Source organism: Chionomys nivalis, chromosome 22 (assembly GCF_950005125.1).
Source record: "Chionomys nivalis chromosome 22, mChiNiv1.1, whole genome shotgun sequence".
Lineage (NCBI taxonomy): Eukaryota > Metazoa > Chordata > Mammalia > Rodentia > Cricetidae > Chionomys > Chionomys nivalis.
In genome coordinates this window covers 41979120-42049835 of record NC_080107.1, presented here as the reverse complement: position 1 = coordinate 42049835, position 70716 = coordinate 41979120, and the positions used below count along the sequence as shown (strand labels likewise).

The following is a 70716-nucleotide window of genomic DNA, read 5'->3' as shown; positions in this document are numbered from 1 at the left end:
TCCACCTTTCCCGAGGATTGTGGATGGTAGGGGGTATGGAATTTCCAGGAAATGTTGAGAGCTTCTGACATGAACTCCATGACCCTGGGCCACCACATCTGCTGTTTCCCTGGAGACCAGAAACGCTTCTATCCATCCTGTAAAAGTGCCCACAAGTGTTAAGAGATAAGGGAGTTTTTTATGAGGAGGCATATGAGTGAAATCAACCTGCCAATCTTCGCCCGGTTGGTGTCCGCCAAGCTGGTGTAGAGACTGACATATGTGGAGAGCCCCTTGTGGGTTGGCCTGGGTACACGTCTGGCAGGAGAAATGAACCTGTAAAATATGATCTTGGAGATGGGTGGGGTCAAAAAGGGGCTCTAAGAAGCAGAACAAAGCTTTGGGGGAAGTGGCTAAGGATATCTCCACCCAGTAAAGGTGCCGGGCAAGCAGGTATCACTAAGAAAGAATGAGAGAAAAATTGTCCTGCAAGAATGCAGGGCAGTAGCAAAGTTTTAAGTGGGGAGGATTGGGTCCCGTCTACCCCCATAACTGAAATTGGTGAGAGGAACTTAAAGCCCCAGTTAGTAAAAGTAATGAACTTACCTGCTACCTGCAGCTTTACCCTAGGCTCAGATAGAGTTACTGGATAAACCAAGTCTGGGCAGCATTAATCCTCTGCAAGGCTGAGAAGTTCGAAGGCTGGCACAGTTTCACATGCCGATGTTGGTGAGGCTGGACCTCCGTGGCATGGCCTAGAGGACAAGCCCACATGGGGGCATTGTGATTTCCAGTGTCCAGGTTGCTGGCAGTTAGGGCATAACCTCGGAGGAGGTGTAGTGCAATATCGTGACTCATGACCATTTAGGCCACACTTGAAACAGCTTGACTGTGAGGTTGACTTAGGCTGGGCTCCACCAGGATAGAACCTTGTGGTTGGCTTCCCTTGTCCCCCTCCTGTGACCATAGTGCAGCTGCTAAGGCCTGGGCCTGAAGATTGTTGTAGCGTTGTCTGTCGGGAAGACTTCAGCTTCTCGGGCATTAAAATTTTAAAGGCCATTTTCACCAACTCTCATATAGGAGTTTGGGGGACCCTCCTCAACCTTTCTTAACTTTCTCCTAATATCTGGTGCTGGCTGAGAAATAAAATGGGTAAGCAGAAGGATTAGCAGAAAAGGAACCTAGCCTCTTTTCTATCTGAGAGAGATCTGGAAGAGAAAAGGGAACATGAACTTTCATAGTGCCATTGACTCCCATCACCTCCTAGAGAGAACAGAGAGGGGTGGAGCTATCGTGGGATCTGGTATGGGAGGAGACTGGGGAGGATTGGGAGGAGCTAGCCCAGTGTGCAGAGGGGGTCCAAGGGTAGGGAGATGAGGTAGGAGAGGAGGAGGTGAGTAAGGTGGAAGTTGATCTTGAACCTCTGGATTGGGAAGGAAGCGGGGAGATGGGGAAGGAGAGGAATGTGGAGAATGTTGCTCCGCAGGAGGGGGTTGGGTAGTGTGGGCTTGAGGGAGTGGGGGGAGGGTCCAGTGTCTCGGGCTGCATGGTTCTGGGAGACACTGGTTACTAAGGGAAGGGCGGGAGTGCAGAGCCCAAAAATCATGGACATATGTAAGCTCTGTCCATTTGTCTTCATGGCCACAAAAATTTTCTAGGTCCCTTGTAGTGTGAGCTGAGGGCCTGCTTTTCGTCCTGCCCAGCTCCTGCACGGCTAGCTTTACACCAGAAATAATTACATGGAAACTGTATTTTTTTAAGCACTGCTTGGCCCAGTAGCTCTAGCCCTTACTAGCTAATTCTCATATCCCGATCAACCCATCTCTAATAATCTGTGTAGCATCAGTCTTACCAGGAAAGATTCAGCATGACTGACCTGGCGGCTTGCTTCATCGCTTCTGGTTCTGAGAGGAGCTGCCCTGCATCTGAGCTCACTTCCTCTTCCTCCCAGCATTCTATTCTGTTTACTCCACCCCCCTAAAGGCTGGCCAATCAAATGGGCCAAGGCAGTTTCTTTATTAGCCAATGACCTTCCTCCATCAGTCCCTGAGGACGGTAAGCTCAATGCTTCTTTCTCATGGCCATCGCATCCCATTGTCAAGATCGTATTGAGGTCAAATCTTAGCGCATAGGGAAATTGGCTTTCAGGACAGATTGTGTCAGACAAACCTAATTTATAAAGATTTTGTAAGAGGCATCCCAGGGGCGACAGCGGATCCGGCTTTGAACTACAAGTGCCCATTTTAAAGTCTATGCCCAACCAAGTGACCTAAGTCTATTACAGCTCTTAGGCCTAACGGAGTTGTGAAGATTGAATGCAAGGCGTCCTTGGAGCAAACAAAGTCCACTTAAGCTAGGCCCGGTCTTGCCGGTCTAGTTGCTGCTGAGATCAAACTCTTGGCATGAGCTCATGGCTTCAACAAGAGTCAGATAATCAACAAAAATAAGTATAAATGGGTCCCCCCAAAACCCTTTAGCATCGACAAGGAAAAGGGACTCACCAAGACGCAGCCACTATAGCCCAGGAGCCGGTTTTAGTGTGGTGTGGAGGGCTTTCAAGGCCACACGGAAAGACCACCCTATCTTGGTGGAACCTCCAGATATTAGGAATTTTCCCTAATGTGACGCAAAAATCCCAATCAAGCCAAATTACAACAAGCCAAATTAAGAACTATCCAAGTGGGGGCTGGAGAGATGGCTCAGAGGTTAAGAGCATTGCCTGCTCTTCCAAAGGTCCTGAGTTCAATTCCCAGCAACCACATGGTGGCTCACAACCATCTGTAATGAGGTCTGGTGCCCTCTTCTGGCCAGCAGGCATACATACATACAGAATATTGTATACATAATAAATAAATAAATTTTTTTTTTAAAAGAACTATCCAAGTTTAATGGGAGTTCTGCGCTCTTGGGTGGCCCCAAGGGGGAACCAGGAGGCCACGAGTGCGACCAGGATAGGGGGTCAGGACCTGGCATGCTGGGATTCTGAGTCTAGACCAAAGCAACTCCCAGATCAGGGAGCCTGGGACGGATTGTAGGGGCTGGGGACTATGCCCCCAACTTAACAGTACTATTATAGAATATCATATTTTTTTTGTATGACTCAGTTTATCCAAATAGATAAAGCTTAACAAAGTTACCAAGACAAAAAAGCTAGACAAATATTACTTGAACCTTAGTAGACTTAGGAATTTGTAAATCTAATTTATGAAATATGTCACTTATTTATCAAACATGTTGTTACTTATCTAAATTTTCTAGAAGCTTGGTGTTGAACAATTAACAAAGACATAAGTAGTTACACATACATCTTAAATCAGTTTTTGTTAGCGGGGCAGTGGTGGGGCATGCCCTTAATCCCAGCACTCAGGAGGCAGAGACAGGAGGATCTCTGTAAATTCAAGGCCATCCTGGTCTACAGAGTAAGTTCCTGGACTGCCAGGCTGCACAGAGAAACCCTGTCTTCTTGAAAAACCAAAAAACAAACAAACAACAACAACAACAACAACAAAAAAAACAGCTTTTGTTAATCTGAGTAGACTTTTGTAACCTTAAATTTTTATCATTATATACAGTATGTTCTAAACCAGAGTTGAATCATATATATAGCATGTTGTAGCAAATATAACCTTAAATTTTTAGCATCATACAAAAATTCATACTAATCCAAAATATTTTGGAGACTTGTTGCTTCCTTAGTTAAAAGGAGATACAAAGATAAGCAGAGAGCTCATTAGGACTAAAAAGTCTTACAACTGTTTGTCTATGCAGGCTCTAAGTTTGCAACTTGTGACAACAGAGGAAACCTGTCACACTGGGTGGCTTGTGATGACGTGGCTGCTGGTGCCAGATCCCTGGGGGCAGGCTGGGGAGCACCTAGTTCTGGAATGTGAGTTTACCAACACCTGATTTACCCTGCACCTTCTTTTCTGAGACAGGGTCTTATTGGCCTGGAACTCACCAGATAAGTGAGGCAGACTGGCTAGCAACCTCCAGTTGCCACCTGTGCATGCACCTGCACAAGCATGCATGACTGTGCCTAGTTTTTGATGTTTTATTTTGTTTTACATGGATATTAGGGATCAAACTTTGGGGCTTGTGCTGGAATTACAAGCATGTGCCACTGCACCTGGCCTCTTTTTTTTCCTTTTACATGAAATTTGGGGACCAGACTCAGAGGTGTATGCAGGGGTACTCTGCTGACTGAGTCCTCCCTCAGCCCTTTTGCTTTATGTTCTTGGGAAAACTAAATATCGGGGACACAAACAATGGGTCTAACAATGTCCTAGAAATGTCTTGGGGGCCTGTGGCCATCTGGCACCCAGAGCTGTGTTCTGCCTCGGACAGAGGCTATTGCTTGCTATCACCTCTGAGTGAAGAGTTCAAGAATAAGAAAATAAAAATGTAGATTCCAGAAATAGGAATGAATGTAGAAATAAAGAAATATAAAGTTGTAAGCCTAGGAGAGTGAGAACAGACTGTCAGCAGCTCTCTCAGTAGCTCGAGGATTAACTATTAACAGTGGGTTATTTTGCTTTACGACCCATAGCTCTATTCACAGGGCCAAAGCATCTCTCTGCAAACTGAGAGCTAGCCTACGGGTATGAGCTGAGTCAACATTTAGGAAATAGATATATGGCCTCTGGGTTGTGCATTATCCCTGCTATGTGAAACGGGCAGCATCAAAGGGGAGAGCACAGGGCTTCAGTAAACTCCACCTGGAAGTACCAAGGAAGACAATAGATTAAATGCAAACACTAGTTTAACTGAAAACTCTGTTAATGGAGATTAAGCAAGGCAATCTGTATCTGAGATTTACCTTGAGATTGCAAAAATTCCTTTGTTCAGAACTAATGCTTGGTGCTACTATAAAAAGATGGGTTCAGAAACTGGCCTCTGACACAGCCTAACCAAATCCATCTCTGGCTGTGGTCTCAGCTAGCTGACAAGCTCTTCGTGCTCCCATGGAGATCTTTTATTTTACTTTTTAATTTTTTTCCCCTGGATTCTGGTTTCTGGAATAACGTTTGCTTCTGGTTTATTAGACTTTGGTGGTCTGTCCTCATCTTTGCATGACCTTCCTGGACCCAACACTGAGATGTCAAGTATACAGCTGCATGCTGACTGGCCCCTGTCGATCCTCCACACCATCGCTGCCCAGAGTGACCGCAGCTGAGCACCTAGGCTCCTGTGCACCTGCTCCTTGTCAGGTCCAAAGGAGACTCCATTTCCCCAAATTCCAAAAGCCAGAAGGGTCAAATTTTGGTGTTCATTAGCATATCAAAGTACATGCTGGCCTCCAGGCTCCCTCAGTAGCACAAGAACCAGTCCTTGCTAGCATCCTAACCCTCCTTACCTCCTCCCCACCCTAAACTTCCTTCCAGCTCGTGGGCTTCTCTCCCTGAAGCTACTCATTCTCCATAGAACTCTGCTGTGTCCTCCACTCCCCCACCCCATGTTCCTGCTTCTCTCATGGCCAGGTCCAGTCTTTCTCTCTCTGCTCTGGATTCTCCCAGGGCCACACGTGGAGCTTGGCAGGAGACCCTCCCTCCAACACCTTCCTGCTAGGGGACTTCTACCCAGATGGGGTGTATCCACCCTTCTGCCCTGGAAAGCTGACCAGCAGTGGGAGCCCAGCCCGGTCTGAAGGAAAAGTCTCGGGGTCTTGAGGGTGAGGGAGGCCAGTCCGCCACAGTTCTTGTTTGAGCTTGTGCAGCTAGGAAGAGTCATGGCCTGGAGATAATCCCCCACCCCAGAGAAGGGGATCAACAGTGACCCCTGCTTGTACTGTGGTCTCCTTCATAGTGTACTAATGTAGGGTCCAATGGAAACTCCAATTCCCCAAGTTCAAATGTCCAGAAATGTGTTCAACTTGGAGTATAGGAGGATTTCTGGTGGGTAAAAGCCAGCATTCCTAGGGTAACTTGTGAAACCGTTTCCCACTTCCCATTTCCCTTTTCCCTGGCAAAGGGATGGGTGGTTCTCCCAGTAACATAAGTGGGCCTGTACTGCCTATCAGCTTATCAAAGTCCATTCTAGCCTCAGACTCCCTCTGCCCCTACTCACAAATACTCGTTACACACTTCAAAGCCCTTCTCCAGCTCCTAGACTCCCCTTCTTCCAGAAACCCATTCTTATTACCTTCCAGATTTTTCCCTCTTGCTTCTCTCTACTCTCTCCATGACAGCTTTGGCAGTTTGGAATAAACCTTGCCCTTTTCTACCCCATGGGGCTGCTATTTTGTTTTACCATGCCCTTTGCATACACCAGGAGAGTCAAAATACTCAGAGAAATTTCTAAGGCTGCTGTGAAGTTGGCAGCCTGGTGTGGAGTGGAGTGGAAAGGAGGAATGAGGTGTAGGGGTGCGGTGGGGTGGGGTGGAGGTTGGCTAGGGTAGGGGTAGACCACAATTCTGCTTGGTGGTGGGAGACGAGAGGAGAGCAGCCTGTGTGACGTGTGTCATCAGGACCCTTGCCCTTGAGTCCCTGCTGTGAGCTATGCTCTCCAGCACTCAGACACAGCCTTGACCTGAGCGGAGTGCCGTGCTGGGGTCAACAACAACTCCTACAATGCTGACCAGCCACCAGGCCCAGACTCCAGCCACCACCCCTATCCAAAGTCCAGGAGAATACGCTGTCCTCTTGCCTCAGGACAACTTTGAAACTGCCAGTGCCAGTCTAGAGTGTGAGCCTGGTCCAGCCACCACCCCCAGGGCTGTATTAACCAGGTGTCCCTCCTTCACACACCACTGGGGCTGGGACTCAAAGAGACTTGGGCCACGTTCCTGCTTCCGTCTCTCCACTCAGTCTGTCACTCTGACTAGTGAACACAGCCTGGCTTCAGTTTGTTGAGACAGGCTACATCTGGAAGGACCAGGTAGCTCTCTTCCCTGTCTCAGGATCCCACAGTGTCCCAGAGAAGCCTCAAGCTGGTGTGGTCAACCAGCCCTCAAGGCATAGACTGAGGCCTGTGGCCACCGAGGCTAGTCAGAGAGGTCCTGCCACCTCCTCTGGAATGGTCCACTTCAAAGAAACTTTCCAGTCATTCATGTGGGGGCCTCTCCCTTTCCTGTTTGCTTCCTGTATCCCAAGTCCCTCTAAGCCAAGCCTGGGTCTTAGGTATTTCTGAGTCCCCAGCAACTTCTTTGTATGCAATAGGGGCTCAGTAAATGTACCTGAGAGACAAGCTGGCTGCAAGTCAGAAAGCTGAACAGTTCCATGTGAGTAAGAATACAAGGGGCCAGTTGTGAATTCCAGCACCCAGCACCCTGTCCCTTCCTATGTGCTGAGTGTTAAGTTGGGAGCATAGACCGCAGTCCCTCGTATCTATCCTAGCCCCCAGGCCTAAGGGTTGTATTGGTCTGGACTCCAAATCCCAGCATGCCAGGGAGGGGTCAGGACCACTCCCACAGGGTATTTAAGTGAACTCACAAAAGAGGAACACGTGGTCTCTTTCCTCTCCCACCAGTGGTCACATTCACGGCCTCCCAGTTCCCTCTCGGGGCCACCCATTAAACCTGGATATTTCTTAATTTGGCTTGTTGTGATTTGGCTTGATTGGGATTTTGTGTCAGCAGAGAGCTCACATTAGGAACAATTCCTAACATCTGGAGGTCCCACCAGGTAGGGCGGCCTTTCAGCTTGGCACTAGGCCACATGTCGAAAGCCCCCTAATCTGAGCTCTCCACACTACGCTAAAACTGGCTCCTGGGCTATGGTTTCTTGTCGATGCTATAGGGTTTTGGGGGGACCCATTCATACTTATTTTTGTCCATTATCAAACTCTTGTTGAAGCCATAAGCTCGTGCCAAGAGTCTGATCTCAGCACCGGCTAGACCAGCAAGACCAGGCTTGGCCAAGGTGGGATTTGTTTGCTTTGGGATGCCAAGCATTCAATTTCCACAACCCCGTTAGGCCTAAAAGTTATTTTAGCAGACACGATGTAATAGACTTAGGCAACTTGGTTGGGCATAGACTTTAAAATGGGCACTTGCAGTTCAAAGCCAGATCCGCTGTCTCCCCATGGATGCATCTTACAAAATCTTTTAAAATTGAGACTCTCCGATACAATCTGTCCTAAATGGTTAATTTCCCTATGCAGTAAGATTTGGCCTCAACCGTTCTCTGGGAACTAGAAAATTTTGCCGCCATGAAGACAAATGGACAGAGCTTACATATGTCCATGGTTTTTGGGCTTTGCACTCCCTCCCTTCCCTTAGTAGCCAGAGTCTCTCTTGCTGCCAAAGGCACTGGCCCCTCTCCCACTCCCTCAAGCCCACACTACCCAACTCCCTCCTGTGGAGCAACATTCTCCACATTCCTCTCCTTCCCTGTCTATCCCCTCCCTTCCCAATCCAGAGGTTCAAGATCAACTTCCACCTTCCCCACCTTCCCCTACCCCTCCCCTCCTACCTCATCTCCCCACCCTTGGACCCCTTCTGTGCACTGGGCTAGCCCAGTCTCCTCCCATACCAGATCCCACCATAGCTCTGCCCTTCTCTGTCCTCTCTGGGAAGTGGCAGGAGCCGATGGCATTATAAAAAGTTCACGTTCCCTTTTCTCTTCCAGATCTCTCTCAGATAGAAAAGTGGCTAGGTTCCTTTTCTACTAATCCTTCTGCTTAAAGTTAAGAAAGGTTGAGGAGGGTCCCCAAACCCCTATACAAGAATTGGTGAAAATGGCCTTTACATGGCTACAACAGGCGGCTAGCTACCTTACAGGCCAAGGCCACCCTAAGGTCACAGGAAGGGGGACAAGGGAAGCCAACCACAAGGCTCTACCCTGGTGGAGCCCAGCCTAAGTCAACCTCACAGTCAAGCTGTTTCAAGTGTGGCCTAAATGGTCATGTGGCATGATATTGCACTATGCCTCCTTCGAGGTTATGCCCTATCTGCCACCAACCTGGACACTGGAAATCACAATGCCCCCATGCAGGCTTCTCCTCTATACCATGCTCGGAGGTCCAGCTTCACCAACATCGGCAAGTGAAACTGTGCCAGCCTTCGAACTTCTCAGCCTTGTAGAGATTGATGCTGCCAAGATTTGGTACGTCCCATACCCTCTCCGAGCCTAGGGTAGAGCTGCAGGTAGCAGGCAAGTCCATTACTTTTATTCTCACTCGGGTATTACATTCCCCTCACCAATTTCAGTTATGGGGGTAGACGGGACCCATTCCTCCCCACTTAAAACTTTGCCACTGCCCTGCATTCTTGCAGGACAATTTTTCTCTCATTCTTTCTTAGTGATACCTGCTTGCCCGGCACCTTTACTGGGTGGAGATATCCTTAGCTGCTTCCCCAAAGCTTTGTTCTGCTTCTTAGAGCCCCTTTTTGACCCCACCCATCTCCAAGATCATATTTTACAGGTCCATTTCTCCTGTCAGACGTGTGCCCAGGCCAACCCACAAGGGGCTCTCCACATATGTCAGTCTCTACACCAGCGTGGCGGACACCAACCGGGCAAAGATTGGCAGGTTGATTTCACTCATATGCCTCCTCATAAAAAACTCCCTTATCTCTTAACACTTGTGGACACTTTTACAGGATGGATAGAAGTGTTTCCAGTCTCCAGGGAAACAGCAGATGTGGTGGCTCAGGTACTCCTGGACCACATCATTCCTCGGTTTGGTGTCCCACGAACCATCCAGATGGACAATGGGCCAGTCTTCACTTCCAGGGTCATGGAGCTCATGTCAGAAGCTCTCAACATCTCCTGGAAATTCCATACCCCCTACCATCCACAATCCTCGGGAAAGGTGGAGAGGGCCAATGGACTCATCAAACAACAACTAATCAAGCTCTCCATTGAACTCAGGTTATCTTAGCCCTCCCTTCTCCCCATTGACTTTACTTGCCTCATGGCCACCCCATGCTCCCCTATGGGCCTGAGCCCTTTTGAACTGCTTTATGGCAGGTCCTTTCTCCTTAACCATCACCTCCCAGTTCAAACTTCTTCACTGGTGGGGTACCTTCCCTACCTCTCCCTTCTGAGGTTCCTTCTTCATTCACACGCTGACAGTTGTCTCCCTGCCCCAACACCAGTGGACCCTAATGCCCCTAAACCTGCCCCACTCTCCCCAGGGGATAGAGTACTCCTCAAACAGTTAACTTGTAGGTCTGTCAAACCTCGATGGACAGGACCTCACATGGTAATCCTCACCACCCCCTAGGCTGCCAAGCTCTTGGGACACCCATGTTTGTACTATCTCTCCAGGTTCAAGCGGGCACCTACTCAGGACACTTGGTCTGTCCAGCAGACAGGACCTTCCACCCTCCGGTTTTCCAGGATGCCACAATGAAGGGCCTACCTGCTCCTCATCCTGGCAGACTCTTCTCTGTTAATAGCAATATTTTCTTCCTAGACACCTTCCTTCTCACCTCCCTCAAGGAACAGATGCCTGACGTCTCCGGGATGACAGTTCATTTCCAGCCACACTTCTCACTGAGTGTGACCCCACTGACACCCAGCTCTCCCCTTCCCCTCATCTCCTTATACCTACAGGAAGTAGCCAGACTTGAGTCAATGCCCCTCTTTCCTAGAGAGCCCAAATTATCACTCCAATTTCGTATCATCCCTCTATCCAAGTCTCGAATGTTGAGAGTGTAGCCCCCAGGCCCAGGCCTGAGAGTTGTATTGGTCTGGACTCCAAATCCCAGCATGCCAGGTCCTGATCCCCACCCCCAGGGTATTTAAGTGAACTCCCAGAAGAGTAACACGTGGTCTCTTTCCTCTTTCACTGTTTGCAGCCTCCGGGTTCCCTGTCAGGGCCACCCGAGAGCCCAGAATCCCATTAAACCTGGATTTTTAAAATTTGGCTTGTTTTGATTTGGCTTGATTGGGATTTTTGTGTCGGCAGAGAACTCATGTTAGGAAAAATTCCTAACACTTAGTAGGGTGTCACATCAATATCCATCCCTCTTCCCCAACTGGAGCAGAAGTGGGGGCCATTTGGTACCACTACCTCCTTTGATTCTTTGGACCATCCAGAGGTTTTGAAACATACTGGTTCTTCCTGGGTTCACTCAGGGCATCTTCTATCTGGGATGGACACAATGTCTGGGATGCAGGCCGACTGTGGGATGCGGGGGCAGCCCCTGCGATGTCAGCACAGACTTCTTGCTGGCTTCTTTGGACAGTAAACCTTTTGTCTAGTCCCAGGAGTTAGCAAGCTGAGACTGGAGAGACATACTTGTGCCAAGATGACCTCATCAGGAGCCTCAGTTCGAGGAAGAATGGTCTACCCATGCAGCCGCCTGGTTCAGGGGATGGGGAACCAGGGTGGGCAAGCATGGGAAGACAGAATGCCCAGGGCCACCACAGCAATATGGAGACTGCCCGGGTTAGTGATGAGGAAGGAAACGTGAGAGGTGGAGGTCACCCAGAGAACTAGGTTCGAGTTTCATAGCCCTGCTCTGCTGGCCTGCCAGGAGAACTGTCCACTTGGCAGCTGCCCCAGCTGGGCTGGCCAGGAAGCTGGGGTAGTGGGAGGTTCGCTCCTGCCCCAGTTGTAGGCGGAGACTTTGAGTTAGCAGCAAGGGAGTGGGTGGCCTGTTCAGCTAGACCCAGATGCAGCTTGGGTAAGAAGGGAGGGGTGGTGTCCTGACAGCCCCTTCACCGGCAGGGTTGGGACAGGCTGCTGGCTAGCTGGGACCTCCCTCTGCCTCTGGTTGAAGGGACCATGGACTAGACGGGAAGACCGTGGGTAACCGGGTTGCAGGAGAGAGCTCCCATATGGGAGGGTTCTGCAGAGTGCCTTCCCCGTTTACACCCCCTTCTACCCTGTTGCAGCCTTCAAAAAAGGCCCTGTCTCTGAGACCTCAGGCCTGTGACTGAGCTCTTATTCCACGTGTCCCCTGCCCTGATTCTTGGGAAGCTGAGGGCGGGAGCTGCAGGGGCCAGAGGGCAGGTTCATGAAACAGATGTTTTGAAGCAGGAGGAGCAGTCTGGGGGCCTGGCGGCCCCATCCCCCAACCCTGCTGTGACTGGCTGGGAGGGAACAGCACGTGGCAGATCCCCAGGCTAGCAGTATTGGTACTGGGCAGAGTCTGGAGAGGAAGGAGGTGCTTCTGGCAGGTGTGTGGTGCCTGGTGCAGTATCTTAAGGAGGAGGCACTACCTGGTCCTGCAGAGCCTCGACTGGGTCCATATTCTGCTGACTTGCCCTTGCTAGGACCCTCTCCGGAGCTTCTGGAGAACTAAGAACATTCAAGACTAAGGTACGTATAGACTCACGCCAAGGGGAATGCCTTGTCTCATCCACGGAAGCCACAGAGACTGGCAGCTGTCGCTGCAGGCATGGGGATGACCTGAGAGACTGTAAGCCAAGGACAGCTCCTGCCTGCAAATGCAAATCCACCCACTCTCCACTCCCAAGGCCTCTCAGCATAGCCTCCTGGGCCCTACCTTTGGAGTGGGGTGCTGAGTGGGCGGCTTGACTCTGACCTGCTCTGTCTCCTGCTGTGCCCAGTGAGGGCTCAGGAGTGCAAACAGGTGGAATATGGGGCCACAGTGGGTCCAAGTCCCCAGACTGGGGTAGGGGCAGGGAATCGGGGGAACTCTTGGCTTTTGGATCACAGTGCCCTTTGCTCAGTGCGGCTGATCAGAGGCCTGTGACCTTGGCCACCCTAGGAAGCCTGTCAGCCGCCTCAGTCTCTTTCTCTGAACTAGAGGTAAGAGTTGCTGGTGGCCTCTGATCGTTCCGTAGCAGTGAGCTGATGTCTACACCTGATGGGGGAAGTTAACTGGCCTCGTGGTAACAGGCACAGTTCTAAGGACCCAGCACTCCGGGTCATAACCAAAGCCTTTGTTTTTCCTGCTGATCCCAGGAAAGAGCACAGGAAACCCCTTGGAGACATCCTTCCTTCCCTGTGCTGGGCGGGATCCACTCCTTGGGAGACACCCTGGGTACCGCTATTCCTGGTACACTTTTATCACTACATGTTGGTGGATAGGGAGATGGGGGTGTCCTGGAGGAGGGTCTCTTGATGAGCCCTTAAGGGTAACTGGAAGAACTGTGGATGGGACAGAGAGAAGTGAGGTCTCTTAAGCCAGTGTCTGAGCTCCATCTGAAATCCAGATTCCTGGAGGGGATTGTGTGTCTAGACACCACGGCCTCCATTGGCTTCTGCTGGGAGCCATTGAAGGAGCAATAGCTTATGTGGGGTTGAGTGGGGACTGTCCTGAGGGATTGTACTAGGGCCCTGTCTGGGTCTACTACCAGCTCCTGCTTGGGGCTATTGCCCCTTGCCTCCTCCACATGGCCACCCACTTCAGCCTGGCTCTCCCTGTGTGCAGGTGATCTCACACATTTCTATCAACGCAGTCACGGCTCCGCTGGGCCCGCAGTCTTTCTTCTCAAGTCTAGTCCAGCAGCCCTAGGGCCTTTCTCTAGCTCAGACCAGGACAGGGCCCTCAACACTTGTAGGAAACTCAGACTCACCAGGCCCTGGGTGTTCTCACCTCTGTATCATGCTGTCCGGGTGCCCAGTGCTCCTGTGAGGACATCAGTGCCCCTCTGAGGGCACTTTATTATGCCTAGCCCACACAATGTAAAGGAATATTCCATATCAGTCCTCACGTGCCTGGCCTCTCTGGATACTGCTCTTCCTTAGGCCTCATTTTGGTGCCACTTCTCTGACACCCACACCCTACCCAGAGCTGTCTGCCCTGAGCCCAGCTAGAGCCTGCTGGGTATCGAGCATTGAGACATCAGTGCTGAATGGGTGAGTGAGTGAGTGAATGGGTGAGTGAATGAATGAGTGAATGAGTAAGTGAATGAGTGAGTGAATGGGTGAATGAATGAGTGTGAATGAATGAGTGAGTGAGTGCATTAGTGAATGGGTGAGTGGATGAGTGAGTGCATGAAAGGGTGAATGAGTGAGTGCATTAGTGAATGGGTGAGTGAATGACTAAATATATGGGTGAGTGAATGAATGAATGACTGAGTGAGTATATACCACGGGGAAGCAGCAGAAAGAAGGCCAAGTATGGGAGCTCCAGGTACATGGACGTGCACATAGTCCAACCCCTACAGTGTCTGCACTGCACCCCATCCGGCCTGACTCTCTTGTTGGCTTCCTAAGGTACAGAAGCATTAAGTCCCCATGGCTTCACTGAGCCGAGCCCTACGCGTGGCTGCCACCTGTCCTCAAGGGAGATCTGTTCGGAACCTGGGGCTGCAGCCCCTAGCCAGGGATGCCCGGTCCACTACTGAGAAGAATGTTCCATACCAGCGGACCCTGAAGGAGGAGGCACAAGGTTCCTCAGTGGTGACCCAAGGACCAAGCCAGCCCCTGCCTAGCTCGGCCGATGTTGTGGTCATTGGCGGGGGTAGCTTGGGCTGCCAGACCCTGTACCACTTGGCCAAACTGGGTGTAGGCCGAGCAGTGCTGCTGGAGAGAGAGCGACTAACCTCCGGGACCACTTGGCACACAGCAGGTGGGAGCCTGGGTGCTGGCGGGTAGGCGGGACACAGCTGGGGTGAGTCTGGGAGGGGCCGCAGAGTTGGGGTGGCAGGCCAGCCAGACTCTCTTCTCCGCAGAGCTGTGCCAGGGAGAGCGTAGGCACTGCCTGTGGCCCTCTGGGTGGGGGTGAAGCTGGGCCCAGGCAGCTGTCTGTACGGAGAACAGGAGCCCCTCCCACAGAGAAAGGCACCAGGTAGAGGCGTGCCTGCTGGGGAACAGCTGGACCTGCTTGGCAGGGGCTGCATTTTCTGTGGAACTTTCCCACTGACCCTGTGACAACTGAGCACCCACAGTGCATGGCCTCAACCCTTTAAACCAGTGGCATGCTGGTGCACAGCTGCTCAATTGGTGTGGTAACACTTGTACCTCGGCTGCTGTCAAGAGGCCACTGCTCTGAGCTCTCAGCCCATCTCCCAAGGCCAGGTCCAGCTGGACTGTCACCTCTGTCCGTCCACGTCACAGCGGCCTTGTTTCTGGCATATACAGCCCTGCTGTTGAAAGCCGTAGTCTTAGGAAAACTGGGTTATCTGGGTCCAGTCAGTTTTCCTTTCTTTCTTTCTTTCTTTCTTTCTTTCTTTCTTTCTTTCTTTCTTTCTTTCTTTCTTTCTTCCTCTCTCTCTCTTTTCTTCCTTTCTTCCTTCTTTTTTCTTTTTATTGATATTTATTGTGCTCTGTATTTTTCTCTGCTCCCCTCCCTGCCTCTCCCCTCCCCTTCAACCCTCTCCCATGGTCCCCATGCTCCCAGTTTACTCAGGAGATCTTGTCTTTTTCTACTTCCTTCCAGTCAGTTTTCTGGCTCACATTCACCTGCTCTGTGACTTTGAACTCAACTATTTGCTGCCTGTAAAGTTGACCTGTAACCTCTCAAAGTCAGGTTTGGTAGCTTAGGCCTATCATGTCCATTCTTGGGAGCAAGAGACAGGAAGAATTCAAGGTCATTCTTGGCTACATAGCAAGTTTGAGGCTAGCCCTAGGCTTCTCAGGAGCTGCTGAGGACTCTTGAGGTCACCCTAGGCTAGACTCTGCACCAGGCCTGGCACGCAGATGGCACTTGTTAATGGGAGGCCTTGATACTGTCGCTTGGAGCTGCCCCAGAATAGCCCTAACCTCCAGCTGTGTCAGGCTCCGTCCTACTCAGCCTCCCTGGGCTCCTCGTTGTTGCCCATTATTTGGCTGGCAGAAGTGGGTGTGATGCCGCCCTGCAGGGGACTGACGGTGCCCTTTTCTGGGTCAGGCTTATTGTGGCAGCTGCGGCCCAGCGACGTGGAGGTAGAGCTTCTGGCCCACACACGGCAAGTGGTGAGCCGTGATCTGGAGGAGGAGACTGGGATGCATACAGGCTGGATCCAGAACGGTGGCCTCTTCATTGCCTCCAACCGGCAGCGCCTGGATGAGTACAAGAGGCTCATGTCGGTGGGTATGCTCCTAGGGGGAGTGTGCCTTTTGGGAGCTCACATGGATGCTGTGTTCTTTGTGAGGGGTACAGCAAGGGGGAGGAGGCCCCAGTAGTGAGTGCATGCGACAATCCCTTAGCACTGGAGACAAGGGCCTGCAGATCTGGGTTCAAACCCTACACTGCTCTTTGCTGGCTGGGCTACCTGGGTGGAGAGGTGTGACCTGGGGAGTGAGTGTGGGGGAAGGGGCTCAGCGGATAGAATGCTTGCTTAGTGTGCACACCCACAACTCTGAATAAAATGATGGGGTGGCTCACCTGCTCTCAGATCTTGAATTTAGAGCCATGCAGAGTTACTGAGTTTTACCTATGAGGTAATCCGAAGCCTGGGATAGGGCTGCATGCTTCTTACCTCAGCAGAAAGACCGGGAGTTTAAGGTCATCCTTGGCTATATCATTTGTGACCAGCCTGGGCTACATGAGACCCTGTCTCAAAAAGAAAAATATTCTTAGAGAGTCTCATCACCTGTCAGATGGAGCCCTGTTAAATAGGTCATCACCTCCTTTTGATTGGCTGCCGTCGGTTAGTTAAATATGGGGCATGGTCTGTTGACAGTGCCACCAAGGGGAGATCTTGTTGGTGTTTCTTGGGGAGGAAACTCGGAAACCTAATTCTCAAACCTGAAATATGAGACTGAGGGTCATTTTAATTTTATTATGTCACACCAAGCAATTTGTAGCTTGCCTTGTTCTTGTCTAAGCTCTTAATCAACTGCCCTAATTTCTTTTAGCCCATTTCTGGGAGTAGATGTTCAGTCTCTCCAACCCGTCACAAAGCTGCTCTCCAGCAGATATGAGAGCCAATGGGATGTAGCTTCAGACCCTGCCTGTACCGGCTCCACCCCTTCACCCTCCTGCTGGAGCAGACCCAAAGGGTGTTCTGGTCATGGAGACCTGCTCAGACTTCTAGAAGCAGCAGGTTGGGGCCCCAGGTTGCATGAGTGGCCTAAAGACCTGCTTTTCATGAGCTCAGGTATTTTCTTCTGCGTCCCTCTAGTTAGGCAAGGCCTATGGGGTAGAGTCCCATGTGCTGAGCCCAGCGGAGACCAAGGATCTGTATCCACTGATGAATGTGGACGACCTCTATGGGACTCTGTATGTGCCAAAGGACGGTACCATGGACCCTGCTGGCACCTGCACCACCCTCACCAGGGCAGCAGTGTCTCGAGGAGCTCAGGTATCCATCACTACCAATTCTGGGTCTTTGCTTTGAACCCACTCCCTTTCCCTCCAAATCCCGAGACCTGGAACAGGCTCCATCCTTGGCCTGGTCTGTGGTCCTGGGCTTGTTGGAACCTCTCAGCCTTGGGGTCCATTCTGTCCAGACATCTGCATTCCCACCCCCTTCACTCAAGGATCCCACTTGGTCACAGGAAATCTCTGGATCCATTCTTACCATTTTGTCTTCATTGACCCCAAACTACACTTGTGGTAGAGAAACTCAAAATGATGACGGGGGATATGCTCACTGGATGTAAGTATTTGATGCACAGCTTGAGGGCTTTGCTTGTACTTCCAGCGTTCATGTGATAGGTAACTAACCTCAGCCCTGGGGAGGGTAGTTAGGAAGATCGCTGGGTTTCCTGTCTGACGTCCTACTGGACACAGTGAGCCCCAGGTTCAGCGAGAGGTCCTGTCCCAAGGGAACAAGGCAGAGGGTAATAGAGGAAGACACCCATGTCCTCTGTCCTCTGACCTCCAAATGTGTCTGCATATCCCACAGTGTGATGAAACACACTGATAAAAAATACCTTGGGTAGCCGGGCGGTGGTGGCGCACGCCTTTAATCCCAGCACTCGGGAGGCAGAGGCAGGCGGATCTCTGTGAGTTCGAGACCAGCCTGGTCTACAGAGCTAGTTCCAGGACAGGCTCCAAAAAAACCACAGAGAAACCCTGTCTCGAAAAAAACCAAAAAAAAAAAAAAAAAAAAAAAAACCTTGGGTGAGGAAAGGGTTGACTGGGCTTACAGCTGGGTTATAGCCTATCATTGAGGAGTAAAGGTGGGAACTCAATAGTCTGTCATTGAGGAGTAAAGGTGGGAACTCAATAGTCTATCATTGAGGAGTAAAGGTGGGAACTCAATAGTCTATCATTGAGGAGTAAAGGTGGGAACTCAATAGTCTGTCATTGAGGAGTAAAGGTGGGAACTCAATAGTCTATCATTGAGGAGTAAAGGTGGGAACTCAATAGTCTGTCATTGAGGAGTAAAGGTGGGAACTCAATAGTCTGTCATTGAGGAGTAAAGGTGGGAACTCAATAGTCTGTCATTGAGGAGTAAAGGTGGGAACTCAAGCCGTTATCCTCATCCTATCCCACCGTCAGGAGCAGAGAAGGATGCGCATACCTGTGTTACCTGCTTACTAGCCCAGCTCATGTGGTCCAGACTTAGCCCAGGGAATGGTTCTGCCTACAGTGGGCTGGGTCAATTGATAATCAACACATTTCTCCACAGACACATTTATAGGCCAGTGTGATCTAGATAATTCCTCAGTTAAGATTCTTCCACGGTGGTTCTAGATTATTTCAAGTTGACAGTTAAAACTAACTAGCATAGTGCATGCACCCATGCACATGCATGCACACCCAGACACCACACATGACATATGTATGCATACCCAGACACCACACATAACACACACATACAACACCACATATAACACATGCACACACAACCAGACACCACACATGACACACACACACACAAAGATAAAGAAGCAAAAAAAAGCAGTAAAAATGTCAGGCAGGACTGTGGGCATTTTGGTGTTTTTCTCTTCAAGTGTTTCCATGAAGGCATAAACAGACACATCATTTTATGACTTAAAACCCATAGTGATGTACAAACGTATTTCCATTTCTCAACTGAATCTTACCTACTGAAAAACAGCCAGTTACTCTCTTACTCCGAATGAGGGCCCTCACCCCTCCTACATCTGCACAAGTTTTCCAACCAAGAAAGGACGTGGGTTCTGCTTTCTTGTGATGTGGCTTCCGTTTCTCTGACCAAATGAGGGAAATAGAATTAGCAAGCATCCCTCACAGAAGCAGCATTCCTGGTCCCATCCAGTAGGTCGGGGATGGAGGTCAGGTCTTCAGAAATCACCACATGGCTTTAGGTGCTGTTTTCCCCCCACCTCAGGTCATCGAAAACTGCCCAGTGACTGGCATCCGCACGCGGGTGGATGACTTTGGAGTGCGGCGGGTGGCAGCCGTGGAGACAGAGCATGGCTCCATTCAGACACCCTGCGTGGTCAACTGTGCAGGTGGGATGGTGCTCCTCAGGGTCTCCCCCAGCTCTGGTCCCACCCCTTTCTTGGCTTGGAAGTCAGGACAGGCAGGAATGCTGAGGAACGTCCTGTGCCCACGCGGGTGGCATCTGAGTCTGTTCCATTCTGTTCCCAGGAGTGTGGGCGAGCATCATAGGGCAGATGGCTGGCGTGAAGGTACCACTGGTGGCAATGCACCATGCCTACGTTGTTACTGAGCGCATTGAGGGCATCCAGGTAATCAGCGGTGCCGGGTTCTCTGCAGTGGGAGGGCGGGTGAGGTCAAGGATTTTCCCTAAAACCTACCTAGCTGGGGTGCAGACAAATGACGCGGTCCTCAGGTTTAGGCACCTCTTCTGTGCAAGGGAGACCTCTGGGTGCTGGCAGACTTACATGAGCTGGCACAGTTGGCACAGTGGATTTGATTGTGTGGCCTATCTTGGATGCCAGGGCCTGGTTTCTCTTTGATATCTCATCTGATAGCCAGGGCTTTGTTCAGAGGACGCTGGTTCCTGGCACTCAGTACCTCTCGGAGGGCCTCTGCTGAGGGAAGCCCAGACCTAGTGCGCCTGCAGGCACCTGGAGTTAATAGCCTCCCACTCTCTCCTCTCTTGGTCTATTCTGCTCTGCTTCCTATGCTGGTGGCTGGTGGTTTTCTGACACCTTGTCACTGACCGTCCTGCTTGCCCCGACCAGTCCTCTGAGCTTGTCTCCCCTCCCCCGCATCACTCCTTCTAAACCCACTGCATCCTCCTCCTCTCCTCTTCCTATCCCCTGTATCCCCATGCATCCATCCTTCTTTTTCCATTCCTTTATCCTTATTGACCATTTCATCTATTTATCTTTCCGGTTATTCCCTTCCCTCTCTCCTTTTTGCTACCCCCACTCTTTATTCTTCCTCAAAGTCTTCTTCCATCTCCCCAGCCATTTACCAATCTACTTATCATCCATCCATCCACCCACCCACTCATTTTTCCATCAGTTCTTTTTTTTAACATTTATTTATTTATTGTGTTTACAGTGTTCTGCCTGCATCTTGCCTGCACACCAGAAGAGAGCATCAGATGGTTGTGAGCCACCATGTGGGTGCTGGGAATTGAACTCGAGATCTCTGGAAGAGCAGTCAGTGCTCTTAACCTCTGAGTCATCTTGCTAACCCCCATCCCTTCTTTAACGCCTTCCATCCATTCCCCCACCCATGCTCCATCCCTCCTTCTCTCCATTCACCTTGCCCTCCCTCTATTCTTCCTTTGTCCATCCACTTGCTAATTCTTCTTTACAATGGGAATCTAATCCTCTCTGCAACCAACACTGACTTCATCTTTCTACTCCAGGAGGTGAAACAAAAACAGAAAGGCCCAGTTTTTGCATGAAGAGTAAAGGGGGATCATGCAGACAAGCAAAGGAGAAACCCCCAAAGAAACTGCAAAGGGTTCTGGAAGGGAACCCTCCAGGGGTTCTAGGGCTCTGAGTAGATCCTGTCCCAATGGACCATACTCAACTGACTTCCCTTAGGTCAATCAAATGTGGCTGGACATGGTATGCTTGATGTCTCTAACCAAGATTGGAGGACCAGCTTGATTTTGGGGGGACTACCTGGAGAGGGAGGAAGCCATACCTCATCGGGGCTTTGAGGGTGATGGAGAAGGTTCATCACAAAGGGCATGGCATTTGGTTTTGACTGACAGTTCAGGGAACTGAGCCATGGGCTGTCGGGTGAGGAGAGTGTGAGAGGCCAGACTGCTCTGGTTTATGGACCAGTGATGAGAGTTTTGGATGCCTGGACACCTCCTTTTCTCCATACTAGAAGCCTCACCCCTGGGGCCTGCCTCCTCCACTCTACATGAGTTTAGCTGCCTTCCTGCCTCCAAGGCGCCAAGCCTGGCTGTTTTACAGTGTGAGTGTAGGAGACAGTATGACAAAAGCCTGGGTCTGGTGGGTTTGTGCCACAAACCCAGGGTGACTCCTCCAAACACACAGTAGGTCCTGATTCACAGAGACACCTACTTTGTACTGTATTAGATGAGCAAGAAAGAATAGCCATGCTGACCCATGAAGCTCAGAACTGTGGGGAGAACCACTCCCCAGGTAGCCACCAGGGGTCACTCTCTGACCATGAAGGGATCCAGAAGAGCGATGAAAAGGCGGGCAGAGGATATGTCATAGACCGAGATTGCAGAGAGGGTAGCAACCTCCTGTGCTCCACCACACCTAGTTGGTGCAGTGCAGGGCATGGAATCCAGGATTTCAGACTTGCTGGCAATCACTGTATCAACTGAGCCACATTATCAACCCTTGGTTTCCTTTCCTTCAGCAGGGGCAATAGTTGTGCATGGGGTTGTGCTGAGACAGAGCAAGCGGTGAAGGGAGCAAGGTCTGGCAGGAGCTCATGGAATAGTTGTGGTGATGATGGTGACAGGGGCCTGGAGTCACCTAGCCAGCTGCTGCCTCAGAGGGACTAGGAAGAGCAGGAGCAATCAGGCCAGCTTTCAAGAGGAAGCAGCAGCAGGGTTTGAAACAGCTGGGGAAGAATAAATTGAGGTCAGAAGTTGGGATAAAAATGGGAGTAGGGCCATACTGCCCACGAAGAGTAGGGTGGACTCCTGTATGTAGAGAGAGGTGGAGTTGTTGGGTGTGTGCTGAGCTGAGCACTTGCTGTATCCTCAGAGTTGTAGGGACCCATGGGGAGAGTCGGTACTGAGGTGGGAACTGTCTGGCTGGGACAGGAACGTGGACGTCCCTGGCCACCAGGGGTCTCCACAATCCTGTGCTATAGTGCTCTGGGCGCGTTAGTGCGGGAGGTGGTCCTGGCAGAGCTAATTGGTGCTATTTTAAAGCAGTATTTGGTGACTAAGAGCATCCCTGAGCTTCCAAAAGTGGTCCTTAACTTGGCCGTTTTGATTACCGTTCACTGCTCACAAATGAACAGGGCCGCTGCAAAGGGTTCCTGTCTCTGCCTGTCTCCTTCCCTGCTCGTCTCCAGTGCGGGAGAAGGTGCCACAGGTCTCCCCAGAGCAGGGCATGAGAACCAGGCCCGCTTGACGCCTGGGGCCTCTCTGCTCTGCCTTCCAGAACATGCCCAATGTCCGAGATCATGATGCTTCTGTCTACCTCCGCCTGCAGGGTGATGCCTTGTCTGTGGGTGGTTACGAGGCCAACCCCATCTTTTGGGAGGAGGTAAGACCCACAAGAGTCCCATGGTAGAGAAACAGAGGTGCTTCTGAGGGCTGGCACTCAGGTACACAGAAGCTACGGTGGCTGCCCACCTCAGCATGAGGCGACGCTAAGACTCCAGTGAAGCTTTCAAAGATCCCAGTGTTTGGTCTGCCAGTAGCAAGGGTACAGGTCTCCCCAGGGCCACAGTGGGGTCTCTGGGCTGGAGGAGAGTTCAGGGTATCACACAGCTGTCTCATCCACACGGCCATAAACGATGATTAGATGGCCATTCTGCACCAAATGCCCCTTTATTTCTGAAAAGTGCCGGGGAGACTAAGATAATAGCCCCTGTCTCAAGATGCCTGGAGGTGGGAAGTCCAACAAAAAGCTAAGAGGTAAGTAATGCAATGTGGGTGGTGCCTGCACCCCAAATATAGTTAGCAGCCTGTGAATCATCCATAGATACTGGGGATGAGGTTGTAGATACAGGTGGATAGGATGGCCTGTTGCCCAGGTTGTGTTGGAGACCTAGGAGCAGCTCCAGCTTACCCCACCCCCTCTTGAGAAAGGGTCTCACTGTATAGCTCTGGCTATTCTGGAACTCACTCTGTAGACCAGGCTGGACTTGAACTCTGAGATTCCGCTGCCTCTGCCTTTCGAGTGCTGGGATTAAAGGTGTGTGCCACCATGACTGTCTTAGCTTGCCCTTCTTAAAAGCAGAAGGGAAGCCAAACACAGAGAAACAGTAGGGAGGGCAGGTGCATGGAGGGTCTTGGGGGTTATGGTAGGTAACTGGGAGCCCTGGGAGTCTCCTGCACGGTTTGAGAGACCAGGTTAGAGGTTAGTGCCCAACTGGAGACCACAGGAACAGTCCAGGGAAGCTAGGTGAGGGTGGAACGAGGAAGGAGGGGGCATGGGAGAGCCCACAGGGGAGTCCTGTCATCGTCTCATGTGACCTGGTGAAGTCAGTCACGTGCCCTACCTGCCTCGGGGCTGGAGCTGTGTCAGAGGTGAACCTGGAATGGATGGGCACTTTTCTCATGGCGGATTGACAGATTTAGTCATGCTGCGTTTGCAGGTATCAGACAAATTTGCCTTTGGCCTCTTTGACCTGGACTGGGATGTGTTCACCCAGCACATCGAAGGTGCCATTAACCGTGTCCCTGTGCTGGAGAAGACGGGGATCAAGTCCACTGTCTGTGGCCCTGGTGAGTGGGGATGCTAAGGCCGGAACAGAGGCATCCTTGAGTCCCTCTGGACGACTGCCTTCCTGAGGGTGACCTGCCTCCTGTTACCTGAACTTAGCTTTTCTTTATTTCGTCTCTGGGAGAAAACCCAAGCTAGCAAGGGCAGCAATGTATCCCTGGGCAGGCAGCCCATGAGGCCCCTGAGCCCAGCACTGAGACTCTAGACCCCTTTCATCCCCAGATCACGGGGTTTTCATCTGTAAAATGGGAATATGGTACCCGACGTGGCATTGTGTGAGGCAGAGTGAGCACAGGAAGACGGACCGTCTCTAGCAGTGATCACCTGGTGGGGCACCCAGCTTTGCACCCACCCCAATTCTCAATTCCCTGGTTAAGGTCCCCAACCACTGGCCTCACCCCTTGATTGTGGGTAGCCAGAATGCTGTAGGGTTAGAGATGAGCTGGGCATGGAGTGATTCCTGGCCAGGGGTTCCGAAGCGCCTGTCTCCTCTCTGTTCTCCAGGAGACTAAGAAGAGTGAGTTTAGCTCCCAGGCCCTCTTCCTGTAGGTTATCTACAGAGTAGCCACTGTTCACAGGGCACCCCAGGCTCTGCCCCAGATTGAGGGTGCAGGGCTCCTAGCAGGGGATCCTAGGAAAGAGGCCAGGCTGGAAAGTAGGTTCATGTTGATCGACTCTGATAGTGTGAGATTCAGGCAGCTGCGTCTTGGAGATAAGTGTGGAACAGGCGAGCAGCCCCACACACCTAGGGCTTGCGTACTCACTCTGGCCAAAGTCCACCCTTTTCTTGGGTGAGGATTGCCAACCTGGCAGGGGAGACAGGCTGGGCTGCGGAGGGGAAGGAGCCTCTCTTAGTTACTTTTCTCGTTATTGTGGCAAAATATCCTGACAAGAGAAAGGGCTTCCTTTTGGCTCGCAGTTCAAGGGCACAGCCCATCACGGCAGAGAAGTCCTGGATGGGGAGCTTGGATCAGATGGTCACATTGCATCTGCAGTCAGGAAGCAGAGAGATGAATGCCGGGGCTCAGGCTAGGACAGAGCCTAGGAAATGGTGTCGCCCACTTCCAGCATGGGTCTTCCTGCCTTAGTTAGCCTAAGTCTGCTCCCAGCATGCCTCAAGGCTGACCTAATCTAGATGATTCTACGCAGTTGAGAGGCTAACCTCCTGGATGATTCTCGATCCTGCAAGTTGAAGGTCAGCATTGGCCATCAGAGCCAGAGAGTGCTGGGTTGAGATAAAAACCACACACGGCAGGGTGGAACCGTGGTCTCGGCAGAATCTCAGGGTGTGTTTCTTGCTTTCTACAGGGCAAACGGTCCTCCAGTTCAGGTTCCTTGAGAGTCAAGCTCAGAAAGATGCAGGATAGCCCAAAAGGAGACTGTCTTCAGTTCCACAGACTGAGTAGTAGGCTGGGAGCCTCTGGTTACCAAAGTGTGTGTCCTGGGAGGTAGAAACAGAACACCAGTCAGCAGAGGTGACATGGGACTGAGAAGTCACAGACTGGGGCCAAGCCAGTCACTGACAATGAAGCCTTATGGATGGAAGGGGACATCAGGGAGCCAGGAGGCTAAGGGTCTTCCATGGTACAGGAGAGATGGAGGGTGCTCTAGCCCTCTGTGGAGGCTGGCTCTCACTGTCTGGGCATGCTTGGTGGCTACAAAGCAGCCGACTCAATCTGTGTGCATATGTGTGGCTGACGAGGAAGGCTGTGGCACCGGGTGCAGTCCCAGGGAGGCCAGATGGAGTCAGCTGCTAGCCTCTGTGAGCAGACCGAGAGCACGCCTGATCTGGGACGTGGGTGAGGGCTGTGACTCACGTCCCTGCTCAGCCAGAGTTGAACTGATGGTGAGAAACACAGGAAGACTCCCAAGGGCACGAATGTCCCCAGCGGCTCTTTTTGTCTAATTAGCCTGGAAGCTGTCACTCCCCATGGGGCCCTATTTTGGGGAAAGTATCCTTGGGAAGATGGCTTGGGTCTGGTCTCTTAGCAGCGGGGGTAGGTTTGGGGATAGGGGTTGGGGGTGGATAGCTTTTCTCCTTGCCAGACAGCTCAGAGGTTTGGGCCTCCAGAATTTAGAGATGTCCCAACCTCAGACTTTGGCTAGGGGAAGACAGAGCTCATAGACCTAGTAGGCTGGCTGAGAGCTCAGAGCCAAGGTGGGGTGGCAAATTCAAGTCCTTCTATTCACGCTGCTAGGAGCTCCAGTGTCCTGAAGTTTCTCAGTCTTGCTTATGTTCAAAAATCTAAGGGACCCTGTACTCTACACATGCCTCCTTACCTAAGTTCCATCCCCAGCTCCGACAAATCTGCTTGAGACCCCTCTTATCTTTTTAGACCTGGACATGGCTCCTGTCACCTTCTCCAGCCTCTCTGGTCCTACCCAGATGACTGCCCCCACCCTCACGCATACAGTCTAGCCTCACACAGGACCATGGAGAGTCACCTGAGCTCCATCCCAGGCCTTCTTCCCCTCTGCGAGGCCTTCTAGTAGAAGGGTAAAAGGCAGTTGGCCCTGCAGGCCAAATTCTTCCCCTTCCCTGCTGGTTCTCCAGTGTAGCATCACCGTGAGCTTCACCATACTAGGCTCCTCCAGGTCTGCCAGCTTCGAGCCCTCCCTCAGGATACTCATTCCAATGCCAAGTCCCTCTGAGCACACAGGGCTACTGTGGAACCATGAGAAAATGCTGAGCTCCTATTTGGCCAGTGCGTGTGGTGTGGCGGATCAGGAGACCCTCTGTTTCGGCCTCTCACAGCCTGTTTCAGGACTGTTTCTTAATACAATATCTGGCTTTGGCCTTACACGTTTTGGCACTGATATCGGGGATGGGCCTTCCTGTGGGACAAGTGGGGGTGGTCCTTTCTAAGGGACAAGTGCTTGGTCGCTTGGCCCTGTCTCCTCTGCCATTGCCCTCTGATGTGCCAGCAGCTTCTTACTGTTTGAAAGCTTCCTCTTGTTCCCCAGTCAGTTGCCCCTCAGCTCAGACACTGTGCCCATCATCAGGTTGGTCTCTAATCACCCTTTGGGGAGAGGATGGGCATGTAACTTCTCTACCTGGGATTGGATGGATCCGGGTAGTTTTGCTGAGCTACTGATGCACAACAGTCCCCAGCCAGACATTTTCCTCTCCTGTGATAAAACACTGGGCAGTAATGGTTCGTGCCATGCAAGACTACCGGGAGCATTGAGGTTACTTTGGGGGCACCTTCTATGAGACACCTTCATTTTTGCTTATTTGGCTGTTTGGATTCTGTCTTCTTTGCTGTCCGACCAGTTCTGCTGGGTAGATTGAGTTCTGTTCTGTCTTGACTGTTGTTTGTCTGTCTTGACAAATGTTTGTATGATAACCCAGCCCTATGGAGTCAGTACTGGAACCCTGATTGATCATAGAGGAAACTGTCACAGAGAGGCAGAATGACTTGCCTGAGGAGTCAAGCAGGAATGAATCCGTCACTGTGGCTGCAATGTCCCCTGATCTCCGAGGCACCCTGACTGTAAAGAAAATATGATCACTAATTAAGAGCACACATTGAGAACCTGGCTAACCTCTATGCTGAGCCTGAGTCCATGGCCTATAGCAAGGCTGGTCCTTGCCCTCAATATCCAGCAGGCAACGACACAGGAAGATGGTGGCTCAGTGAGGGGCGTTGCAGCACTGTGCTGGTCAAAGAAGGCCCCTTGTTGGTGGAGCAATGACGATGTTCTTGAGATGAATCTGGGCCCATGGGGCAGAGCTGATAGGACCCAGGGGAAATGCTTAGGGGAACAAGGACAGGAGCAACCAGGGAGGCTTCCTGGAGGAAACAGTATTGTCTTGGATCATAAGGATAAAGGATTTCAACAAAAGAGGTATCCAAGAACCACTTTCCCATCCCTGACGTCCTAGGATACCCTACCCCAAGGGCCTGAGGTCTGAAGGAGTCTGAGGCCTTCCTTCTTTTCAGAATCCTTCACGCCCGACCATAAGCCCCTGATGGGGGAGGCTCCTGAGCTCCGTGGATTCTTCCTTGGCTGTGGTTTCAACAGTGCAGGTGAGGGGGCACCTGATAGGTGGTGTGGAGATGGGGAGGCCTGTGGTGCAGGGTTCAGTCCTGCTGAAAGGCCTGCCACCCTCTACACCCAGGTGTGAGAATGGGACGGGGGGCTTCCATGGAGATGGGTGTGTAAAGTTGGGTGTGGAGGGTGTGCGGAGAAGACTAGCCCTGCATTCCCACCTCGCCAGGCATGATGCTGGGTGGTGGCTGTGGGCACGAGCTGGCCAATTGGATTGTCCACGGGCGCCCGGAGAAGGACATGTACAGCTATGACATCAGGCAAGTGTGGTGGCTGGAGCTAGAGAGAAGGCAGTGGGGGAAAGAGATGAGCACTATTTTAGCAAGGAACCTTTCTTGAAATCCAGATGATCTCTTGGAAGTGGGGCAACAAGGGTGGGAGGAAGAAGGCAATGGTTGGTGGGAGGTGTCAGGAGGAGCACCTAGGTTTGGCAGACCACAGCCTCTGCAGAGTCCAGGTTCTCTTGGCCTAGGTCCTGCCTGAGCCACTGTCCTCATCAGCAGAATCCCATCGTCCTACTGCACAGATGGGGAGACTGAGGCTAGGGAAAAGAGCCCAGCTGGGACCATTGTTAGGACCAGGAGCTGGGCTCCTTGTCTGGTGGCTAGACATGAGTCGGTCTCAATCAACACTGAGCAGGCTCTGCCCCATGATGCAGGGCAGTCAGCATGGACAGGCTGGTGTGGGTACAGAGAGTGACTTGAGTCTATGGGGAAGTTCTGGGTACTGAGCCATGTAACTTGGGTCAAATGCTGATGACAGGAGCCTGAAGGCATCCTAGCGCTCCACAGCCTGCTACAAAGGTTCCCAGGCAAGGAGCAGGAAACTCCTTAGTCCTGTCTGGCCCAGGCTCCATATCCCACCCTTAGAATAGCCACATTGACCTGTGCAGTGCGGCCCATTACTGGGGACATATCAGGCCCTGCAGGGGCAGCACAGGGACTGAGGAGCCATTAAAGAAGCTGCTTCTCGGTGTGTTCTGTCTGCAGTCAGTGTGTGTTCCTAGCCAATAGTCTCCAGGAGAGATCCAGTTGCCCTGCTGGCCTGACATGGGGACAGAGTTGGGTGGAGGGGCTGTTGGCTCAGTGCCGGATGTCCCACAGCCCTGCCAGCTTGCCTCCTCTTGGCTGGATGAGAACATTGCATCCATGGGGGAGGTGGCGTCTGCCATCACGAAGACAGATGGCCAACTCTGAGAACCCCAGAGTGCCACCCCCTACCCGGCTTCTGGTGCTGTGAGGTCTGCTCTATCCCCTCAGAGACTCTGTAGCCACGCCTATGTTTTCCTATCAGAGAAGAATGTTCTAGAAATGGTACAGCTGCAAGGGGCCTCAGGGAAGGGCCTGTTCATACTCCTCCTATTGCAAATAGAGCGGGGCAGCCTGACCTCCTTCAGCTGTGTGGTCAGAGCCACAGAACCATCCTCAGTGTCCCCCTTCCAGTGTCATCAGGGCTCCATTCAACCTGGACCAGATTAGCCGGGGTCAGCTGTACCTTTGCGGACACCTGAGTACCCACTGTGGACTCCAGGCCTGTGAGTGTGCATGTGTTTGTGTGTGTGTATGTGAAAGAGACAGACAGAGACAGAGACAAAGAGGCAGACACAGAGAGACAGACACACAGAGAGAGACACACAGAGACAGACAGATGCAGAGGAAGACAGACACAGAAAGAATCACCGGGCAGGGGCTGCGCAAACCAGAGCCTCTCTTCTGTGTCCATTTCCCCCTTATGGGTCACCTGTTTATAAGTAGATCAAGGACAGGATGCACGCCTTCACCTTCATCTATAAGGAGGTACCCTCAGTAGGGGACATGTGTGGGTAGGGCAGCCAGTCACTGGGTCCTGGGCATGTCTAGACCCCAGCTGCAAAGGATGGTCCCAGGGCTTTCTCATCACTAGGGGCCTCCAGACAACAGCAGATACGTCTCTCACAGCCGAACAGATAGGTCTCAGTTGCCCACCCAACACCCCCAACTGTGTGGCCCTGGGCTAGTCCTTCCTCTTCTCTGAGCCTTGATTTCTGGATCTGTGAAATGGGAAGATGGACCACCCACCACCCCTGGCTATCTTGGGCCATATGTATGGTTGCTTTACCCAACTTGGCAGAAATCTACTGTGTACTGGCCTCCTCATGACACCCTTAGCTGGGTTAGCTGTGAGCGGAGTGGTTCATGACCAGGTGAAGAGGCTAACCCAGGCCCAGACTGCAGGCTGGATCCCTGACAGGTTGTCCGCAAACAGTGATCCATCTCCTTCATTGGCGGCAGGCGTTTCCATCACTCGCTTACGGACCACTCCCGTTGGATCCGTGAGCGCAGCCATGAATCCTATGCCAAGAACTACTCAGTTGTCTTCCCCCATGATGAGCCACTGGCAGGACGCAACATGAGGAAAGATCCCCTGCACGAGGTATACCAGATATACGCAAGTTAAGGCTCCTGGAGGGCCTTGGGATGTTAGGGTAACAGACACATGTGGGGTACTCTATTGTAGGCCTGTGTTCCATGAATTCTGTATAGGGTGCTGTGCCAGGGTTGGAGTGGGGGAGCCTAGCTCCTGCAGGGGCTTTAGACCAAGTGGAGAGGCAGATGTCCTGAAAACCAGACTCAGGGGTGAGGGAGATAGCTCAGTTGGTAAAGTATTTGCATGCAAGCACGAAGGAAGACCTGCGTTCAATTCCCAGAAGCTACATATAAAAAAACTGGGCATGGTGGTCCATGTTTATGATCCCAGTACTGGGGAAGCAGATGCAGGAGGCTCCCTGGCCTGCTTAGCCTAGTCAGTGAGCTTCAGGCTCAATGAGAAATCTTGTCTCATAAAACAAGGTGGATGGCACCTGAGGAATAACTTCCAAGGTTGTCTTCTGTCCTCTACACACACACACACACACACACACACACACACACACACACACACAGGAGTCTGTCCCATGCTGCAGCAGGCAGGTGGGGTCTGGGTGGTAGAGGGCATGGTAAGTATGTCCAGGTACATGTCAGAGGAACAGCCAGGCTGTGCGTGAGAAGAGACAGACTTCTCATCACAGTCTTCTTGGGATACAGTCTCTGTATCCTGGGAGACTGAAGACCAAGTTGCCCCTGAGCTTGTTCCTGACCAAGGCTGAGGACAACCACTGTCTTGCTATGTCCTCCCAGAGTAGAGAGCATCCTGGGAACTCTTCTTCTTGGAAGGTCACCAGCCCTCTGGGATCGGGATTTACTGTGTGACCTTATTCAGCCCTAATGCTTTCTCCATAGGCTCTGTCTCTAGACTGTCATGCAGTGGTTTGGGCTTCAGCATATGTCCTGATTGGTGGGGATTGGGGGACACAACTCATAGCAGGTCATTCTCTAGATGAGGGATTATTGTGGTGAGGTGAAGGTGCTGAGGGGATTCTGGGGGAAGAGCTGGGCACCCTGCTTCCCTTAGCATTCTTGGGTCTGGGTGGTGGGTGCCCCGGTGTCTGGCCTTATGTGATGGGCCCTCTCTGTCTCCATCCAGGAACTGCTTGGACAAGGCTGTGTGTTTCAAGAACGACATGGCTGGGAACGGCCGGGATGGTTCAGCACCCAAGAAACAGCTCCGGTGAGTGACGATGCCTGGGCACTGGTCTGTGTGACCCTGGGCCTCTCATACCCATCCTCATCCCAGCATCCTCCCAGCCACCCGAGTTAAGCCAATCCAGTGTGCCTCAGGCTGTGGTGACAGGTCAGCTGTCCACACTCAGGAAACCGAGTACCAATCTGAGAAAGAGTTCTCGGCATCCCAGTGGTGAGGCATCCGCAAAGGCTTGGCTCTCAGTTTGCTTGCAGTGACCAGGCTTCCCGGATCCAGTGGGCAAGCACTGGGTACCAGCACAGACCCACAGTGTGGACAGAATGGCAGATTCCTGGTTCTAGGAGGAAAGCAGCCCCGTTTTACGCACCCTTCAGAATGTATATTTGGCAACACCAGCTGCTCGTTGCTGTCAGTGGGAGGAATTGTGCCTCTGTGTGTTAGTTTACCCACTGAACGGTCCCATATGTTGGCTAGGAACAGCCCCTGGGAGTAGGCCACAGAGGCTTTGAGACCCACATCTAGGTGTGTGCAAACCATGTGATGTTTTCCTTTCCCTCTCTTTCTTCTGCGCCAGCAGTCAGGGCTGAGGGTCCCTCAGTATTGCTGCTGGAGGGCAGCAAGAGGCAGGACTGAGGCAGCTGGCTTGGGTGGCTGTCTTAGGTGAGGATGTAGCAATGTAGTAGGGAAGGCATGGTGGTAGGAACACAGGGCGGTCGGCTACATTGTATCTTCAGTCAGGAAGCAGAGAGCAGAAAGCAAGTAAGGCTGAGCTACAAAGTCTCAGCCCCCTCTTCTCCCTTGACCCAATTACTTCAACAAGGCTCCACCTCCTAGACAGTCCACAGCCTCTGGAACAGCACCCCCAGATGAGGACCAAGTGCTAAACCCAGGAGCCCACCGGGGACATTTTACCTTCAGGCCGCAACATTTTACCTTCAAGCCACAACAAGGAGGGAAGAGGAAGGGAGAGTGAGAGATGGCCTCACTTTTCTGTAACAGGTCCTTGACTATGACTACTACGGAGCCTACGGAAAGCAGGCGCACGGGAACTACGCCTACAGCAGGCTGCTGGGGGATGAGTACACTTTCGACTTCCCACCCCACCACCACGTGGTAAGCAGCTTGAGCTGAGTCTAGCCCAGTCCCCCGCTGCTTTTTGTCCCTCATGTAGAATCCACTGCTCAGCTGCCCGAGGGGCCCTTGGCTTTCCGGGTGGGGGGCTCCAGGCTCGCCTCTTTCTTGCTACTACAGTTTTGTGCAAACCATGTAATGTTTTCCTTTCCCTCTCTCTCTTCTGCACCGGCAGTCAGGGCTGAGAGCCCTTCAGTATTGCTGCTGGAGGGCAGCAAGGGGCAGGATTGAGCCAGTTGGCCTGGGTGGGCTGTCTTAGTTGAGGTTTCTATAGCTGTGATAAAACACAATGATCAAAAGCAGCCTGCGGAGGAAACGGTTTGTTTCAGCTTATAGCTTGCAGTCCATCATGAAGGACAAAAACTTGAGGCAGGAACCTGGGGGCAGGAACTGAAGCAGAGACCACGGAGGAGTGAAACTTACTGGTTCCCTCCTCACATCTTCTATGGTCCGCTTCTCTTACAGTTCAGGATCACCTGCCCAGGGCGACACAGCCCTCAGTGAGCTAGGCTTATCTACGTCAGTTGTCAATCAAGAAAATGCCCTACAGATTTTCCTATACGCAATCTGAATGGAGGTGTTGTATCAGCTAAGGTTCCTCTTCCCACATAATTCTAGCTTGTGTTGAGCTGACAAACAAACCATGAGCTTGAGATAAGACTGTACCCTCTCTTCGTCCTCTGGGCCTGAGGCTGTGCAGATCCATGAGGGATGGGGCTTCCTCTTCTTGGGTACCACAGAGGCTTCCAACCTCCACTTACAATGGAGTGGGTCTAGAACAAAGTGGGCTTGTTGGCCCTGTGCCCAAGGCCACTGGATGGCGCCTCCAAATAAAGCAGAAGAGGCCAGAAGAGGCTGCAACATTAGAGTTGTTCACGCACTCAAAGGTGGGTAGGTGAGACTCTGCGGGCAGCTTGTGGTCCCTCCCCAATGTGCCTGTCTCTCCACCGTATGAGGGATGAGGTGCTGAGTCTCGGGCCAGGTATTCCTGCAGCAGCCTGTATCCCACAGGCAGCTCACACAGAATGAGCAGTGATGATAGCCACACCACTCCTAGCTCTTCTAAGAAGTATAGCTGTCTCTGGCCTTGTCGCTATGCCTGAGGCACCTGCGATGTCCCTTGTGTGTCTGAGGTAGGTACAGAGCTAAGCCCTCAGCCTGGGCCCTAGACTATGGGCAGAACAACAGGAAGGCATCATGGCATCCAGGGTAGGACTTGACAGGCAGGGACTGCCATCACTCGGCCTTACAGTCAATGTCAGTGGTATCTGTGCCTCCCCAAACTCTTGAACCAGAGCTCTTGTTTTCATGGCATAGTGTGGCCAGTCCTGAAGACAAGGGCTCATTTGTTCCCGGTGTTTTCCCTAACGCTTGTTTGAGAAGGAAATTACTAAGGCAGGTCAGGGCTTTCTGGGGTGGTAGCCGGAGTCAGGAGCTCTGTAAAATGCGACAGTCGCAGGGCCGGATTGGTGCCCAGTCCATACAGCCTCCTCAAGGGAGAGCCTGTCTGCGTCTGGCACCTCAGCACCTGCAGCTTCTACAGCCTGTGGGACTCCTGGCCCTGGAGGGTGTGGAAGCTCGGGGGAGATGCCAGTTTGGCTTAGCAGCTCCATCCAGCCTCCGCAAATGCACCAGAGACGGTCCCTGAGCATGAGACACACACTTATTCTCATTGGCAGCTTCCCCAGCCAGGCAGACAGCGAGTGTCAGCCCAGGAAGCTGTTTGGGTTTGGGTCGGCAGCTCACACAGTGCCAGCGAAGGCACCTCAAAGCCTGGCCGACAACAAGTGGTCCTTAATGATGTCTGGAGGGAGGCAGAGGAGCCAAGGCCTCAGGAGGTAGTGTCGGTATGCCAACCTGCTGGCTGAAGGCTAAGCCCGGTCTGATGCTTGCCCGGAAGCCTACTACTACAAGGTCTAAAAGGCCGATTGCTCAGCTCTGGGGGTGGCATCGGAGACCTCCACTACTGCCCTTATGATGAGGGCCTTTTTATGGCCAGACTGGCAATGTTTCTGTGACTTTTCCACTGTGCTGCTCTGGACTCCAGAGCCCTAGGGATACCGAGAGTTGGTGGCAGTCATCTTACTGGGTGAGCAGTTGTGTGGATCAGCTTCCGGAGACTCACGTTGGCTGTCCAGCCCGTGGCAGCGGCTCCCACCATCATTCTACCCTCAGTAATGAAAGTAAGGTTGGCGCAGCTGATCAGTGGCCAGGAGGAGGCTTTTCATTGTTAACACCTTTATCGAGACGCAATTCCCACGGCACACACTCCATCCATTGAAAACTTTCCATTCCCCATGCCTCGGCGAGTTCTTGGGCTTTATCGCTCCACTCAGGAAACCCCACAGCTGCCAGGAGTCACTCCCATTCCCTACTCTGTTCCCCCCACACGATCAGTGAGGGACCCTGACTCGAGAAAAAGATGGAATCTGTTAAGATCAGGACACCCAATGTCCTGTGGCCCCTGCAGCCGTATATTGGCATGCACAGTCCATGCACATAAGCATGCACCACACATACATACGAAGCCTAAAATAAATACATATCCTGGACACAAGTCCCTGATTTGATGTATAATATATAAGTCTCTTCCATTCCCTTTTCACTGGCATTATGGAATCATTGGCAAAACAAACTCTAATCCTTTTGTATAAATGCCTGAAGTTTTGATGATGTCCAATTCATATCTCTTACCCTGTATTACTGGTGTCTTCAACGTCTTGTCTAAGAGACTGGCTGGGGCGCAAACTCATACTTCCATGTTTTCTATGAAGGGTTTGTCACTTTAGCCCTTGTGTCTACAGCCTGTGTTTGTCTGGAGACTTGTGTGTGGTATGAGGAAGTGTTCAGGCTTCTTTCTTTTGCTGTGAGTATCTAATTGCTGAGACCCCGTGGAGTTCTCCTGGGGCCCTTGTTGAAAACCAGTCTCCATTAACGTGAGGGTGATTTCCAGATTCTGGCTCTACCCCGTTAGTCCACGTCTCCATCACTAGCGCAACCCAACACTACTTTGTCTACCGTAGCTTTCCTCCCCCCAGCAAGTGTTGGATATTTTGTTGGCTGTAGCTCCACCCCATACCAGCAAGTGTTGGAATCAGGAAGTGCGAACACATTGATTCTTCTTTTTCAAGATTGTTTAGGATCCTCTGGCCCCTTGGAATTCCATGTGGATTTTAGGGTGAGCTTGTGGCCTTTGCGAATGATCCAGCTGAGGTTGTGATAGGGACCAAGTCAGATCTATAGATCAGCTTGAGTGTGTGGTCACCTTACCGACAGCATATCTTCTGCCTTGTGAACTTTGGTGTCTTTCCATTGGTCTTGGTCATTATTTTTCCTCAAAAACATTTCATCAGGGTCTGAGGAGATCCCCAGGCTGGACAGAAAAAGCCAGGGATTGCTGGGCGGCGGTGGCGCACACCTTTAATCCCAGCACTTGGGAGGCAGAAACAGGTGGATCTCTACAAGTTCGAGGCCACCCTGATCTACAGAGCAAGTTCCAGGACAGTCAGGGCTACACAAAGAAACCTTGTTTGAAAAACCAAAACAAAAACCAACCAAGCAAACAAAAATACCCAAAGACAACCACAGAAAAACCTAGGCAAGCCAGTCAAGCAAATCAGTGAGCTTCAGGGTCAGTGAGAGACCCTGCTTCAAAGGCAACACAGAGAGCAATTGAGGAGGACACCAGATATCAACCCATGATCTCCGTACACACTTGCTCATGTGTCTACACACATATATTTTAACTTTTTATAAGAAGAACTTTGCATTTCTATTGTCAAACTTACTTCTAGATATTTTTATGGCTTTGGGGGCTATGAAAATGGAGTTGTTTTCTTGGTTTAGATTGCTCTGTGCTTATGCCCAGAAATGGAGTAGGCTTTATATATTGACTGTCTTTCCTTCTGCTTGTTGTCCATTTAGCTAACATTCTCTCTAGTTTCTCAGAGAGAAAGGCAGGGTCACTAGCTTAAACCTCTGGTCTTCCTGCTTCTACCTTCCCAGTGCTGGAATGACAGGCCTGTGTCACCATGCCTGACTTGTATGCCAATTCTTTTGAATGACAGAGCCTGTTTATGACTCGGTGCCCAATGTCCCCTGTGTGCTCCCCTCTTAGAGAAGAATGTATAATGGTGGGTTCCCGAGTTCGGATGACTTGAGAGGCTGAGGGGGGCAGGAGTTGGGGGGCTCTGGGCATGTGTATCAGGAAAGGTCCAGTCCCATGTCTCCAAGGCCTGCACCCCGAAAAGTCTTCCTCCACTGGGCCTTTCAGATCCGGGAGGAATGTCTGGCCTGCCGACGGGCTGCTGCTGTGTTCAACATGTCTTACTTTGGGAAGTTCTACCTGCTGGGGGTGGACGCCAGGAAGGCCGCTGACTGGCTCTTCTCAGCAGATGTCAACCGACCCCCAGGTACCGGGTCCAGGGTGGGCAAGATCCATTCCTCTCCCACTTCGGTTTCAGATGGAACACTCCATGGGCATAGCCTTGGGCACAGACAGGGAACCTATCGTTCTTCTCCTGGGTCTGACCAGTCTGTTATCTGGGCTTCTATGTCCTGTCACCAATCCTCAACCCATGGTCTTCCTCCTCCTCCATCTCTCCCCTCAATGTTTCTTCTTTCCCCTTTCTGGATCCCGTCTTTCTTTGCTAGGATACATGGTCATAGTACTCAGCGGTATCTCCTGGCCCTTGAGCCCAGTCACGTCTCCCCACCACTGGGGTGCTTTCCCTCTGTGGACTTGCCAGAATTAAAAATCCATAATGCTTAGTTACATTTTGATCGCGAGTAAATAATGAACCATTTTTGTTATGTTGTATCCCATGAGATATTTGGGATAAGCATCTTTTTGTCACCCACCTACCACCGTCTTACTCATCCACCCACCCATCCTCATCTTTTATTCCTTTCCCATAGCCGTTGTAACAAGTGGCACAAGCTGGGTGGTTTAGAATAAGAGATGGATTGTGTCCTGGTCCTGCAAGCCAGAGGCCAGAATCAGGGTGCTGGCTAAGCCCATTTGCTCCACTATTACGAGTGGGCTCTCTCTTGCCTCTCCAACTTGGTGGAGGTCGGGAGCACTGGCCTTGCTTGGGTTGCAACCTCTTCGCCCATCTCTGCTTCTGATGTTGCATGTTGGGTCCCTCATCTTTTCTGTGTGTGTGTGTGTGTGTGTTCATATGTATGCATGTGCATGTGGAGGTCAGAGCACATTCTTGGGTGTCATTTCTCAGGAACCATCCACCTTATTATTTTGGAGACAGGGTTTCTCACTGACCTGAAGCTCACCAAGTAGGCTAGGCTGGCAAGCCATGGAGTCCCAGGGATCTCTGCCTCTCCAGCATCACGTTTGACATGGGTCCCATGGATTGAACACACTGAGTCGACTCCCCAGGCCTTAACTTTCTCCTTTCTGTAAACAATCCTTCTGGATGGGAGTCTGTCTGAATGGCTGTCCCTCACACAGCATTATGAAGACCTTACCTCTAAGCAGGCCTCACCTGCAAACCCTTGGTGTTAAAACCCTAATATGTCTATTTGTGGGGTATGATTCAACCTAAGACATCCGTGTGCAGCCGGTCAGCGGCCATCAGCCCCTTGTGCAGCTGGCCTTGCTCCTGCAGACCTGCCAATGGCTCCACCCTCCTGCTCAGCCCCTACTACCTCCAGTTGTCTTTCAGCCCTTTCTACCACCCTGTTCTCTGTCTATCCACTGTCCAGGGCGCCCACCCTTCCACCCAGCCCACTCACCTCACTCGTTTCTCCATCTGCCCATTGTTCACATACACGACCACTTACACCACAGATACTGATTCAAGCATGCTGCTGAGGGTGATGAGGGTAGGGATGAGAGAGGAGTCAGGTAAGCATTTTCGAAGAACACCCCTCCCCAGGTGGCAACCATGGGTGACCTCATCAATAGTCTGATTGGTTGGAATAGAGTTACATGTCTTATGAGGAAGACCTGCCATGGGGTCCTCTAGGCCCTGAGGAAGAGCAGGCTTTGTGGAACTCACACCTCGGTCCTTGTTGCCAGGCTCAACTGTGTACACTTGTATGCTGAACCACCAGGGAGGCACGGAGAGCGACCTGACCGTCAGTCGCCTGGCTCCTGGCACCCAGGCCAGTCCCCTGGCCCCTGCCTTTGAAGGTAAGGCTGCCGTGAGAAGCCTTGGCATGGATGTGACCTGATCAGGGGACTGGCAGTCATTGGTAGCCGGAAGGCCAAGGAGCGTTGTCCAGGATGACTATATAATCACCTGTCATGTCCACTTGTGGTCAGGACCTGGAGATTAGCTGTCTCATTTCAGGCTAAATGCTGGCTGTGTCCAGGCAGCCGTGTTGCTGCTCTGAGCACTCTGTAATTATGTCTTTGAACCTGCTGGTGCTGTGGCATGTTGGAGCGGCCTTAGTGTGGCTGACTCAGCCCAGCTGTCCAGCATCAGCCCAGAGGAAGGGCACACCTCTCACTCAGAGCTCACCCTCTTTCTCCCCTGACATCTGGGCTGGTCTCCGTTCTTCAGCCACTGCCACCTTCAGGCCCGGGCTGGTCCTGGTCCTGTAATACTTGGCTCAGCACCCAGCCATTATTGACACCTGGGTGACCTCTGTGTCCCTCCGCTTCTCCTTGCACACACCTGATGACAAGCCGATCAGCACTTTAGTCCTGCTTGCACAGTTTTTGTTGTTACATCTAGACAAATGACCTCCCGTCACCTGAGTCTTGGAGCCTACCTGTCACTTTCCACAGGGGCAGCTCTGCCCCCCCTCCTGTGGCCTATGCCCACCAGGAGAAGAGAGGGAACAAAGTGGGTGTGGCTTTTCTCCAAGAAGCCATTGATGCTTCATAGGAGTAGCTTATATACTTCATGGGGGGGGGTAGAAACCAACTGTGACTCTCTGGGCTGCCATCCACGAGAGCAGCAATGGGTAGTATTGGCCCATATGGACCCTGGCTACTTCCTATCTCTTTCCCCTGTTCCTGAAGCCTCCTGGGGCTAAGCCCCAGTCTGGGCATTGGTAGAGAGGGAGGGGAGGATACTCACTAAGGAGTCAGTTCCCTTATCTATGTGTGATACAGTCAACAGTTCTGATCTTTTTGTACTGTGGTGGTGCTGGGGGGGAGGGGGTGAACCCAACCTGCATCCTCACCACTATTTTCTGTAATTTTAATTTTTTTTTAAAGATTTATTTACTTATTAAGTATACAACATTCTGCCTCCATGTATGCCCACATGCCAGAAGAGGGCACCACATGTGAGCCACCATGTGGTTGCTGGGAATTGAACTCAGGACCTCTGGAAGAGCAGCCAGTGCTCTTAACCACTGAGCCATCTCTCCAGCCCTGTAATTTTAAAATTTTGAGACCTTAACTTTCTGAGCTTCAGTTTCCCTATTTGTGAAATGGGGACAGGAGAACCCACTTCCTCCAGCTGCTACTGAACTGAATAAGAGCTAAGAGGATCTAGATTAGACGAAGCCTCCCAAGCTCCAGTTCCCCCATCTTGGCAATAACGACCTTGCTGGAAGCTATCAAGAAAGTGCTTTGTGGGGGGCTGGAGAGATGGCTCAGCGGTTAAGAGCATTGCCTGCTCTTCCAAAGGTCCTGAGTTCAATTCCCAGCAACCACATGGTGGCTCACAACCATCTGTAATGAGGTCTGGTGCCCTCTTCTGGCCTTCAGGCATACACACAGAAAGAATATTGTATACATAATAAATAAATAAATATTTAAAAAAAAAAAAAAAAGAAAGTGCTTTGTGTTGTATTCTCTTGTACCTCCTACCCTGTGCACAGTTCCTGGGGTTGAGTGCTTGGGGGAGGCCTGCACCCAGGGGACATGGTCAGATGATCCAGTGAGCCCCATGCTCTGACGGTCGTGTATCCCAGGACACCACAAATTAGTAGAGAAGTGTCTCCTGCACTGATATAGGTCCTGGGCTGCATACACAATTGCATTATGTGTATATTTAATAAGCACGTTAATTATGCATGTGACTCAGAGCTCCAGGGTGTCAAGAGAATGTGGCAATTTACATGTGATCAAGGCTGTGTACTAAGCAGCTGTCAGTCTCGGAAGCAATTTTAAATTATCTTTATTCATCTTTCTTAATATTATAAAAGGTGTACTTGCTTGAAAGAAACACACCGACATAATGAAAATGGCATGTGAGATCTGCCACCCACAATGCTCGCCCCACACCCAGAAGTGGTGGAGAGGTGTCTGGGTGAGACCCTACCTCTTGGCTCATGCGGGTCTGCCTTTCACCATGTCCCAGGCCCTGCGTTGTTTCTGTAGGGCGACTGAGTGGAGATGGCTGCCCAGGGCAAACAGGCTCATTCCTCTCAAGCCAGCTGGTACTTACTGAGTCTGTTACTCAGGCTGGTAACAGAATGGGGGCTGAAGTATGCATAGGGGGTTGGTGATGTCTGAGGACCCTGTTCAGAATTCAAACATCCTCTGATAACTCCAGCCAGGGATCAGGGAGCCTTCTGCTCCCCTATCTTTCTCCTTCCCTCCCTTTCCTACCCTCTCCCTCTTTTATACTCGTGAGGAGGAAGGGAAGAGGCTTTGGTGGGCCCTAACTGGTTCTCTGCTATCATTTTGCCCCCTAAGTAGCCCTGTGCTGGAGGCAGACCCATTGTACAGGAGAAAACGGAGAGGCTCAGAAAGATGGACACAGGCCAGTAAGCTGCAGAGAGTGCACGGGACAGCCTGGCCAAAGCTTGTGTGCCTCCCAAGACTGCATTTTTCCATGGAGGCATGTATTCCTATGAGGGAGGGGTCTCTGAAATAAAGGTGGCAGATTTGAGGACTCAGGCCTTCTGCTACCCATGGCTCAGAGGATGCTTCTCAGGATGCCTCAGTAGTGTGAGGAGACTGGATGGAGGGACAGGCGCGGTGCCTAGGTCTGGTTGTCACAGACTCAGACTGTTACGGAACTCTGCAAGGTTAGGGGTGAGAGGGCTTCCAGGAGGAGGTGACAATGCCTGGTCATGGAGGTGGAGAAGCAGCAAGCAAGGGAGTGGACTGGGCAGGGTCAAGACACCTCTCAATAGAAACAAGTCCCATATGGAGGGGCTGCAAGGCTGGTTTGGGAAAGCTTGGCCAGGAAGGGGCCTTTGAAGGGAAGGGAGGCGGAGCAAGTACATGGTGCCATCCTTCCTGTGCCTGTTGTGGCTTTGCCTCCTCCCAGCAGCCTTCTAAGGTGCTTCCAGTTGCATCCTGCTGCCTAAGCAAATGATCAGGACCCAGAAGCTCAGGGACTTTCTAGGGCCTTCACTGCGAGACAGAGGGGCCTTGTGGGAGTCAGCGAGGAAGGAGGTTGGAAAGATGGGGGCCACAATAGAAGCCTCCCACCCTGCCTCCTTTGTACCAGGTTTTGTAAACTGGTCCAGGGGTGGTAAAGGCAATGGCTCAGGGGTACCTGACCGCCACAGGTCATAACATCCTTTCCAATGACATCTTTGTCAACCCTGAATCACAGATGGGGCCACTGAGGTTGGTGGGCTTGTTTACTGGGGCCAAGGCCACTATGCTCTGAGTCTGTGGTTTCCCCAAATGCCTAGCAGAGCGAGCTGGTGTCCAACGGTGGAGGCCCAGGGCCTGTGCAACTCTGTGGATGCCCAATGTCCATAGGGACAATGGGTTCCACCTATTCCCAACACATCCCCCTGAACTTCTGGGGGAAGTTGACGTGTTAACATCCTGGGTGATCCGGGTTATATTAAGAGCAGCTCATCGGCTCACATCCAAGGGCACAGAAGGGAGAATACAGCAGCAGGACCTGGAGATAACTGGTCAGGTTGCATCCACAGTCAGGAAGCAGAGACGGATGCTGGTGCTCAGCTCACTTTCTCCTGTTTGTTTAGTCTAGTACCCCAGCCCAAGGTGTCAGCCACAGTCAGGGTGGGGCTTCTTACCTGAATACATTGAATCTAGAACCCCTTCTGCAGACATGCTCACAGGCCTGTCTCCTAGGTGATTTTAGATCTTATCAAATCGACCATCAAGGTTACCCATCATGAGGGAACTGTCACCTCTAACTCTTCCATTTCTAAGCCCAGCCCAGTGAACTTCAGAATGGCAGAGGCAGGGAGTCCAGGGGCATGGGGGAAGTAATGATGGGAACTGGTAAGGACATTGAAACCTAAAGAAGGGGAAATATTTGTCTGAGGCCTCTTAGCCCTAGTGGTTGAGGCTGGGCTAGAACCCCTCAGGACCTGAAGGCACCAGAGTCTTAAGCCTTTTTTTCTGAGAAGCTGACAGAAGCCTTTGACACTTGTCCTTGCAGAATCAAATTATACCCTTTCTGCAGTAAGAGTTTGGGGTCCCTTAGACTCATCCTCACCGTGTTTCCTGTCCCAAGGTCCAGTTCTAAACCTGGTACTTCTCCTCTAGGGGATGGCTACTACCTGGCTGTGGGTGGAGCTGTGGCCCAACACAACTGGTCCCACATAACAACGGTTCTACAGGATCAGAAGTTCCGGTGCCAGCTTATGGATAGTTCTGAAGATCTGGGCCTGCTCAGTATCCAAGGCCCAGCCAGGTGAGAGAAGAGAGGAACCCGATACCTCAGTTATCTGGTGCACCTAGGCCCCAGGTCCTTCAGTGGAGCCCACAGGCAGAACCACTCATCTGAACAATGGGTGCTCTGACATCTTGGGCTGCTACTTGGGCTGAGCGATTTTCAAAGTAACAGGTTTGGGTCAACTCAGGACCAGGGTCAGCTTAGCTTTGCAGCCCTGTGTTCCGTGAAGAGCCCTTTGAGTCTCTGGCTGCTATGATTCTTCATCTCCTGAAGTGGGCAGAGCCAGGCCAGGGGTGGACCCACTCCCATTTGTAAAGAGAGCTGAGGAGAGGCCTCCGGACCCTTGCTGTATGCCAGACAAGGCCGTCCACCATTCAAGATCTATAATCCTCAACTGAGCCTTGGTCCTGATGGGGCAGGGATCAAGATCCCATGAGGATTCCCTGGATGCTACTGAGGGTCTTAGACACAAGGATGTGGCACAGCTGTGCACCCTGGAAAGCCCACTCTGGCAAAGCTTTGGGGAAGGGGCAGGATAGGGGAAACAGAAGAGGAAGAACAAATGCGTTGTGAACAACCATCAACCAAGTTCAGCCAGTGGGAGCCCAAGGTGGCCTGGCCTTTACTCCTGACGCCACTGGGAGACCTGCGTGTGTGTGGGGAGGGTGTTGGGGGGTGTGTGGGTGTGTTGGGGTGTGTGGGTGTGTTGGGGTGTGTGTGGTGTGTTGGGGTATGTTGGGGTGTGTGTGTGGGGGGTGGGTGTGTTGGTGTAGGTGTTTTGTTGCTGTGTTGAATATCTATCTGTAGAACAGTGACCTAAGGGAGGAAGGGCTTATTTTTAGCCACAGGTTCAAAGATTGTGGGGGGAGGGAAAAGATAGGGGAAGAAAGAAGAGAGAAAAGAGAGGGGAGGTGAGTAGAGAGAGAGGAAAGTGGACGAGAACGAGGAGAAAGGAGAGAGGAGAAGGGGAAGAGAGGGAGGGAGGGAGAGTGAAAGAGAGGAGATCACATAAGGGGTTATTCCTTTTTCTTTTTTCTTGTCTGGTGTCCATGTCACTCGCATTCAGAGAAGGTCTCTGAAACAGCCCCGTGGGGAACTCCTGGAGGCTCTCCCTCCTAATCTAGGAGGCGTCCCTCAGTCCAAACAAGTTGACGAGGTCAGCTATCCCAGGTGGTTGTGATCGCTCTTTTCTTATTGATGAAACAGAGGAAGAGACATTTTCCAGGATCACACAGTTCCTGGGAGCCAAGGCGGAGGGAGATGGGGACCCCTGGACCTATCAGGTGCTCTCATACCCTCATCACCACCCCAGTCATGAAGTCAAAAGTCCTCATGAGAAGCTGCACCTGGACTAGATGGTACTCCTTGGCGACTAGCAAGGTGCCATGTGTTGGGTCCAGAGATACAGGCCTGTGCTAGGTGGATCCCCAGGGCCTAAACTGGAAACGAGGCAAGAAACAGCATGAAGGATGGGGAGACAGGACAGATGGGAGCCGCTTCTTGGGGGAGGGGCAAAGGAAAGATGCATTCCTGAGAAAGGGCTGCTAGTATTCCCAGGGGCTCAGTATTATGCTGTGGTGACATCTCTTCCACCCTGGGTGTCCTGATGGGACCCTGACTACTGTGCTCAGACTTTGCTGTGGTATCCATTTTCCCTGGCACCTTGGGGTTGACCAAACTAGTGACTCCTGGCTGAGTCTAGACCCTGGTCCCCACTCTGAGAACAGGAGGGGCACCAGATTGTAGTCTTTGCTGAGAGCCTTTCAGGGACAGCTGGCTGAAGATAAGTCTTGATGGGCCAGGAAGAGGGACAGGTGGTGAGGACTGCCACATTGGGGACATGGAAGCCATTTATTTGAGTGTTTAGAGCATTTGACTAGCATCTGACTGCAGGGTCCAGGGGTGCTGTGGGTGTGGCTTCCAGCCCCCCTCCCCCATGAGATTGAAGCCCATGTATCAGCTTGAAGGAGTAGCGTCCCACCTGCTGCACCACAGGGCCCATTCTGACCTTCAGGAGACTCCAGTTTTATCGCCTGGTGGTGACCTTGGACAGGGCTGAGCTATTTAGAGAGTGAGGGAGGAGAGGAGGGAGCGATACCAGACAGTTAGATCAAGGTGAAGTCCCAGGGGACAACAAGGTGGCAGCCTCCAGGCTGGCAGCTCTCCTCCCCGCCTCTTCCAGAAGATTCTCCTTCCATATGAGTAGTAATGTCACCAGTACAAACAGGCCTGGTTACTAAGCTGTGTGGGGAGCACTTACCATAGCACCTGGGGTCATGGTGGGTGCTATGGGAACTGCTACTTGGAAGGACTTTCTGGAGGTTGGCTATCTCTGAGCCAGCCAATATGGCAGCTGCTGAGCCTTTTTCTGGCTCTTGACCTTTTTTTTTTTTTGGCAGCTGAGTTTTTCAATTTAATGAGCTTCATTCAGTTCAAACAGCTTCCTGGGGTTGCTGGGGACACACTGAGCTATGTGGGATGGTCACAGTTGTTAGTACTGGACTTGTGCTTCTTTGGTTCTGTGAGGGTTGTTTAGGTCTCCATTTGGCAGCCCAGGCTGAGGCATGCGAGGGGCTGGGACTGGCTCCTAGGACGCTAGGTGGCCTCTTTCCTCAGGCCACCTGTTCTTCTCCAAGGAAGGACAGCAGCCTTGGCAGACCTGGGTGTCTGTCCTCTGGAGCTGACACCTAGGTCACAATCTTCCAAGCCCCACTGTATGGGTCATCTATAGCACCTATGCCCCATGAGGAAGACAGCACAAGCCCTATCTATCCTGCCAGGCTACCTCTGTGTTGTGTGGCTGCCCCAGGGCTGTGGGAGCCTGGATTCTAGGAGGTCTGGATGCAGCAAAGCTGAGTTGAATCTCTAGGACTGGTGCCACGTGGGGCTGGGGTTACATAAGGATCTTGGCAGAAGGCAGCGCTGAGCACCTCAGGCGGGCGTGGGTGGTAGCTCCCAGCTCTGTGCGGTGGGGATTTGGGCTGACTGTATTTCTGAACAGTTGCTCCAGCCCTCTGGGACCCCTGATGGGTAGAAGTGAGGGTGTTTCCAGCTCTAGGGTACATGCCCTGCTGCCCGGTCGAGCCCAGATGCTCATAACAGGTACCACTCACCAGATAACTGTGTGCCAAGCAGAGAGTGGTGTAGGGTCCTGTTGGCGAGGAGCCCCTGGCTTAGAGGACTGGGTACAGCAAAGGGAGAGAGAAAAATGGCAGAGGTAGTTGTTACACAGGGACACCTGTGGGTCCCCTGGGGAGGGAACCTGACTCAGACAGGAAGTCTGGGGCACTTCCTAGAGTGGATGACTGACTGAGTCAAGAGCTGCAGGGTGACAGGCTATGTGACAGGCAGCAGGGCGAGAGTGTACAAGGACACAGGAGAGGTGACCTGGGAGGAGGTGCGTGGCTTGGTGGTGGGCAAGCTTGGAGCAAGGGCCTGAAAGATTTGCGTATTCAGCAGCGGGAGAGCCTGAGGTAGGCTGCAGAGGGATGGGGAGGTGGGAAGGGGAGACTGCAGGGCTGAGACGGATGAGGAACACAGTAGACTACGCTTCTGTGTCCTCCGTGACGCAGCTTCGAGCAGCGGTGTCATGAGCGTAAACCATGTTGTGGCTTAGGAAAGCAATGAACTTGGCAGTAGAGGTCGCTGTAACAGGACCCAGTTTGGGGAGGATGAGTCTAGTGCTTCAGGGATATCCTAGCTGGGTACAGCCCCTGTTTTTACGAAGGCGATGGCCACCAGGAGGCTGAGACCCACTGAGGACGGGACACTTGGGCCTGGTTGGAGGAAGCACGGGATGGTGGTGGTGGCCGTGATGGTGGTAGCCGTGGCGTGGCGGCGGCGGTGGTGGCAGTGGTCCACTATAGTGTCTCTCCTGCTGACTCCTCAGTACAACTTGAACTTCAACTTTCCTGTATAAAACAGAGACCACCATTGCCATCTTCTCTCAGTGACCACCATGGTGCCTCAGGTGAGATCCAGAGTGCCTGGCAGTTGGATAACTGTTTTAGTTTACCTGCCTAAGGCCAGAGCTCATCCGTAGCCTGGCCTTCCCAACTCTCCTGGGCCTTGACAGCCCATAGGAAGTTGGCTTTCTCACATGGTGGCACTTGTGGAGTACCCACCAGAATGTCTACATACATGTCACATGCTGTCCTCTCTCATGCACAGCCCCCACTGCCTTCCTGGCCCTGGCCAAGATCCCTGAGGTGAGTGGTTCGCAGACTGACCGTTCTGTGCTTGTTCACAGCCGTGCCGTTCTCCAGGATGTGGTCGATGCTGACTTGAGCAACGAGGCCTTTCCCTTCTCCACCCACCAGCTGGTGAAAGCTGCAGGGCACCTGGTAGGTAGCCATGGCCACCAACCTCTAGGGTGTGGGTGGCAGCAACTTTTAGCAAAGGTGGGGTGGACCTGGGAGTCTGGGATTTAAGGCAAGGCTCTATCTCCTGGGCCTCAGCCCCAGTGTCAGAGACTATGGCAGTCAGCCTGACCCTGGAGGGACTGAGAGGTGAGACAGTGCTGTGCTATCTGTCCGCTGCTTGGTATCTCTCGTGTGCCAGACTCATCCTGGAAGAACCTTCATTGCTTGCACAGATGATGTTACGCCCTCTCCTCAAAGCCGCGTAGCATGTTCCTCTAAGCCAGGTTGGCTACTGCCTCCCTCTGAGAGTTCTCTGTGGGCTCCCGCATCCCCTAGGGAGCCTAGTCCTTCCTGTGATCATTCTAGTATTGTAGATGTGGGGGAGCCTGGCCAGACCCCCAATACTCTTTCATGCCAATTTCTAGAAGTTCAAGGCTAAGTGCCAAAGCCAGGCTTTCTCAAGGTTATCCATGTTATCTTCACCCAGGGTCCCCTGGACTTCATAGGACTCTCTAGGACACTCTGGGTAGGGAGTCTTGGCCCTAGCTCCAGGCTGGACCTTTCATTTCCTGGCCCTCAGTCTCCTGGTTAAAAAGGATACATTGTGATTTCCACCTGGGATTCTCAAGGCTGAGGGAGAAGCTGATGGCCCATATTCACCAAGTGTCTCCACCCCCTCCCGTGGGAGACCAGAGACCCTGGCCTCTGCTCCCAGACACAAGCAGTACCCCACTAGAGGTGACTATGGGTGTCCTGACAAGGCTGGCTTGCCCTCTGAGGTCCTCCTGGACCATTTATTCCTTGCTGTTCACAGTGACCTCAGGCCTTGCTGAGTGAGGGCTGCTTCCCTAAACTCAGCTCAGAGACTCTGGGTGTCTTGCCCAGGCTGCCCAGATAAGAAATCCCCAAAGAACAAAGAACTATGCTGGTGACACACATGTTGCCTGCAGGAGGGCAGGGCCCCAGTTGGGCGTATCTCGTCCTTTCTCTTGGCCTTCTCTGTGTTCTTGTGGGGCGAGTGTGGAGGAGCATCAGTTAGAGAGTGAGATTCCTGCCCACAGAGGGGCCAGACATCCTGGGACCAGGCTGGGACCTGTCAGCAATAAACAAAGTGGCGCTGAGTGCTAGGGAGGCCGTTGCCAGAGAGAACGGGGTGATAAAGGCAGCCACGCAGGCTGCACTCCACCTCCCCCCTGGAGGCTGCACCGGGCTTCAGGAAGTGGGGTGGGGGTTCTCTGTCTAGCTTGTTTCCTGCCTCATTAGTGCAAAGCTGTTTGCTGGGACCAGAGAGGGTAGGGTCTGAGAGAACGGCACAGTAGGATCCAAAGATACAGCAGCTTCCGGATCTCAGCACTCTAGCATAGGCTGTCTGTGGGGGCATCCTGGGGGCATTTGCGTGGTCTAGTCAGCATCCAGAGTCTAGCTTTGGTTAGGGTCGGAGGAGAGAAGAGCCGTGTCTCTCCTCCACTGTACTGAGGCTTGGCGTAGCCTCAGTCTGTGTGTGGTTTGGATGTTCATGGAAGGCAGACCAGGTGGGAACATATCCCCTCCTGTCAAGATCAGCATCCCCCCTTCCCCGTCAGCAGGACCACCGTGGGGGGAGCCGCATGGGATTTTCAACTCCAGCTGCTCCCTCCTGTGGGACCCTATTCTGGCCATGGACGCCTCCCCAGCCCTCCCAGGCTGCCTGGGAATCTTCACCTGGAGCCCGGGAGTTAGGCCAGAGCTCAGGCTGAGCTGACACAGAGCTCACACTGCCCAGGGTCATGGGCAGGCCAAGCCCAAAGTAGGTGTCTGGTTCGGGGGATGTTCTCATTGGCTATGCCTGTCTTCTGCCAGGCTGAATACAGTGACATAAAATATGTATGAAATAATGTCCATAGCCCAGCCAGATGACACAGGCCCATTATCCCAGCTAGGCAGGAGACTAGGCAGCAGAACTGAAAGTTCAAGGCCAGCCGGGTCAACTTAAAAAGATCCTGTCTCAAAATAACAAGTAAAAAGAGAGCTGGAAATAGCTCTGTTGTAGAATGCTGGGTTAGTATGTGTAAAACCCTGTGTTGAATTCACAACACTGTAAAAAACAAAAAGAAAAAAAAAATCATCTCAAACTCTCATTCTGTTTCCAACCATGGCTGTGCAGCAAAGACTGGGTACTGAGCCCAAGTCAGACTCCACTTCCGCAGCACAATCTTGGACCACGATCTTGGCCAGCCCTGGGACAGGGTCATGGTCCAGAGCTCATGACACGATTGCATAATGATGGCCTTCCCCATGTGGCAAGGACACGCTGACAGGCACGTGTCACCTGACTCTTAGGCGTGTTGTAAAACATGAGAAAATTGAAGAAAGCTGGTCTATCTGCCCTTAGAGGTTAGTGTGTCTATCCCATTATCACATCTGCCTGTTTGTAACCATGCCAGGCCTGGTTGCTGCAGACTGGCCTTGATCTGCACACTGTATCCTTCCCTAGTTGTTTGCAATAGGCAAGAACCTGTGTCCACTCCCCTGCCTCCGTGGCATCCATGCTCAAACACCATGGGGTCTTGAGATGCTCTTGGGAGCAGTCTAGTGGCAGAGATATCCTTGCACATGGTGCTATGATTTCTGTCCTAAGAAAGGAACTACTAAATGAACCTACTGAATCAGAGATACAGCTCGCGCTACCCACTTATTCTTGGCTGCATCCCCTTTCAGTGATGCCCTAGATCTGGTAGGATAGGGGAAGACAGTAGTTTCAAGACCAGGGTCCTAGTCTTGGGGAAACTGGATGTGCAGTGAGCTGGAAAGCCCAGAGTCCTGCAGAGCCCTGAGCTTTGCCTAGAAGATGGTGCATGAGAGAACATTTAACATGGGAAGTCTTCATGTCCATTTCAACTATCTGGTCACACAATGGGGTTATTAGATAGGCCTGTGTCTTTGAGACCAGACCAGCAATGCCTTATCAAAACTGGCCCCATGGCATTTATTGCCAATTTATTGACACCTCCTGGTGTCATGTCCATATGTCACCATTGTGGACTGTTAGGGAGTTCTAGTGTTCCAGTCTGAACCCATGGTTTTATTCTTTATTGCACAGCTTATTTCCCCTGCTCCTCCCCACCAGCCCTTCCCCTGGCTTTAGAATGATCTCCAGATGTGTTGGCTAGGAGCACCTGTGGGACTGGGCCAGATCTAGTGCCAAGAAGGCAGGTGCAGCCCCCACCCTCTGTGAATGCATCTCCACCCATGGGCTCAAGGGAGCCTGCAGCTGCGGTCCAGGGCAGTGGAGAATGGCTGCCACTGCCCAGGAGCTGATGGACTGAGAGTTCCCGGGAGATGCACACAGGGAGAATTGGACATGGAGATGCTAGACTCAAAGTGACGCCTTTACTGCAGGCACCCCTGCCTGAGGATGGCCCATGAAGTTGGCCCATGAGGCCAGCAGTTGCCTTTGTACTCCCTATCCCCTTGCCAGTTCCAGCCTACATTCACCCTCTGTGGCCCACCGTACGATGAGAAGGACAGTCACCATGGGCTAGCAATAGGAGACCTTCACTTGTCACCCCACTGAGTCTGGGGGCCTGGCTCCTTGAGTCAGTGTTACAGTGATTCACTGTGACAAGAAAGGTCTGCCGTGGTGTGCTTCAGTCTCCACCCAGAAACACTTGATGCTTGTCCCCAGGCACAGCCAGCTATCCTCTCTTGTTCTACTTGCTCAGAGGTCTTGGCCACACAGATTGGGAGGACCTCTGAGAACAGGGCTCGTCAGGTAGCTGATGAACACAGTTCCCAGGACATGTAGGCTGGGGTGGCAGTGCAGGCACAGGCTGCAGCTGAGGTTGTCTAAGACTGTACCCTACCTGGGACTCCTGTCCCAGTGGCCCCACCTTCTCCCAAGGGCCCAAGAGAGGGTTAGGCCAAAGAGATCAAGAGTGTCCCCATGGTGCCCACGCTAACCTGGAAAGTTGTCCCTCAGTGTGGCTCAGGACACACATCCAAGGTGGCTTAAGCCCTCCTATTCCTTGGCCAGAGGTAGAGTGACGGTTCAGCCTCTGGTGGCACTTCAAGCTGCAGAGGCTGGCTGGTCACAGCCCTGGCCCCAGTGGTGGGGCTCACAGGCAAGCGGGAGGAGGAAGCAGGGATCTGGGCCACACATATGAAGGGGTAGTATAGACCAACGCTTCTGTATTATACTGACTTTCAGAGCTGGGAGGCAGACACTGGCTTCCAGCCTTGAACCAGCCTTCCTGGGCCTCAGTTTCCCCGGCTGTAGTGCAAAGTCTAGACAATGTTGAAAGTCCTTTCTAGAGCATCATGTCTATCTGTCCCAATACTGAATCCTCTTGGAATCCAGGGGGAGATTTCATATTCTAAGTGATATCTTATTCTGGCTTAAAACTATGTTGACGAACTGTCCATCAGCAAGCTCTGGGGCCAAAACGTGGAGGCAGACCACGTATTTATAGATCGGTTGGCATTGAGCCCGCCAGCTGCAGGAGAGGAATGTGTGCATCTGCAGAGTCAGCAAACCCCAGGTTGAGCAGAGACATGAGCAATGACATCGGTGCATGCCATGTTCTGCAGACTCAGGCCCGTGGACAGAGACCCAGGACCCCGCTGGGGTTGCCCACTCATGACAGGACTTGGTCACAGATGCCCAGCCAGACGTCACTGACTTTTGCAATAGTGCTTCTCTGAGATGCTTGTGCCTGGGCCAGGCAGCTACAGTCTTTGGATTCCTAAAGGAAGAAGGGGGCTGGGGAAAGCGAGTGTCCACTCAGCAGCCAACAGACCAGCTGTCTTTGCTCCTCAAATATTTGTGTCAAGGCCAGCGAGATTCCCCGGTGGGGAAGAGCTTTCCCGGAGAGTCTCCCAGAGCTCAGCTCAGTCAGTAATGGGTCAGACATGGTGTTCTCAGCACCTCGGCTGAGGACACCCCCCTACACACACACACCCAGCTGAGACCAGGTCTCCCTTAACAAAGCAGCAAGCCCCAGGCTGGCCATCTTCATGAGGCAGAACAGTAAAGCAATTTCCCTCTCAAAATTAATATCAAATCAGAAGGAAATTGGATTTCTTTCCTGGCGGTGAAGAAATCCTAGCCTGAAACTGCTGTGATTCCATTTGCTCAGGATAGATCAGGCTCATGCCGCGTGCGTTTGATAAACTACCAAGAACCACCGAGGACACATTCACACAGAGTGCAGCTGCCTAGAAACTTGTACTGGGAAGCCTGCAGAGCTCTTCGGAGCCCTCAGACAGCCGTAGTATGTTATGCTCTGGTTCTGTGACACAGCCAAGAAAGATACGGCATCCGCAGTCTGGGCATGTGTTCCCTGCCACTATTCAAGCTGTCAGTGGGGGCAAAAATGCTTGCCAGGAAAATGTAGGAACAAGGCCTGGCTGGAATGAGGTCAGGTCGCCCTGTGTGACCCCAATATGAACTGAGTGGGAGTGGTATATGTCCTTTCTTTCCAGGTTTCTGTGACCCGCTGCTCTTGTCTGCGGGTGCAGACATCTTTATCTTCTGCGTGAATTGTGGGATCTCAGGTTAGAGATGCTCGGACAGCAATTTCCCCAGGGGAGGGGCTGGAAGACGATCGTTGACAGATCTAGCCTGCCTAAGGCCAGAGGGGTAGACCCCTGGGCCAGCAGCTCTAGGAGAGATTTCAAGCAGTATCGGTTAAGAACTGGATGCTTATGCTGATCTTTAGAAGATGGATTCTACTCATTGTGCCCATCACCACCACTATACCATCACTATCACCGTTACTACCGTTACCGCCACCACCAAAATCACCATCACTATCATCATCACCATTACCACCAACACCACACTACTACCACCGTCTTCACTACTACCACCCCACTACTAACACCATTATGATAATGTTAGCTATTACGATGACCATCATCTTTCTCACCATGACCACCATCATCCCCTTTATCATTTCTATCACTACTACCATTGCCACTATCTTTATCACCTCTGCCATCACTACCGTCATTACCATTACCACCATCAGCACCGCCACCACCTTCATCATTTCCAACACCATCAGCATCACCATTACCACTTTCATCATCACCATCACCTTTATCACCATCACCACCACCACCATCACTTTGCTATGTTTACCACCATCACCACCACTGCCACCATCACCGTGACTTTCATCGTTATCCTCACCATTACCACCATCACTACCACAAACATCACAGTCATCATTACCATCAACACCATTACCACTATCATCACCATGGCCACCATAACTTTCACCGTTACTACCATCACCAGCATTAGCACCCTGGTGTTGTCATCATGAGATTCACGGCTATCCTTACCTCCCACCCTCCTAGCCTCCAAACCAGACAAGTATGCAAGAGGGAGTACCCTCCAAGGTGATGTTTTTAGCATTGGAGTATCTTGGCAGTCTCCTGAGGCTTTGAATGGAATTTCCTCCAGTCCCACCCCAACTTCCTTACCCTCTCCCTTAGGTTTGGGCCCAGGCTGTACCTGCTCTGGTGTCTGTGCTTCCTTCTGTCCTCTGGTGGGCCCTTGTTTGTTTAAGGATGACTGAACTTGGAGGATGCACCTAGTGTGCTGGAAACCTTATGAGACTGCTGGGGGATAGTGTGATAGCAAAGGCTTTGGCTGTCTTCTCGAGCCCCTATTCCCTCGGTGGCACATATCCAGGGCATCCCCCAGGAATGGCTTGGCTTCCCCTCTCCTGGCACCAACATGGCCTTCAAGCTATAGTTAAGGCTGGTCTGGGTGCCTTCCTGGAGCCTTAACCCCTCCCTGCACAGCTGGTGAGAAGCTAGGCAATGTGCATGAAGTGAGATCTAATCTCCCTGCCCTTTGAATGAAATCCCAGCTCCTTCTCTCAAATCAATACTCAAGAGTGGAGGTGTCTTTCAGAGTTTTGGACCTGGGAGTAGAAGGCCAAACCCTGCTCTGCCACCGAAGTCTTCAAGGCCTCCTTGGAGCTTATCCAGTTTTGGTTTCTCATCTTGCGCGTCCTGGGCTGAGCCTGAGTCTGCTGATCACTACTATAGTGGGAACTACTGGCTGTCTAGCAGGGACCTGGTGCTGGGTGGTAGGATAAGGTGAGGTCTCCTGAGCCTGCTGTAATGAGCAATGGTTAGCAATGCCATGAATAACACAGGTAATGGGCAGAACTCTGCTCTCATCCTTTGGGACCAATGGAACCCTGCAGAATACCAGAGTAGGGCATCCAGGACCTTCCAGGAGAAGAATGTCCTGGGCTGGTTCGGAATGGTTATGATATTGACCAATGCAGGTTTCCAAGGCTTCAGCCCTTTAACTGGCCTCTTTAGAGACATTCTTGACCTGCTACTTTCTGCCACCCATGGCTCTGAGGCCAGAAGTCACTGGGGCTCTGCTTGCCATATGATCAGCTCTGGTCCTGACGGGCCATTGGCATCAGGGGCGCTGGCTAAACCATGGATCCTGAGTCCTTGTCCTAGCCAGGGCCAGGCAGGACAGTGTCGTCTCCCAGTGGGGCCCCTGAGTTGTAAAGGTGCTCCTTTATTTGTAACTAATAATTTATACCCTGATACCAGATGCATAACTCTAGGGTACAATCTCTACAGGGACTTCTCTGCAGCCTTACCCTCGTGGTCTAATTCAAGGTGCCCATTTCCAGACAGGAGGCAGAGCTGGTCTCAGACAGGATGTTTTATCCCAATACTCCCAGTGTGGTCTGCCTGGCCAAGAGTCTGAGCTGCATGACTTCTCATGCAGCTCATTAAGTCAAAGACAGAGCCAGCTCTACCATTCTAGGCATCACAGTGTATCCTCCCGATAACCCAAGTCCTAACCTGTGGTCCACTGGAAGTGTCTTCAGGCATTTAGGGGTGGGCTTCTGGATGACAGTTACACTGGAGATGTTCCTTGGGGGGGGTGTTGTAGATTCTGTGCTAAGATACAAAATTTACATATTAACGAAGTTCCATGTAATGATGGGGTACTGTGTGGTAGTGGGGTACTGTGTGGCAGATGGGTACTATGTAGTGTAGAGGTTCCATGTGGTGGTGGGGGTACCATATCATGGTGCGGGGTGCTGCGTGGTGATGGAGCATTGTGTGGTGGGGGGGGCACCCACCATGTACTGGGATGTAAGGGTGTGGTGATGGGGTACCATTGATGGTGGAGTACTGTGTGGTGGGGAGTACTGTGTGGCAGAGAGTTAGCATGTGGTGGTTTTGTGCTGCATGGTGGTGAGGTTCCATATCATGGTGGGGTACCATGTAATGGCAGGAAATCATGTGGTAGTGGGGTACAATGTGTGGTATAGTGCCATGAAGTTAGTGCCAGGGTATCTGTTGCTATTTTGATGCGTGGACACAAGCTAAACTGTTTACATCAGGTTACACACGTCTATTTCCTCAAACACCTATATTTCTGTGTGTGTGTAGTGTATTTGAGTGTTCATATTTGTGTACATGCATGCAGGTGTGAGTGTGTGCGTATGTACCTGCATGTGGAGTCCAGAGGAGAATACGGGGTGTCTTCTTCAATTGCTCTCTAGTTTTGAGACAGGGTCTCTCACTGAACCTCAAGCTCACAGCTGGGTTAGACTGGCTGCCAGTGAGCCCCAGGCATCCTCGAATCTCAGCTTCCCCAGCACTGAGATTATGGATGTGAGCCACCAAGCATGGCTTTTACATGGAGGCTGGGGATCGAACTCATGTTCTTATGCCTGCATCGCAAGCCCTTTGCCAATGACCCGTCTCCTCACTTATTCATTTACTTTCATATCTATCAATCATCTTTATATCTATCTATCTATCTATCTATCTATCTATCTATCTATCTATCTATCTATCTATCTATCTTTCTATCATCTATCTATCTATCTATCATCTATCTATCAATCATCTATCTATCTATCATCTATCTATCTATCTATCTATCTATCTATCTATCTATCTATCTATCTATCATCTATCTATCTATCTATCTATCTATCTATCTATCTATCTATCATCTATCTATCAATCATCTATCTATCTATCTATCATCTATCTATCTACCTATCTATATCTATCTATTGGCTGATTGTGTGTGTGTGTGTGTGTTTACAAGCGCATAGACATATGTCACAAAGGGAAGTCCCACGGGAGTAGGTTTTCTCCTTCTGCTATGTGAATTCTGGTTACAGAACTCAGGTTGTGAGGCTGAGTGGCAGGCAATATCCACCTTCGCTGAATAGTCCATCTCATTGGCTTATCCTCATCTCATTTCATGCCCTGAGATCAACTTGTTTTGATGCCACATACGAGTGAGAACGCAACACTTACCGTCAGGGGCTATCTTATTACACTTAACAAATGACAAGGGATAACTTTTTTGCTTGTTTTGTTTTTCTAAGACAGGGTTTCTCTCTGCTGCCCTGGTTATCCTGGAATCTCTGTAGACCACACTGGCCTCAAACTCAGAGATCTGTCTGCTTCTGCCTCCTGAGTGCTGGGGTTAAAGGTGTGCACCACCACTGCATAGTTTAAGGACTAGCCTTTTTAATGTCTGGATATTATTCCATTGGGTACATGAAGTACATTTATGTTGAGTGGCATCATGCAATGAACCTGGGAGTGTAGGTTTATCGTCAACGTACAGCTTTCATTTCATAAAGCACAGCGGCTCTGATTCTTTCTCTTCCCTCCAGGACCTGCTTCATCTTTATTTTCATCACCCGTCACTGGGCACAGCACGGAGCTCCTCCCAGCTCCACTCCCTGGGTTTGCTCTCCCGCCTTCATCTGTCCTCTCTCTCTTTCAAGCAATTGAGACACAGACAAAATGCACCTTATCCAGGTCCTCAGGCCTCAGTTTTATCTCACTGAAATGGAGTTGTTGGATTTTACCATCTTAATTCTTTTTTTTTTTTTTAAGATTTATTTATTATGTATGCAACTCTCTGCCTCCATGTATGCTGAAACACCAGAAGAGGGCGCCACATCTCATTACAGATGGTTGTGAACCCACCATGTGGTTGCTGGGAATTGAACTCACAACCTGTTGAAGAACAGCCGGTCCTCTTAACCACTGAGCCATCTCTCCAGCCCCACCATGTTAATTCTTTTGGGAGGCGCATAGCCTCCTGAATACTGGGTTTATGCCCAGCTTCAGCCATTTTAACCCTTCTCTCCAGTAGTGTGAGCATCTTCACTCTGTTGGGAGACAGCTTCAGAATGCTTTATTTTGGTCAGCTAGTACTCAAACACATCAGACAGAGCGTTTCTCAACCCTGGTCCTGGAAAGGTCATCCCATGGATCTCTGCCATGTAGACCCTCTGTGACTGGCTTGTGTCACTCAGCACAGCCTTGGGGTTCGTCCTTATCTCAGCAGGTGTCAGGGCACCCTTCCTAACACACAGGTGACTGCTGTCCTGTGTCGGTGAACCCAGGCTGCTTCTGCCTCCAGCTGCTGTGGCGGAGGTGTGAAAATTCCTCTTTGAGCTCTGCCCCCCCTGTTGGGGGGATGTTTACCCATAAAACTGGGTCACACCACCTCGTTTACTTTACAATTTCTAGAGGGTGTCCCTTTTCCATGGTGACAGCACCATTTTATGTCCGTGCCAGCTTGTGCAAAGCTCTGGCTTCTCTACACCCTTACCAGCATTTGGTATTTTTTTGTTTTGCTTTTTGTAAAATTTGTGATACATTTATTTACTTGTACACGAGGACACATGTGTCATGGCATGCCTGTGGATGTCAGAGAACAACGTAAGAGTCAGGTCTGTCTTTCTGCCATGTTGGTCCTAGGGTTGGGACCTGGCTCCTCAGGCTTGGCAGCAGGCACCTTTACCTTTACCCAGAGTCCTTGTTTTGGCCCTGTTTTGTTTTAAAATAAGAAAAAAAATTGTTTTATCCTTTTTGTATCTCAAGACAGTGTTTCTCTGAGTAGCCCTGGTGTCCTGGAGCTTCTGCTATAGACCAGGCTGGCCCCAAACTCAGAAAGCCCTCTGCCTCTGCCTCCCAAGTGCTGGGATTAAAGGACTGTGCCATCACCACCCTGCTGAAAGAGTTGGGTTTCTATATGTGTCTGTATACATGAAGCTCACCTGGTCACCTATGTGGGACCTTACTTCCAGATGCTCTGAGTCTCTGTCACTGCGACAGTGCCACACTGTTTCCGCTGCTGTGGCCTGGCTGCTGTCTGTTTTGGGATGAAAAAGAGCGACTCCCCCGATTTTATCAGTTTTCAAAACCGATTTGGCTCTTAGGGTTGAGAGTCCGTATGAGTTTTAAGAGGTTGTTTTCTGTCTCTGCATCTTAATAAATATCAGTGGGACTCTGCCAGGGCTGTGTGGCCTCTGCGACTGCTCTGGGTCCTTCGAGCATCTTAGTAATACATCTCCCAACCCCTACATACGGGATGTCTTTGCATTTGTTTGTCGTCTTAAAATTCTTTCACCTCTTGGTTGGGATTATCCCTATACGTCTGAGTGCTGGCATGAAGGAAATGGCTCTGATTTCCTCTTTGATTGTGTTTTTGAACTTTTGAGATGCTGTCATGCAGTCCAGCTGCCCTGAAGCTTCCTAAGTAGCTGGGGATGGTTTTGAACCGCTCAATCCTTCTGCCTCCACCTCCCAGTCTCTGGGATGGCAGGTGTAAGCCCCCATTCCTGGCTGAGTTTCGGTTTCTGAGTTGTTCACTACTAGCTCGTAGAGACGGAGGACTTTATGTGTTGGCTTTGTGTCTCAAAACTGCTGGATTTGCTTATTGTGGACTCTGGAGGGTGAGAAAAGGGTTTTAACAAAACCTGGTTCAAGGCCCTTTCTGCCAACCTTGCACAATTCTGGACCAGTCCATTGCCAACAGCATCTTTCAAGGAGTTCTGCCTTCTCTCAAGCTTTCTTTCTTTTATATATATTTTTTTTTGTGGTGCTGGGAATCAAACCCAGGGCCTTCCACATGCTGGGCAAGAACCCTATCACTGAGCTGTATCCTCAGCCCTCTTGTGAGCCTTTTGAAGCCACGTGAGCCAGTAAATTGTTGTTTCCCAGAGACTGGGTTTCCTCAATTAACATAGTATTTTCCGTTTCTGTTCATGTTCCTAAACAATTCATAATTTTATTCTTTGATAAATAAAATCCCGTAATGTGCATTTACTGTCCATCCATCCAGTGATGGGCATCTTGGCTGCTTCCATTTCCTTGCAAGTGTGACTTGAGCAGCAATGGGTACGGTTGTGCAAGTGTCTGAGCCAGCATTTGATGGCAGGTGAATATATATCAGGCCTGGAGCTTTCTGGAATCCTGCTGCTTAGGAACCCTGTCTGAAGCACATTCCTTAGGTAGGGCACAGAGCCTGAGCCCTCGAGGTGACCAGGAGATGCCTGACCCACAGGAGTGGGAGTAATGAGTTCCCCATGTCTTTGTTCTCAACCTTGTCCCTTCCTTGTGTGTCAATACTGGGAAGCAATGAGACTGCCTTCACTCTACTGCTTCTAGGGGAAAAAAATGTAAGGCACCCAGGTAGCCAGGATCTACGAACCTGGAAAGTGTGTGGCCGTCTCCAAATTCTTACCTTGCCAGGAGGGAGAAGAACCTACTGTCCCCTCTCAGGAGTTCTTGGCACCTGCCATGGGACACATTGGTATGCGGTAGATAGCCAGAAGTGGCCACAAGCGCCCCTGGACATCACCCTACCTGTGTGCATGGTTGGGTGAGGAGTGCCTAAACATGGAGGCAGGGTTGGGTGCACTTTATAAAAAAATGACTTTCCCTGCTTCAAAACGAAGTTGGCTTTGAGCCCCAAGCTCCTTCGGGGGCTGTCTAAAATTAGCACCCTGGTGACAAGGCAGTCTTTGTCAGGGGCCTGCAGCTTGCACCGGGAAGCAGGGAAATGTCAACAGCACAGTTTCTGCATTAGTTTTTTTTTTTTTTTTTTTTTTTTTTTCCACACATGGCCAGGCAAGTGGTACCGCTTCAAAGTTGTTTAGGATCCAGGCCCGCCATCGCTGTGTGATAAGACCGTCGGGTTCATAAGGTGCTAGCTTTGTGGTCAGACAACAGGGTCGCTCCCTCCCCCACCCAGCATGGGGGTGGCAGCACAGGCCTGGCCACCTGCCTCTTTATTTGTGAGGTATTTTGAGGCCCCCATATTTCATAGATGAGATGAATGGACTGCACCCTTGGGAACAGTCACTCACACATCCCAGAACTTTCCCGAAGGCTGGGAAGGTGGGCATCAGTTGTTGGGTGTGTTGGCTATGGCTGTGTACCTAAGCCAAATGTCTAGAAAGATTGCATCTTCTGGGAAAGGTAGCCTTCATATTGGCTGTGTGAGTGTGGATCCCAGACCAAGCTGAGCTCTCCCCATTGGGCCTCGGTGCTCTTCTTGCACGGTTGTGATTAGGTGGGATGTGTGTGAAGTTCTCAGCCTAGGGACAGCAGGTAAATGCTGCCACCATTCATGTGTTTGTGAGCCACACTTTTGGGAACCCACAATGCCCATGACGGATTTGGCATATAGCCACTCTGAATTGGTGCAGGCAGGGCACGAACTATGCCTATGATTTCTCACCTGCTTCCCATGAATGGGAGAGGCTTCGGGCTTTTCCAAATGAGAGCCCAGGTTCAGGATGGCAGAAGCTGTGACTGTGGCTTGAATTGGGAATAAGATCCTGGCAGATGGGACTGATTGATTTTTTTATATATATATAGTCATCTTATTGCCATCACAAAACACCCAACAAAGACTTCCTGAAGAAGGAAGGGCTGTCAGGTGGTGATGGCACAGGCCTTTAATCCCAGCACTCAGGAGGCAGAGGCAGGCGGATCTCTGTGAGTTCAAGGCTAGCCTGGTCTACAGAGCGAGTTCCAGGACAGCCAGGGCTACACAGAAACCATCTTGAAAAACAAAAACAAACAAGGAAGGAAGGGTTTATTTGAGCTCACAATTTGAGGGTCAGATCCGTCATGGCGGGGAAGGTATGATGGCAGGAACTTGGGGCCACTGCCATAATTCATCCAAGGTCAGGAGGAGTGAGAGGGACGGATATGGGCACCAGCTCACTTTCTCATTAACTCAGTCTAGAGCCTCCCTCAAGCTTCGCTGGAGGTTCGTCTCCTGCGTGACTCCAGACCCTATCATGCTGATGGTCCGTGTCAACTGTCCCAGGAGTCAGGATGTGATTCTTCAGAGTTAGCACAGGAACCAAGTCCTGGTAAGAGGCAGGAACGACCCGGAGATTGGCAGCTGGAGAAGGTGGCAGATGCTGAGTGCGGCAGATACAGTCAGAGCATTACCTGAGTCCTTGCTTTTATGACAAAACAGAAAGGGGTTTCCTGAGTCTCCAGGCCTGGCTCTGCCGTGCCTTGATTTGAGGCTGTGAACCCCCAGAATAGACATGGAGATCATTTCTATTGGTTTAAGCTGCTCAGCTTCTGATCACTTCCTTGACCGTAGGGAACCAGCTGGTCTGTCACTCCTGAGGTGTGAGGCCCGGAGGTGGAGACTGCCTCCTGCTCTCTAAGTTGAATCTTCTTCCTTCACTTCAAGATTCCCAGATCAGCTCATGTGAACTTTCCTCAAAAAAAAAACCCCATTTCTTGTTGACAATCTGACCAGGCCTACACCTGCTGGTAAGTGGCAGTCTGCCTGGACCTCATGAGCCTGAGGCAGCTATATCTGATTCACACCCTTGTCTCCCCAGGTCCGGGCCATACGGCTATCCTTTGTGGGGGAGTTGGGCTGGGAGCTGCATGTCCCCCGTGAATCCTGCATACCAGTGTACCGGGCTCTGATGGCTGCAGGTGCCAAGCATGGCCTTGTCAATGCAGGCTACCGTGCCATTGACTCCCTGAGCATTGAGAAAGGTGAGTCCTGGGAGGCCACCCAAGCTACCAGAAAGAAGCTGGGGATGTTTCTGTCATTGGTGTCCAGATTTTCACATCATGAATCGCTCTATCTCCCAGCCTTGTATATTTTCTCAAAACCCCCCTCACTGCCTATGCATGGGGTCTCCCAATCAGGGCTTCAGAAGTGATTCTGGGGTCCCAGGCACACACCTGGACTCAGAGAGGTGAGGCACTCCCTAGAATCCTGAGGGAGTATGTCTCAGTGGGGAGGGGTTGAATTCTGCACAGTGGGATCCTTGAGAGATTGGTTTTTTGAGTTTTTAAAGAACTGGGTGGGCCGGGTGGTGGTGGCACATGCCTTTAATCCTAGCACTCGGGAGGCAGAGGCAGGCAGATCTCTGGGAGTTCGAGGCCAGCCTGGTCTACAAGAGCTAGTTCTGGGACAGGCACCAAAGATACAGAGAAACCCTGTCTCGAAACCCCCCCCCCCAAAAAAAAAGAACTGGGTGCTGGAGGCTTCATGTTTGCCTATATGGGGTTTGTACTACTAGTGACACCCAGATATCTCCCGAGAGGTGAAGACTCGGAGCAGGTTGGGCTGCTGACTGGTGGCTACCTCACCTCCTTTGAAAGATGATAGTTCAGAATGGAATCTGCCCTTCCCCAAGGGTGATTCACTCCACTTCCCAGGTCTACCAAGCACCCCACCCTGATGGTACAAGGGACTGGAAAGTTCATAGGACTAGTCTGCTCTAGGAGCTCATATAGGGAACCTTCTGGAGTCCAGGATTCTACCCCATCTCCCTGGCTGCCCGGGTTGCTAAGCAACAGTGAAGGTGGAGATTTGGGGTCTGGATAGTGTGGATTTGGGAAGCACCCACATGGATTTCCTAAAGACTTGATGCCCACCTCAGCTGGACACTCGCCCCTGTCCGCCTTGTCCCACAGGCTATCGACACTGGCATGCAGACCTGAGGCCTGACGACAGCCCCCTGGAAGCAGGATTGGCATTCACTTGTAAGCTCAAGTCCTCAGTGCCCTTCCTCGGCCGTGAAGCCTTGGAGAAGCAGCGTGCCACAGGCCTCTACAGGCGCCTGGTATGCCTCACTGTGGAAGAGTAAGTATTCTGGATGATCGCCCATGCTGGAGAGGTGGTACTTGCCTTTTCCAGTGATAGCCCCTGGGACTGTCATGTTCCTCAGATCAGCCTCCCTTTCACGATGGCCCATTACAGATGGGAAAAGTGAGGCCCAGGAGATCCCGATCCACAACACAGCAATCTACTGCATCATGTGCTGGTAAAAGCAGAACTGGTATACAAATTCTGAGTGGGCCAGGAGTGGGTCAGAGGTAGGGGTGTCATCAGGGCCCCAGGGACATCGAGAAAGCATAACACTCTCTAATGAAGGCATTTAAAAGGGAAAGGTGCCACAGCTGAACTGTGGGGAGTAGAGCCAGGCATGGTGACTTGGGAGGGTGAACCCTACTTACAAGCTGGTGCCCCTGTCTCTTTGGAACCACCTCCCATCCTGTTCCAGTTAAATCCCGACTAGGCAGAATTGTTCTCCGCGTATAAATGAGGACCACGGAGTGTCAGAGACACGGAGGAGAAAGGAGAAACCCATTCTGAGGAACTCAGCCCTCCAGTCTGATCACCAAGAAGCAGCTTGGTACATGTCGCCGGTAGCCAGGCTCAAGTGCTCCGAGTCACTGGGAGAGTTTGAATCCTGGAGGCCTGGGTTCTACGCGGTGGTTCCCATAGGAATTCTCATAGCAACTGTCTCCAGGACCGGGAGGTGGCTTTGGGCGTTGCTGTGCAGCTGACAGCCAGCCACAGATGCTGTCACTGTGCTCGGAGCGTCAAGTGTGATAAGAGGCAATGGGCAGAGCTAGGGTTTGTCATCATACTGTGGCCTTTTCCTGAGATGTCACCTATTCCCCTGAGGCTGCCCAGCTTGGGTGGCAGGAGCCTCTCAGTTGGCTGGAGCTGTCATACCCTCCCCGCAGCCTCTACAAAGCTCCTGAGGCCGGTGTTTAGCTCCAGAGCAGAGGGTCGACATCTGTCCTGCTCAGGGGCTTCCTTCCTGTCCCTGCGTCTCTTGGCTGCAAGGCACACAATGTTGTGTGCCTGCTGCTTTGAGGGGATTTGGGTGCATTGGGAGCCGCCATGATACCTCTTTGTCCCATGGAGAATGACTGGAGAGGATGCGGGGAGGAGGTGTTCCCCAGCCTTCCTTCATCCTGGCCCCCATCCCAGATGGTGTGACTCTGAGCTGCAGTCCTAAGAGGGCACCCAAACCTGGCCTAACTCTTGTCATTCGCGGAAGGTTTCACACCATTGTGACTCTGATGGCAGCCCAGAAGAGCACTCCACAGATGGCACCAAATGGTACCATGATCCAGGCATTGACGTTTCTAGATTTTAGTGGGCTTCTTTTTCTTTTTGTCTACCATTTTGGATCTTGAATCAAAAACATTAGTATTAATATAGTTCGTTGATAAAGAAAATCCTTTAGTATAAAAAGTAGATAACCAAGGCCGGGCGGTGGTGGCACATGCCTCCCAGCACTCGGGAGGCAGAGGCAGGTGAATCTCTGTGAGTTCCAGGCCAGCCTGGTCTACAAAAGCTAGTTCCAGGACAGGCTCCAAAGCTACAGAGAAACCCTGTCTCGAAAAACAAACAAACAAACAAACAAAAAAACAAAAAAAAAGTAGATAACCAGAACACTGTAAAATAAGCCCACTCAACAGCTAAATAAACTAGATTCAGCATACTCTCTATTAAAATTCTAATGGAATTTTTCACTGAACTAGAAAAAAAAATCCTGAATGCAGAAAAACCAAAGCAACCCTGAGCAAATGAGGGAGACAGCATCAAGCCCGACCTCAAATTATATTGCAGAGCCGTAGTGACAAAACCAGCATGGTCCTGGTCCAAACACAGACGTGTAGACCCATGGAACAAATAGAGGGCCCAGAAGCAAACCACACAACCCTTACAGTGGCTCCAAAACCACGTTAGAGAGAAGCAGCCTCTCATAATGGTGCTAGCAACCCTGGATATCTGCATGCAGAAGTGGGAACGAGACCCCTGCTTTTCATCCTACGTGAGGATAATCCCAAAGTGGACGAGATCCAAATCTCCTGAACTGCTGAGACTTCAAGAGGAACCCCGAGGGAATTCACTTCAAGATACAAACAGGGCAAGGCCTTTCAGAGTGAGCCTCCGGGAGTTAAGGAAGTCAGTGTGAACTGAAGGATGGGATCGCATGAAGTAAACGTGACTCTTCACAGCCCAGGAACAATCACCAGAGTGAAGAAGCAGCCTGCGGAATGGGAGAAATCCATTTGATGGGATGAATCATCGGAATATGCAAAGAACAGCCACAGAATTAAACAACAACCCCACAAATAACCCAGGGAGTAAGCAGGCAATGCGACATCTGGAAGAGAAGAGAAGCGACCGGTCAGCTTATGGAAGATTGCTCAGCATCTTCAGCTATGAAGGAAATGCAAACCAGAACTATCTGAGATTCCAGCTCTCCCCAGCCAGAGAGGTTGACACCAAGGAAAGGAACGGCAGCAAACGCTGTGTGGATTCAGGGAAAGAGGAACCTTTGTCCCCTACTGCTGGTAATGTAAGTCATTCTAGCCACCGTGGCCAAGGGACTTTCATATGAGTCATCTATGCCCTCCTGGTGTATACCAAAGGGCTCTGAGTCAGCATGCCATGGAAGCACAGCCATGGTTACTGCAGCAGGGTTCATAAGAACCAAGATACACAACCAGCCCAGATGCCCACCAATGGATGGATTTTATTTTATTATTTTATTTCTTTTTGAGGCAGGGTTTCACTATGTAGACTTGGCTAGCCTGAAACTCACTGTGTAGACCAGGCTAACCTTGAATTCATATTGGTCTGCCTGTCTCTGCCTCCTGAGTTCTGGAGTTAAAGGTGTGCACCACCATGCACAGTCCAATGGATGAATTTTAGGGAAATGTGGTACATACACGGTGGTGTATGATTGACCCATTATTTACCCAGAGATAAGAATGGAATTGTATTTTTGTGTGTGGGGGTTGTTTATGTATTATTTTATTATTTAAAAACTTTGTGTGTGTTGTGTGTGTGTGAGTGTGACATGAAAGTAGAAGGGGAGGGACTGTGGGTAGAAAGAGGGGACAAGAGCGGGTGGATGTGAGAAGAGCAAATATGTACATGCATGATGATTTCACAATAGAGTATTTTCTTTTTAAAAGATTTTATTATATGGGTGCACGTGTGTTTGTCCGTGTTAGTGGATGCCATATGTGCACAGGTGCCTACAGAGGTCAGAGGAGGGCACAGGATCCCCTGGAGGTGGTGAATACCTGGCATGGGTGCCGAGAACGGAACCACGGTCCTCTACAAGAGCAACAAGTGCTCTTAACTGCTGAGCCGTCTCTCCAGCCCCTCCCCATTACTTCCTATAATTAACTAGACTTTTAAGAAGGAGTTAAATGAAAAGGGATGGAGTGGGGTCTTTCTGAAGTGCTGGGGCTCTGGTCGGCTTTACAGTTAAATTTCATTCCCTCATTCACTTCCATTCTGCCCCCTGTCATTCTAGGTCAGGAGTCCGGCTACTAGGGGCTTGCAAGGTCCTGGCAGGGTACCTATACCCATGTGGGCTCTTGTAGTTACTGTCCAGCTGCCTCGCTTCCCCAGGCTGTGTTCCCACCACAGTCTGGGGTTCCAGCCATCTTTTTGCTTCTTTCAGGGAGGTGCCTATGTTTGGCCTGGAGGCCATCTGGAGAAATGGCCAGGTGGTGGGTCATGTTCGGAGAGCTGACTTTGGGTTTGCCGTGAACAAAACCATCGCCTATGGCTACATCCGAGATCCCAGTGGTGGGCCGGTGAGCTCTGTTCCCTGTCCCTTTCTAGATCCTCAGGACCATACCTGCACATGCTGGGAACACAGGAGGAAGCCAGGAAGGGTGGAAGAGCACCAGTCCTGGTCTCCAGCTGAGTTTTGTTGGTTTTTCTCTTTTATCTCTAAAACAAGCTGACTAGGGAAGCCCCAGGATCTTCTTGATCAAAAAGACTTGCAGGGTCTGGGATAACATTCTCTGGTCCCAGAGGCTAGCGGACCATCTCTGCCCTTCCTCCTCACCCCCAGTCACCTCAACCCCAACGAGTGAGTCAAACCCAGGCTGCAGATACTGGGACAGCCCAGATAGTCATAGGAGGGTACCAGCTATGTCCCCAGGAGGAAAGGGGTGGCCTTTACCACTTCCTGTTTCCCAACAATGGTGTAGAGGCATAACAAGTAGCGCCATTTATTTTCACACCATAAGCACACCTTTACCCAAGTCTCACTGAGGTCTTCTCCTGTGCCCCAGCTCCAGTCCCAGACGTGCTGACCTGGCTCTGCCTTCTAGCCAGACACCAAGACAAGCGGGGCTGAATGGAGGGTGGGTGCATCAGGCTTGGGAAAAGGCGAGGACAAGTGGCTCCCATGGGGTCTGGAGTTACCCGGACTTCTGGAGTACAGGTTAGGGTGGGGTGGGGTGGCTGAAAGTGGAGAGGAACCCTGTACTAGAGCGGGAGGCTTGCAATACAGGCTTAACTCGAGGCTGTGACTTTGTCTAGCTCTGTGACCACAGACCAGGGGTTTCTCCAAGATCCCAAGCTTTTACTATAAAAAGGGTACAGGCTTCCCCCTCCTCATGGACTCCAGTATGGACAACCACACTGAGTAAAAATTGATCGACAGTCATCAAACATTGCAAAGCAGCCTGGGATCTTTGGTGATTACACAGGACTTTCTTAACACTGAGAGTCCACAACCAGGGTCCCAGGCAAGGCAAAATTAGAAGTTCGTTTACTGGTGCCCAGGCTTGGTAGGCAGGGGAGAATCCACGGCCTTTTCTTTCAAAGATCAGCGCCGCCCACCCTTCCTACACATTCATTGGGCTTCAGGAGGCCCAGCATAAATCCCATCCAGACAAGGAGTCCCACCCTGAAGGTGAGCAAAGAAAGGAGAGGCTCTTGTCCCGCGGCCGTGATCAAGTTTCTTGAATATTCATGCCATTAGAGTGGGCAGCTGGGGCAAGCCAACCCTCTCTCCCTCCATCAGTGCTCTGGTGGGATAACCCACATTGCTAAGTAAGACTAAGGAGTTTGGGGGTAGAAATTCTGTGGCTTGTGGGTGTTTATCAGCTGGACTGGGCTAGTCCCAGAACACCTGCCTCTCCTCTGCTGAAATCTCCCGACTTCCACTCACATAGTGCTTGGTGCAGAGGGCTCGCCCTAAACATCACGCGACTTAAAAAGGTTTGTTGTCTCTTCTTTCTTTTCTTTTCTTTTCTTTTCTTTTCTTTTCTTTTCTTTTCTTTTCTTTTCTTTTCTTTTCTTTTCTTTTCCTTTCTTTATCCAGTCCTGAGCCACCTGGAATGAGGGGAGATCAAGCCCCAGACTGCTCCAGCCTTGGCCTGGAATCCTCACTGTACACAAAGAAGCATGTCCTCGGGTGGCCTAGGAGTTTTCCTCCCTCCAGAACAGTAGAGTGTCAAGTTACAGCACTCTCCCTGTTGGACAGGCTAGCACCTGCTCCCAGGGCTAACAGCTCCAGAGGGCTTGCTAAGAAGAGGGAGCCAGATGTGGGTCAGAGGGAGGAGGGTACAGGGGCCATGCTGTCCAGAAAACTGTTCCATCCACCCTGTTTCTCAGGATAACAAGGACCCCTTGTTATAATGCTGTGTTTGGCTGGCTCCAAAATCCATCCAAGCTCCTGCCTGATCCCCATCTTCCCAGGGATCTTGGAACAGGTCACGGGAACAGATCATGCTGAGGGAGAGGTCTTGCTGGCTACTGGGTCTGAGCTTTGATGGACTCAGCTATTCCTGTTTAGCTCATGGGCATAGTTCACATGATCTGCTGTTCTAGGGAACCCCCTCTCAAAGAAGGGGCTTGGTACAGGGCTTGGCTTATCAGAGAGTTAGGTCCGGGGAACCCTAGCCACCCCCAGAAACAACTGAGTGACCCTGACTTCTCTCTGCTCCTAGATTTCTCTGGACTTTGTGAAGAGTGGGGAGTATGCCTTGGAGAGAATGGGGGTCACCTATCCCGCCCAGGTTCACTTGAAGTCTCCCTTTGACCCTGACAACAAGAGGGTAAAGGGCATCTACTGAGCTGCAGGGTGGAGACCACAGCTACTCAGGCCATCGGAAACTGCCACATGTCAGCATTGCCTGCCAACTCCCTCACTGCACATGTCCTGAGGCAAAACATAGCCTTCCCTACCCTTAGCCTCCATCTGGTCCTGCTAGCCATCCCAGCTCCTAACCAGGACTGGATGGACCACGATGTTGTTCCTGCTCACAGACCACACAGTGGTCTCCAATCCACCCTAGTCCTCCCCAAAATGCACCCTGCAGATGTCCTAGCTTAGGGTCCCCATGAGTATCTCAGAATATCCCCAAGATAGGAGCCAGAAGCCAGAAACCTTCCCTCCTGTTCCACACTCAGCTGACTGGCAATGTGTAGCCCAGGCACCTGAAGAATAGTGAATCAGGGGACAGAAAGCAGGGATTGATGTCTGCCACGGGTGTAGGATGGAGAGGAGAGATCTTTGCCGGACTGGTGCAGTCCTTTATCAGTATGGCTGCCTTTCAGACCAGAGAGGAGCGGGTATTAGAAAGTTCTTGCCTTAACCTTTCCGGTCTGCAGGAGAGAAAGCCCTTCTGAGAGTCACCAGCCTGTGACATGGGGGCACATGGCATGGGATTCAGATCAGGACCCACCATCACTTACACAGAAGTACAGGCTTCTGTCTCAGTTTCCCCTGAAGCCATTGCTCAGAGGTTCAGGGACACCAAGCTTGCTGTTATGCACGGACCTTCTGCAAGGCTCATTTCTAAGGACTTTTGCCTTACAGATGCATCCTGCTCACCCCGCCTCCGGAGAGGGCCCTGCTCTAGCTCTGCCCTGCAAGTCAGAGCGACTCCTCTCACCTTGTGTGACCAGCTACACCTGCCCTTGTGTCAGGAGTGACCCTGTTTCTCTTCCTGGGGTGATCGTCTGTCACTTTTTTAATAGACCCAGCCTTCCTCCTCTGCCTCACACCCTGACTTAGAAACTAGGGTTCTGTGACCGCCCAAACAAAGGTCACCATGTAGTCTTATAGTCCATGCCTTGTAGTCTAGGAGAGCAGGGGGCAAAGGCTAGGGCAGTGTGGAGCTGGGCTCTCCTAAACCCAAAGAAGGCAGCAGAGGGGAGAGCTGGGCATGGTTGTCCTGGGTGGGCTCTGAATCTTCCCAGGCTCACACACCACACACTGAGCTGGAAAAGGTCAAGATAATAAAATTGAAGCCATGGAAAGATGTGTGGGGTATAGTTGGCCTTTCAAAAGCGAATCTGGTCCCCTGAGTCTGGGGAAGGGCTGGAGGCGGGAGGGAACCTCTGGATGGCTGAAGGAACACCTGTGGTCTCTCGGGACCACAGGGCTGGCTCTTGGATGACATGGGTTTTGTGAAGCCAGAGGAAAGAAGAGAGGAGGAGGGAGGAGAAGGGAAGGGAAGGGAAAGAAGGAGGAGGGGAGGATGAGGAAGATGTAGGGGAAGGTAAGGGGAGCAGGGAGGGGAAGGGAGATGGAGAAAGGAGGAAAGAAGAGGGAAGGCAGCTGCCCAGATTGCCCAGATTCCTGGCCCCCAATTCTGTGTTCTCGCCAAGACACCCTGCCCCCCATCACATTGGGCCGATGAGCACATAC

At 51.5% G+C, this 70716-nt stretch overlaps 1 protein-coding gene across 1 annotated transcript; it reads left to right on the top strand.

Moving 5' to 3' along the window:
* Nucleotides 1–11605: 11605 nt before the first annotated feature.
* On the top strand, nt 11606–70312 carry Sardh (sarcosine dehydrogenase). The gene is made up of 21 exons (XM_057755821.1): nt 11606–12189; nt 14056–14410; nt 15671–15849; nt 16887–17066; nt 19026–19149; nt 19289–19389; nt 22225–22329; nt 23387–23516; nt 27459–27545; nt 27737–27827; nt 29838–29979; nt 31069–31152; nt 32125–32238; nt 36530–36668; nt 38294–38407; nt 42659–42806; nt 47038–47131; nt 61822–61984; nt 62915–63083; nt 66724–66859; nt 69011–70312. Exons 2-21 carry the CDS (start codon nt 14077–14079, stop codon nt 69134–69136), a joined length of 2760 nt encoding a protein of 919 aa, XP_057611804.1. The 5' UTR covers nt 11606–12189; nt 14056–14076; the 3' UTR covers nt 69137–70312.
* The last annotated feature ends 404 nt before the right edge of the window (nt 70313–70716 follow it).

Excerpts from the sequence above, each read along its gene's own strand:
- Sardh (XM_057755821.1), top strand. The coding sequence starts at position 14,077 with ATGGCTTCACTGAGCCGAGCCCTACGCGTGGCTGCCACCTGTCCTCAA. Across the intron at positions 19,150-19,288 it reads CTGCGTGGTCAACTGTGCAG|GAGTGTGGGCGAGCATCATA; the intron begins GTGGGATGGTGC and ends TTCTGTTCCCAG. Across the intron at positions 66,860-69,010 it reads GAGATCCCAGTGGTGGGCCG|ATTTCTCTGGACTTTGTGAA; the intron begins GTGAGCTCTGTT and ends CTCTGCTCCTAG.